The following is a 72089-nucleotide window of genomic DNA, read 5'->3' as shown; positions in this document are numbered from 1 at the left end:
ACATATTTTAGATGGTATAAAGATACCTTTTGTCTAGAGTTTACCAATTAAACAACCCTAATTCTATCCACTGGAAAGCCAAATTTATTGATGGTTTTCCCCCATTTCTTTTCTGAAAAGGTTAGACATTCTTTACAAAGTAAATATGATGGGATAAATATTAATTACCCTGATCTTACTTATGGTCAAATTATTAGCACTTGTGTTAATGAAGGATTAACCTTATATAATGATATTAAGCTTAGAAATCATCTTAAGAAACATAAACTTTCTGAAAAACACCAAATGGGTGAATTCTGCATGCGACCAGTTCGCCTTTGATCTTGGAAGATCTTCATAGAATAAAAGGAAGAAAGGAAAAATCTTTAGGAATAAACCTCATAAAAATAATAAGGATATTTATAAAAAATTCTTATAAGAAGAATAAGAAAAGGATTCGCTTTAATAAAGGTAGACCAAAAGATAAAACTTTTAATTATAAAGGCAAAAGAAAAGCTAAAATGCTAGATGTATCTTGCCACAAATGTAGTAAAGCTGGTCATTATGCAAACCAATGTTGGACCAAGAAAGCTCTCAATGAAATCGAGGATGAACAATTACGCTCTCAACTTGAGAAAGTTTGTTTACTTAAGTCTGACTCAGAGACTAATTCATCTTATGAAGATATTGACATGATCTATGAATCATCATCACATTTTTCCTTTGATAATTCTGACAATAATAATTGTCAATGTAATCAAATAGATTACTGGAAGTCTATTGTTAACATGAACGGTCTTAATGTTCTTGCTACATAACAAGATGAAGCCATAAAGGCTATTGAGTCTATCTTTGATAATAATCTTAAAATAAAAATGCTTGAAGTTTTAATTCAAGAAAATTCTAAAAAAGAATCTCCTATTATTATTGAAGCCCCTTACCAATGAAGTGAGGTTTTATCCAGATTTCAACAATCCAATATCTGTGAAACTCCTATTTCTCTTACTGATTTACATAGAGAAATTAATCTTTTGAAATCTGAAATTATTCAGATAAAGAAAGATAATAAAAAATTATCTCAAAGGGTCTCCTTATTTGAAACAGGTAACCTTAAAGTTGAAGAAATATCTCCTACTAGGAGTCCTTCTACTAATGATAGATTTCTCACTCTTATTGACAGAGTAATTTCTCAAAAATGGTTTGTTAAAATAACTTTAGTTATTAACAGAACGTCTATTTTAGAAAATGAAGTTTCCCTTATTGATAGTGACGCTAACCTTAATTGTCTGCAGGAAGGAATTGTTCCTACCAAGTATTATACCAAAACCACTCAAACCCTTGCTCAGGATAGTGGTAACAAATTAATGGTTAATTATAAATTACCTGATACATATGTTTGCAATCAAGATATTTGTTTACCTACCCATTTCATCTTAGTTAAAAACATGACTCATAGAGTTATTCTTGGAACTCCTTTTTTAAATAGCATTATGCCTTTAATTAATGTTGACACTAAAGGCATTACTACCATGATTAATGGTAAAAATGTCACTTTTGAATTTATTACTGACCCTTATATTAAAATGCTTAATGAGGTTAAAAGTATTCTCTTAAATAAAGAAAAACAATTAGGTTTTCTTAAATAGGAAGTTAGTTTATTAAATATTAATGAGAAACTTAATAAAAATGAGATAAAAGAACAAATCAAATTGATCGAGAAACAGTTTAAAAATGAAGTGTGCAATGATATACCAAATGCTTTTTGGGATAGAAAGAAACATGTTATTTCTTTACCTTATCTTGATGATTTTAATGAAAGTCAGATTCCCACTAAGGCCAGACCATCCCAAATGAATCATGAGTATTTAAACATATGCAAAGAAGAAATAAACTCTCTTTTAGAGAAAGGTTTAATTAGAAAATCAAAATCTCCTTGGAGTTGCACTGTTTTTTATGTAAATAATGCTGCTGAAAGAGAACGTGGCGTCCCTAGACTTGTTATCCGTTATAAACCCCTTAATAAGGTGTTGAAATGGATTAGATATCCTATTCCTAATAAAAATGATTTATTAGATAGAATAAATACTTCTTTAATATTTTTTAAATTTGATATGAAATTTGGCTATTGGCAAATTCAGATTAATGAATCTGATAAATACAAAACGGCCTTCACTGTGCCTTTTGGATATTTCGAGTGGAATATCCTCCCATTTGGGCTAAAGAACGCCCCTTCCGAATTTTAGAATATTATGAATGATATTTTTATTCCTTATACAAAATTTATAATTGTTTACATTGTTGATGTTTTCTTTTTCTAAAACTATAGATGAGCATATGAAACATTTAAAAATATTTAAGAGTTTAGTTAAGCATAATGGATTAGTTATATCCGCCCCTAAAATGAAAATATTTCAGACTAAAATTAGATTTTTAGGCCATGAAATTGATCAAGGAACTATTATTCCTATTCAAAGATGTATTGAATTTCCTTCTAAGTTTCCTGATATCATTACTGATAAGAAACAATTACAAAGGTTTTTTGGTAGTCTTAATTATATTGCAGATTACTATGAGAATCTTGCCAATGATACTGGAATATTACATGTTAGGCTTAGAAAAAATCCTGGCCCTTGGACTGATAAACATTCTCATGCAGTCCGAAGAATTAAAAATACAGTAAAGTTAAATGTTTGCCTTGCTTATCTTTGGCTAATCCCAAGTATTTTAAAATTGTTGAAACTGGTGCTTCAGACATAAGGTATGCAGGAATTCTTAAACAGGTTATACCTGAAACATCTAAAAAAGGTTTTTGTTATATTTACCTCTGGTAAATGGAATCCTACTCAGTCAAAATATTCAAATATTAAAAAAGAAATGCTTTCTATTATAAAATGTGTTGGCAAAATACTCTTTTTGGTCCCGTATGTTAACTTCGGAGTTTATTTTGGTCCCTTAACTTCAAAAAGTTTCATATTGGTCCCTTAACTCTTCAAAAGGTATCATTTTAGTCCTTTTTGGCATATTAGCGACGGATTTAGCGACCGATTTTTGAGTTTTTCCGTCGCTAATATGACAAAAAGGACTAAAATGACACCTTTTGAAGAGTTAAGGGACCAATTTGAAACTTTTTGAAGTTAAGGGACCAAAATGAACCTCGAGGTTAACTTACGGGACTAAAAAGAGTATTTTGCCAAATGTGTTTCAAAATTTCAAGATGATTTACTTAATAACATTTTTTTATTACGAATTGATTGCAGCTCTACTAAATCAATTATTGAAAAAGATGTTAAAAATCTTGTTGCAAAACAAATATTTGCTAGCTGGCAATCTCAATTATCAATGTTTGAATTTGATATTAAACATATTAAAGGTGAAAATAATTCACTTGCAGATTATCTCACCCGGGAATTTTTGCAGGAAAAAAATGGCACCCCAGTCTAGGGGAGGAAGAGGTCGCGACTATGGACGAGGCCATGGAAGAGGGATTAACAATATGTTACCCCAAAGTGAATTAATATTCCTCTTATAGGGGATTGGACCACAGTTTATAAAGGTAGAAATATGCAGCAATTACCTACTACAAAAAAGGAAGATATACCTTTCTCTTCATCTTCTAAAAAGATTATCTCTTACAAAGAAATTACGGTCGATGACCCACCCCAAGAGCTAGTAGCTGATTATTTTGAAAACCCAGTTACAGAAAAAATTCTGTATATTGAGGATAAGGATCTAAAAATAAATCCAAATGATTGATGGGATATTAAAACAAGATACCTCAAATTAAGAGGATATCCAGGTCTTCATAATAAATCAAGACCACATTTAGAAATCTTACTAGCAGTTACCGAATTGGTAACCTTTACTCATCATTATCAAAACAACAATCCTGAAAGTTTTATAAACTTCAGCAAATGCCACATTAATAAGATTTTATCACCCAAAGAATGGGGTCTTAACCCTAATGGTGAAAAGGCAATAAGAATTGCCGAAGGAAAATATATTTATTTCAATTATTGGGACTATGTCCAGGCTTTCACCCAAGCCTTTTATTACCAGAATCCTAAGAATAAATATTCTTAGTTTTTCTCAATTAATGCTGACGTAATTAATAGACCAATTCCAAATTAGTTTTATGCCTGGTGGATTAAATTTGGTCCTACATTGGAAATATTACCAAAAGAATTAAATGATCTGTATACTCCTTGGTGTGAAAATAGTCCACTGGTGTTAGAACTCTCATCAAATTTGATTACTAGACAATGTTTATTTCTTTTCTTCACTAAGTTTCAAATTCCTTGGATTTGGAGATGGATTATCACTATTTCCAATGATAAGTTTAATATCCCCACACTAGAAAGAAATTTTTTCTACAAGTGGTGGAATAAGATGAGTCTAGAAGACATCCAGGACAAAATTGTTCAAATAAAATCAGCCATGTCTGAAGATAAAAATAACAATGTTAAAGATCAAAACTCTCAACAAATGTCTATGGAAAATTTGAAAAACTTTTTTCAAAGAAAATATCCCAACGAATCAGAAGAAGAAATTATGGTCAGAACTTTGGATCATATGAAGACTCAATTCTTCTATACTTTCCAATCTCAAGCTTCAAATGATAATATGCAATCTATGAAGACCAGTTCATCCATGGGATCAATGGATTCCAACACCTTTGAAGGTTTAGCTCACGAAGCTCAAAATGATGACCCCACAGCTGAAGACTTCTGGGATACCATGATTCAACCTATGGCCCAAAAGGCCAAGGAAAAAGCTAAAGCATATGCAATAATTGTCAGGTAGCAATAATGCCAAGATAAGAGAGAATCTTATCTTGAAAGAAAAACAATGCAAAAAACAAATGTAAAGATAAGAAAGAATCTTATCTTAGAAGAAGGCACATGCAAAGATAAGGATCTTATCTTGGAAAAAGGAGGGAATCTTTTCTACTTTTGTAAGAAAGTTTTTGTTGGTTGTAAATTATTATTGTGTCGATGGGGCCCAATGTGTACCCGACATTAATAATTCATCTTTGTTTGTTGTAACCGACTATCATAGGTAGCTCTTACTGGCTTAAATATTAAGCATTTGTATCCCAATATAAAGGAAATTTCTTTTCTTTTATAAGCACGCAATTTTAATATAACAAAGTTTTTATATATGATTTGTCTTCTATCTACCCTCTATCACTGAAATAATAGTAATTTCGTTCCTGATTTCGCTGTTATACATTTTTGGTATATATATATATATATAATTTCTTTTCTTTTATAAGCACGCAATTTTAATATAACAAAGTTTTTATATATGATTTGTCTTCTATCTACCTTCTATCACTGAAATAATAGTAATTCCGATCCTGATTTCGTTGTTATACATTTTTTTTGCTAATGATGAGGGCAAAAGCCCAAAGACAAGAAAACTACAAGACAGAAATGCTAGGATTGTAAATCCCTATCTTATCATAACGTAACAATTGCTCCAAGAAAATTGGAGCTTGCTCATAATAAACTAAAGCTTTATCCATGCAACCTCTATTTGCCAAACTATCCGCACATGAGTTAGAACTTCTAGGAACATGGGTTATGACGACAACTTCCATTCGAGATAGATACTCCAAAATCTGACGAAGTATACTAACACAATCCACAGCCCCTACTTTTCCATCTTCAATGGCCTTGACAACTTGAACCGAATCAACATTGATTTCTACTCTGAAAAAGTTTAACCTCTGAGCTAACTTCAAACCCTCCAATACACCCCAAAATTCCGCAAGGAGAGCACTACTTCTTCCGACAAATTTAGAAAAACCACCCTTCCATTCTCCATTATAGTCCCTTATAATCCCTCCACATCCCGATACATTACCGGTTTTGCTAGCTCCATCAGAGTTGAGCTTAATCATTGATTGAACTGGTGGGATCCACCCTATATAATTGTTCTCACTACTCTCAATGCCAACCGCTCTATGGAGGATCATTGCTTGCTTATACACACACACACACATGTGTGTGTGTGTGTGTGTGTGTGTGTGTGTGTGTGTGTGTGTGTGTGTGTGTGTGTGTGTGTGTGTGTGTGTGTGTGTGTGTGTGTGTGTGTGTGTGTGTGTGTGTGTGTGTGTGTGTGTGTGTGTGTGTGTGTGTGTGTGTGTGTGTGTGTGTGTGTGTGTGTGTGTGTGTGTGTGTGTGTGTGTGTGTGTGTGTGTGTGTGTGTGTGTGTGTGTGTGTGTGTGTGTGTGTGTGTGTGTGTGTGTGTGTGTGTGTGTGTGTGTGTGTGTGTGTGTGTGTGTGTGTGTGTGTGTGTGTGTGTGTGTGTGTGTGTGTGTGTGTGTGTGTGTGTGTGTGTGTGTGTGTGTGTGTGTGTGTGTGTGTGTGTGTGTGTGTGTGTGTGTGTGTGTGTGTGTGTGTGTGTGTGTGTGTGTGTGTGTGTGTGTGTGTGTGTGTGTGTGTGTGTGTGTGTGTGTGTGTGTGTGTGTGTGTGTGTGTGTGTGTGTGTGTGTGTGTGTGTGTGTGTGTGTGTGTGTGTGTGTGTGTGTGTGTGTGTGTGTGTGTGTGTGTGTGTGTGTGTGTGTGTGTGTGTGTGTGTGTGTGTGTGTGTGTGTGTGTGTGTGTGTGTGTGTGTGTGTGTGTGTGTGTGTGTGTGTGTGTGTGTGTGTGTGTGTGTGTGTGTGTGTGTGTGTGTGTGTGTGTGTGTGTTTTTCGAATAAATATTTTTTAAAATCAACCGTTGGATTGAAACATACTATCATATAGATCATACCTATAAAGTTTGAGATTAATATATACTGATTTACTATGTCATTGAACTACACCAAAATTAACATTATATGAAAGTTCATTTTGCCGTTAATCTTTGGATATCTTGATGGTATAGTAAATCTTCATAGATTAATCTCAAAATTTATAGGTATGATCTATATGATAGTATGTTTCAATCTAACGGTTGATTTTGAAAATATTTATTTGAAATAAAGTTACAAACGAGTGTATCTCGTGGTGTAACTCTTCGAGTGTAATTTGATCTCTTATATATATATATATATATATATATATATATATATATATATATATATATATATATATATATATATATATATATATATATATATATATATATATATATATATATATATATATATATATATATATATATAATGATTAGTAGTAGATTAATAGCTTCTTAACAAAAAAAATAATACTTATTAAAAAAACAAACAATTCAGAACATAATTACAACTTTGTTGAATTTAGAGGCTTATTAAAAAAAATGAGATAGTTCAAGATATACAAATTAAATAAATTTTAAAAATAATAATAAATACTTGTAAATAAATAAATAAATTATTAATTGATTAAAAGAACGTGAATTTGTTGTATATAACATGTGGGTGCATACATACACAATTTTGTAATTGCACATATGAATGATTTCCCGCAGAAGAACAACTAAGATTATTTCCCTAATAACTGTTCAAAAAGATGAATAAATAACCCTTAAGCTTCAAAGTCCACCATTAATTTGTTCAACTTCTTGTTGCTTATTTTCTGTTCAATGAATCTCTTTCCATAGTCATCGCTGCACATAATAAATATACTTTATTATAAGTCCAAATGTTTGACTTTATAATAAAAAAATGAGTCAAATTATTAATCTGAAAAGACTAAAACACCCTTACCTTTGGGGTATGGAAGAAGATGCAGTAGTGGTTAATTTGTGTGCGAGCTGAACGGCGTCATCTTGAGTATTAATAATATGATTGAAGCATAAATAACGACCGTAGGATGAGACATCCTCGTAGACACAGATGTGGGTATCCACCAAGAAACCTAAATCAACGGTCACAAAGACACCATCTTCGTACATTTCAGCAGCTCCTCTTAAATAAGGGTGTTTGATGGAAAGGTCATGAGTCATTAATAATCCTGCATTGATGGACACCATGTTCACTCCTCTGTCCATTGCTAATGCAAACGCGGTTTTCTCTGCTAGTGTCTTTGACATCCCATGCCATAACTGTTTGATTGTATAGTAACATTCAATTATTCACTTTTTCTATTCAATAGAGAATCATTTTGTATATGCAATCGGTTACATCTAAATCTTCTGATCAGATCACATGATCTGATCAGATGATTTAAGTGTAGTCGATTTTAGTAAACACAATGTATACCTTAAATTTGCGACAAAAATTGACATCACTCCAATGAATTTCATCCATATCAGGTTCAATGGTTTTACGATCTTCCCTCCAAACAACAGCAGTTGCTGAGGAAGTGAAAACAACTTTGTCTATGGTTTCTGTTTGAGCACAAGCTTCAAGCACGTTGTGTGCTGCTCTAACTTCCACGTCAGCCATGTATTCCTGTTAGTTACCAAGACAAGTCGTCATCAATTTCATCACACATATTTTATCACACGTTTTTTTAAATATAAAATACAGTAGTAAATAAAAATGTCCATGTACTTTATTTAGTTAAAAGTTATAATTAGATAATTAACTTTTTAAATATATTTTTTTCTTATTAAAGAAACACTATTAGTATTTTTTAAACTGGAATCAAATTTTGATATTCCTTTGCTCCAAACATTTCTTTAGAAAAAGAATATTCTCAGCATAAAATATTAGCATAATAATGTTATATGATGGACATGAAATTAAATCTATACTATGATTCAATCAAATTACTGTAACAAAATTTGAGTCATTGCATGTGCTCCACATTGCGTGCAAATATAAAACTTTTCATCATGATTGATTGCTAATACTTTAATAAATAGAGTGACGAAATGATCCTATATTTTTATAATGATAGAATCAAATAATCAAATTGACTAAGACATTATATTTGTTCAAGGACTATGACATTAACACATGAATCACCACCACTTCAGACCTAAACTACAATAGCTTGCTTGAAAGTAGAAGAAATTAGAGGTTAAAGAGAACAAGTAAGTGATGAGAAAATCAGGCAAATGGTGCCTACCACGTGCACCAATAAATGAAGTTTGCTTTTTCATCATAAAGTTCAAATGAAAAGGAACTCTACTTTTTCATCTCACTCAACAGCTATCAACAGCCAGAAAACTCATGCATTAACTCCTTCATTATCATTGTTGCATCATCAACATCAAATATTATTATTTTTATTTCAAAAAAAAAAAATCCAAGAAAACAGTACTAGTACTTCCAAAACCCAAATCCCAATGAAAATTGTGCTATACTACACTTTATTTTTTTTATTGATTTATTTATTTTATAATATAATAAAATAAACTATCTAACTCAAATTTATGGTTGAGAAACAGATAGCAAAAACAAACAAAAACATCATGAAAAAAAGTTTTTTATTTCTTTTGCTTACATCATAATTGGGTTGGTCAAGAGGAGGTTCAAACGAGTAGAACAAACCAGAGCAACCTCTAAGAGCATCAATTATGCTATGATAATCAAAAGGATCCGATCGAAAAATCTTGAGTTTATCAGAATCAGCCGAAACTCCATTGAATAGATCTTCTCCTGTATATCAAAAATTGATTAATTAATTAATTAACCAAAAAACATGATTAATTAATTAAACAGCATCTAACATTCATGACAACACTTTTTTGTTTTATCACCACTGATTTAGTCTGGTTCGGGGGTCAGTTCTGTGATTTCAGCCCCCTCCCGATCGCAGTTGCATGAAATTAATGACAACACTTACCATATTTTTGAATGGAGGCATGAACGGTGTAACCTCTTTGAAGAAGTCTTTGAACAAGACTAAACCCTAATTGACCGGAAGCATCCATAACACAAACAGTGTGAGAAGTTACATCAAAAGAAGGAGCCATGGTTTGTTTGTTTGTTTGAAGAATTAATATAAGAAAAGTGTGTTGTTGTGTTGTAAGACAAGAGAAAAAGAAAGGGTTAGAGAAGGATTATATAAAGAAGGTTAGGGGCTGGACGGCTAATAAGAGAAGAGAAGAGCATTGAAAGAGCGTGCAGGGTAGATAGGTAGGAAGGAGGTAGTTGTAGTTTTATAGATGGACACGCGCGCACCACCAAGGGCAAAAAGAAAGACAGATAGATAGAGATACACATATTCACAATCACAAAAAAGGAGAAAGGGGTGTCTTTGTTTCTTTTTTTTTCTTTTTTGCATTTTTGGTAATAAGAACTTTAATCCACGTACGAAGAAAATAATGTTGATAAGGATATTGATTAGTAATTAATATACTTGCACCATTTTCAAACCTATTGATTGCTACTTACCTTGAAGTTCTAATTTTTACTTTTTTTTATTGTTAAAAAATAATATAAAATAATATACTTGGTCAAAGGGTATACTATACTAAAATGGTAACTAGTATATTATTCTCTTTTATATAATATACTAAATAATTAATATTTTCTTATATGTAATGTTTTGAACTCTTGCTTTCAAAATTCTCTTTTTTATTCTCACTTTTTCTATTATTAAAAATATATTCTTTTTTATTAAATAATATAACATACTTGGTGTAAAAATATATGTTAAATGATATATTACTTATTTTAAAAATTAAATGATTAACATTTTCTTATGAATTATTAATAAAGTTTTTTTTTCTAAATTACTAAGAGTTTGAATAGTTAAAAAAAAATCACATTCGAGTCAAAAGATAGTCCAAATCAACTGTCACATTTAAGTATGAATATTTTTCTAAGTTATACAAATAAATTATTCATATATTTGGTTAAAAGATATATTTTAAATGATGTGTTACTTTTTTTTAATAATAATAAATAATTAATATTTCTTATATCCAATGTCTTGGACTCATTCTTTTAAAACTCCCTTTTTTTATTCTAATTTTTTCGATTATTAAAGATATATTCTCTTAATATTAAATAGATATATTAAATAGATATATCACTTCATTTATAATATTAACAGATAATATTTTATTATAGGTAATTAATAAGGTTTTTTTAGAATTTCAAATATTTGTAGTATATATTTATTTATTTTATTTATTTTTATAATATTTTATCATATATTCATATGTGTTTATCAATATTTAATTAATAAATTATATATATCTATATATTTAATAACTTTTTAAATTTATTGAATAATTAAATATATTTATTTATATATTGTATCAATTGAATAATTAAATATATTTATTTATATATTATATCAATTTATAGAAAATTCTTTTAAAGGGGCAGTTGAAATTTCTCAAGATAAGGGAGATGGTATGTCGTCCATGTGAGACTCCCTGGTTGCTTATTTATTAGGATGCACATCCATTTTTCAGCTCTAACACCACAATGAATCCTAAAAACCTTTGACAACCCTTAATCAATAGGGGTTGTCACATATTATACTTTTAGCAAGTATAATTGACCTTCATCGTGGACCTAGTAAAATTGACATGGGTGACACTAATCATTACTCACCGTTCATTTTTGCCATCTTCCTCCGAAAGATGCTTAAATGAAGTCCCAAGATCGTTGTCAGCACCAATGTTGAAGGTTTTGTTGGCGAATGAGAATCTAGATCCTCCTGGAGGAAGTATGCTAGCCAAGTTTTGACGAAAAACATCATACTTGATAGCATCACTAAAACCTTGGAGAGAGAGCCAAAATATAAAATCACATTCTCCAATAAACACGCCAGTGGCATTCTCCCCACAACAATGATTTCATCGTCATTACGCTGCAATACGAAGATTGAGAAATAAAGCGATGTCTTATTCTTAAATGTTTTCTATGGGCTTTAGCTTGACCCAAACAACATCAGAGCATTCCAAGGTTCTCTAGTTGTTATGTCATACAATCAAGTACAAATGAAGAATCAAGAAACCCTTAAAATAATGTTTGACTCAAAGGCAAGTGCAAAAACGACTAAAATAAGGTATCTCGTAGTGGATGCCTTGTCTCCATACAATGCCATCCTGTGGAGGCTCTCCCATAATTTTCTAGGGGAAGTCCCGTCAAGCTTCATTTGAGCCTAAAGTATCCATTACTTGATGGGCAAGTTGGGTTTGTTCAGGGGGACTAAGAGGTCGCTCAAGAATTCTATCAAAACAACCTATAAATAAAGAGAGGGCATGTTACCCCATATGTCGACCCTCATCCAGTAGCACGAGAAATAGAGGTTGCAAGGTGGGACCTCTGATTGGGGACTAAGCTCCCTATGATATTTCAGGTATATATACAAGAGTTGTCTTCCACCGTATCAATATTGATACCACAGTAAAGCTAGTGTCTCGGAAGAAGCGCAAGGTAGGCGCTAACATAATTTTTTTTCTAGGAAATCATGGAAAAATAGCGCATGTGCGTCGACATCACATGTACACACATCCGACTGTGAAAGAGGTTATTGCAAAGGTTGGCTTTGGAAAAACTTTTGCATGGGTTGTTAGAAAAGCATGGAACTTTCCTCGATTAATTATTGGAGGAGCAAGATCTTCTTACATTGGAGCGGGCAGACAAGTCACTAGAAATAGTTTATTATCTACTAGAGAAGGAGGTGGAGCTTTGTTAGCCTCAGTGACTGCAACAGCAGCATGAAATTAAGCGACAAACTTGGCAACCTTTGATGTCACCATGGCTTCAAGAGTTTGTTATCTAATTTTTCAACAAAGAGGTTGGTGTTTCGAGAGAATTAGATCGGCAATATGCAAGACAAAGATAAATGATTTGAGAGAAGAAGATCGATGGTCGGCGTCTTTAGTGAAGAGAAGGTGGTTTTCATGGAGAAACAATGGGAATTAAGAGTCGCTTCCCATAGACTCCCCCATTGTTTGTTAGGGAACTAAAATTGTGTAATGAAGTAGTGAAATAAGGTCTAGGTATGGTGGAGCAAACTTTCGGTACGACGGTAATGGGTGGACCTACAATGTTAGCACTCCAACGTCCAAGTTAGTTAAAAAGTGAATAATAGTATTAGAGTGAGAATGAATTGAATACCTGAAATGACACAGTCTGATTTTTATATATATAGCATGAGCGGTTAAAACCACCACTACGCCAAATTTGGCTTTTAGCAGCACCCCTACGAAAGCGCTTTTAGGAAAAGCGCTGGCATAGGCTTCGCTAAAGACAAAATTAAAAAACACGCTAAAAAAGCGCTCTAATAGTGGGGGGGTATGAAAGCGCTTTTAAGAAGCGCTCTGGTAGGGGGGGGTTATGAGAGCGCTTTTCAAAAGCGCTCTGGTAGGGGGGGGGGGTACGAAAGCGCTTTACAAAAGCGCTCTGGTAGGTGGGGGGAACGTGGGGGGAACGAAAGCGCTTTCAAAAGCGCTGGTAAAGGGGGGGATACGAAAGCGCTTTTATTCAAAAAGCGCTGGTGTAGATGGGGTTACAAAGGCGCTTTTGAAAAGCGCTCTAGTAGCTAATTTAAAATTAAAATTTCTAAAACAAAATTAACAAAACACGCTATTTGCCTTCAGTACTGTTCTTCTCTAAGCTAGTAACGAAACCCATATCTCCCTTCGCTCTGCTACTATTCCACGGGAAATCGCCGCCGTAGAGCCATACGTTCATCTCCTTCTCTTCACTGCAACCACATTCATCCTACAATCATCTTCTTCTCTTCGCCACCGTAGCTCAACAACAAAGTTCATACGCGAAGTTCATACGCGAAGGCATCTTCTTCTCCTCGAATCGATTCTGATTTTCACAGGTATCTTTGATTTTGATTCTGCATAGCTGGGTTTTATATATGCTCGACTTTGATTTTGAATACAGTCATTGCAATTGGCATTAGGGTTTGTATAATCAGCAAAGGTTTTATCAGTCATTGCAATTGGCGTTAGGGTTTGTCAAATAGCAATGGTACAGAGCTATAGTGTTGCGAAATTTGAACTGCACATTGTTGCTTTCTGATACGGATGATTGTTATTTGTCACATTTAATTTGCAGTAGAAAAATTTATGATAGAGATAAAATAGTAATGAAGAAAGTTTGTTGAAATAGAATGGATCAAGGTAACTATGTATGTTGAAAACTACTTCCTGCTGTGTTGTTTGATATCAATTTGAAAATGAAAGTTTGTTTGAGGAATTTGTTAGATAATTTGTTAGATTTTGTTAGAATTTAGATAATTTTATCTCTTGTAGAATTTGTTAAATAGATTTTGTTTGATGAAAGTATGTTAAATAGATTTTCTTCATTACTATTTTATCTCTTATAGAATTTGTTAGATAATTTTAAATGATGAGTTGTCATATTAACTTGGAATATACTTGAGAGTTGAGAGATATACAAAAGAAAGGGATATAATCTTAACTTTCTTTATGCATTCATTCTGCTGAAGTTATCAAAAGTAAATAATTTAATTAAAAAGTTTACCAAAAAGAAAAATATCACAAACAAGTAGAGTTGAATATCAATAAAAAAGAAGAGTTAGAAGTGAAAAACAATAGTTACCAACTTATCTGCCTTGGATGTGTCATACTGGTTTCATTGGTTTTAACCATTTGATATAGGTACATGTGGTCTCCCTTATTGTTTTACTTTTGTGTTGCAAATGTTTGGAGTTACTAAATAGTTTATTTAGTAAATTCCTAAATTGTTGAATCTGGCTTATTAGTAAATTTCTTTCTCAAATTACTGGTATTATGATGAATTTTGCAGTATAGAAACTAACTTTAATATGTTCAATTTAGATTGGGGTTTTTTTGATATTGTGTTAGTAGTGGTGTATTTAACTGCATCGTGTGTGTTTAATTTTACAGTTACTTTGAAGGCTCTGGTTTCTACTTGTACAACGCCGATTCAAACCTACCCGTCTCCCACATAAAGTCTAACTCAGGTTACTATCCCTTTCTTCTTGCTTATAGTTTGTTATTTTCTGCTTATAGTTTATTGTTTATGGTTCTATTTAATATCAATTTAGTGTCTCTCAACCAGTTTTTTGGTTTGTGGACTTATATTACCTTGAAATAAGGTAATGTCTTCTTTAAGAAATCGGGTATTCTGATTAGGTATTCTATTATGATGATAGCTATTTATTATCTTGACAGAATTCCTCAGTACCTGATAGAGAAACCAAGAAGTTTTTGTTTAGCTTAATTAAGACATGGATAAGACATGGATGAATTCAAACCGATTGTCGAAAGAGTACGAGAAAGGGGTATGGGAATTTGTTGAGTTTGCGGTTGCGAACTCCAAAGACCCGCTTCGAATGCCGTGTCCTTGCTTGGGTTGCTGTTATGCCGGGGGTAAGGTTGACGGGAATCAGTTGGGATCTCATTTACTACGGTTTGGAATTGATAGAAGTTATACATGTTGGACAATGCATGGTGAGAAAAGTACCGGGAATGCTGGGTCGAGGTGTAATAGGAAGTATGCTTCAAACGACGATTGCACAGACACATACGATTGTGATCGAGTCGAAGAGATTGCAGAAGCGCTGGAAGAAGATCTAGCGGATTGTCCCAAAATGTTTGAGAGGTTGGTAAGCGATGCAGAGAAACCGTTGTATGATGGTTGTTCGAAATTCACAAGATTGTCTGCGGTGTTAAAGTTGTACAACTTAAAGGCGGACAATGGATGGTCGGATAAAAGTTTCACAGAGTTATTAGCCCTTATGAAAGATATGCTACCAGAGGATAATGTTCTTCCCAATCGAACGTATGAAGCCAAAAAGATGTTGTCTTCTATTGGAATGAGCTATGATAAGATACACGCATGTCCAAACGATTGCGTTTTGTTTCGAAACGAGTATGCAGCGTTGAATGAGTGTCCTAAATGTGGTGCCCCTCGATATAAGAAAAAGTTGTCTCCTGCTAAAGTCTTATGGTATTTTCCTATAATTCCGAGATTTAGACGCATGTATCGTAGTGAGACCGATTCAAGACACTTGACTTGGCATGCAGATGAAAGAATTATTGATGGAAAGTTGCGACATCCGGCAGACTCACCACAATGGAGTAAAGTTGATACTGAATATCCTGAATTTGGAAAAGAAGCAAGAAACCTTCGGTTGTCATTGTCTACTGATGGAATGAACCCGCATGGTATTCAAAGTATCTCGCATAGCACATGGCCTGTGATTCTTATGATTTATAACTTACCTCCGTGGCTATGTATGAAGCGTAAGTACATGATGTTATCTATGCTAATTTCTGGGCCTAAACAACCAGGGAATGACATAGACGTATACTTGGCACCCTTAATCGAAGATTTAAAGTTTTTGTGGGAGAGAGGTGTGGAGGTTTACGATGGGTATAGGAAAGAAAGTTTCAACTTGAGGGCGATGTTGTTTGGAACAATTAATGATTTTCCAGCATACGGAAATCTATCCGGGTACAGCAACAAGGGTCAAAAGGCGTGTCCTGTTTGTGAAGATGAAACCGATACGACACGATTGGCGCTTTGTCAGAAGAATGTCTTTCTCGGCCATCGTAGATTCTTAAAATCTAATCATCACTACCGTGGGTGGAGAAAAGCATTCAATGGAGAGGCCGAACATCGTACAGCCCCGCCTTTTTTGTCAGGTGATCAAATTTTTGAAAAGGTGAAAGATGTGAGCACTCAGTTTGGCAAGCCTTTTGCACATTCAATTGTCAAGGGTGGGTGGAAGAAGAAGTCAATTTTCTTTGAACTTCCATATTGGAAGTCGTTGTACGTAAGACATTTCCTGGATGTTATGCATATTGAAAAAAATGTATTTGACAGCGTTATAGGTACGCTACTCAATATACAAGGAAAGTCTAAGGATGGCGTTAACATAAGGAATGACATGGTAAACATGGGGATGAGAACTGAATTGGCGCCCGTGACGAAAGGAAGACGAACATATCTGCCACCTGCTGTTTACACTCTATCTAGAAAGGAGAAGAAAACATTGTGTAAGTTCCTCAGTGAAGTAAAAGTTCCAGAAGGCTACTCTTCAGATATTAGAAGACTTGTGTCCATGAAAGACCTCAAGTTAAAGAGTTTGAAGACGCATGATTGCCATGTTATAATGGAACATTTTTTACCAATAGGTATACGTTCTATTCTGCCAGAAAAAGTAAGAAGTGCAATAACTAAGCTGTGTTTCTTCTTCAGGTCTATTTGCAGTAAGGTGGTCGATCCCGCGATCTTACCAACATTGCAAAATGAGATAGTTGTTACTTTATGTGATCTTGAAATGTATTTTCCTCCCTCGTTTTTTGACATAATGGTTCATCTAGTCGTTCATCTTGTGAAAGAGACACAACTGTGCGGACCAGCTTATATGAGATGGATGTACCCTGCTGAACGTTATATGAAAATATTAAAAGGGTACGTGAAAAACAGAAGTCGACCGGAGGGTTGTATTGCCGAGCGATACGTTGCTGAAGAAGCGGTTGAGTTTTGTACTGAATATCTGTCAAATGTTCAATCAATTGGACTCCCCAAATCTCATATTGTCGAAAAAAAAGAAGGAAAAAGGCTAATTGGAAATAAAGTTGTGACAGTATCAATGGTCGAACGGGATCAAGTGCACTTGTATGTTCTGCACAATGAGATTGAGGTTGAGCCGTTTGTTGAAATGCACAAAGTTGTTCTCCGAGATTTAAATCCAAATAGAAATGAGAACTGGATAGTACGAGAGCACAATCGAAGTTTCATACCGTGGTTTAGAGATCATATTTATTCAAAGTATCGTTCAGATCCTGCTTCAGTAACAGAAAGGTTGAGATGTTTAGCCTATGGTCCATCTGTAATTGTACTTTCTTATAGCGCATACGCAATTAATGGATACACATTTTATACCAAAGAACAGGATGATAAAAGTACTATGCAAAATAGTGGTGTAACCTTGGTAGCTGAAGCTATGCACATATCAAGTGCGAATGACTTAAATCCGAAATTTGCAAATTTGTCATATTTTGGGGTTATCGAGCGCATTTTGGTGTTTGATTACGCGAAGTTTCAGATTCCTGTATTTGGTTGCAAGTGGGTTGAAAATAATAGTGGCGTACGAATGGATAAGTCAGGATTTTTGCAAGTGGATCTCAATAGGGTAGGGTACAAAGATGAGCCTTTCATTCTAGCCTCTCAAGCTAAACAAGTGTTCTATGTCAATGATCCGACAAGTACGAAATGGTCTATAGTGCTTTTATCTAACAAAATAGTTGATGAAAAAATTGAAGATCAAGGTGATATTGGTGTTGGCATTGAATCTTGTACAAGAAACGATCAAAATGAGAATGAATCTTGTATTAGAAATGATCATAATGAGGGTATTTGGATCAATCCAACCGTCCGCATTGTTAAGAGACGCGTAGTACACAAACCTACCAAGAAAAGAAAGAGACGTTAGTGATAAAGGTAATAGTATACATAGTCCGACTAATTTTTTTTATTCAATTTGGTGCATATTCTCGTTTTGTACATAACTTTTGAACCATGTATCCGCTTGTTGACTTCTTTACATGTAACTATACTATTTTGACGATTCCGGAGCTGCTCATGCACTTATCTTTACATTTCGGGACTATTTTTTTATCGGTTTTGCTTCTGCCCGTAATCAAAAGTCGGGCTTAGGGTCTGAATTTCGGAAAACCGACTTTGTTTTTGAGTCCGTGGCGACGTTTTACCATAGCCATGTAAATTTCGTTCAATTCCGATAACTTTCTTTTTTACGCTTATTTTGATTTGTACCGATTTCGTTTCCGATTTACTTGTACATGCATGGTTTGACTTCCATTTGACTTGTATAGATTGTTAGCTTATTAATAGTGTACTAATGTGCTTTAGTTTGTTTGATACAGGTTCAATGGCTTCAGATAGAGATGCTCCACCTGAAAACCCACCTGAAAACTTACAAGAAAACTCACAAGAAAGAGTTGCTTCGGATACAAATGCTCCACCTGATACTGAAGCAAAAGAGGTTGCACGAGGCATCACTATTATGAGGAGTATCATACGACATAGAGACCAAGGATTAGTATACCGATTGGAATGGAATTCTGATAAACAACCAATTGGTCCTAATTCTGCAAAGTTGACAAGTTATATTGGTACACTTGTCCGTATGCATATTCCGGTCTCCATAGCTACCTGGAAATCGAAAACGAAAAATTTAGAATTGGAGGAGAAAAAACAAGCGATTTGGGAAGAGCTTCAGGTATATATCATATATGGTTAATTGTTGTTATTATCTTGACGATAAATTGTTTAAATTATTTATACTAACACACTATGCGTACGTTTTTTTGCAGAGGACTTTTGAGATACCAGATGAACGTAAAAGCTACATACTTAGTTTGGCCGGCAAGAGATATAGAGGGTGGAAAAGTTTTTTGACAAACACCTATCTTAAGGATAAAGATGGAAAATTTCTTGAAAATGCACCGGGACGGCCAACAAAGTATGCGACCTTCATTGATGAAGCAGATTGGGCTGAGTTTGTAAAGCAAAGAGATGAAGCTTTTCAGAAAAAGAGTGCCACGAATAGGGAGAGAGCATCCAAACCCGCGTATCCATACAAAAAAGGGCGTTTGGGATATGCACGCTTAGAGGATAAAATTGTAAGTAAATAGAAATTCGATTTAATTAATTGTCTACATGTGCATGTTTTAATTGACGATTTTATCGTTTGTGTCAATGCATAGTTGGAGGAGACTAAAAGTGAGGAAGCTTCACTTCCTGTACATGTGTTGTGGAAGGAAGCTCGTGTGGGCAAGAATCACGCTGTCGATCCCGATGTTCAGAGAGTTTATACTGAATGTGTAAGTATAATACTATGTCTTTAATTAAATCAAATGTTTTTTAATATACAAATGACTTTTTATCTCCACTAATAATTATTTAAATGTAAATGAATTACAGGAGACCTTGTCGCAATCGGCATCCACCGGTGAGGAGAGCGTACTTAGTAGAGTACTAGATGCTCCCGAGTATCCCGGTCGGGTGAGGGGTAAGGGTCATGGTGTGACTCCAACCTCTTTTTACAAGAGTCCTAGGAGAAGAAATCCTTCAAATGAAGAAGTGTTGCAAAAGTTGGCGGAATTGCAAGCACAAGTCTCTGAATTGCAAAGAGATAAAGAGGCGTATATGAGAGAAAAATGCAACACTTCATCGGTGAAAGAAACTAGTGATAAGGCTAGTATCAACTATCAAAGGAAATTTCCCGAGGTAATTATAATTTTTTTTCCTTTTAAATTGTTCTATTTTATTAATGATAATGACTTTATATTTACTATTGGTTTAGGGCATTTCATCTTGCCAACTATACTTATCGGAACCGAATTATCGACTAGTTGGCAAGGGAAAAGTGCACAACACTTCGGGAGATTTACTTCACCACAGACCGCTCCCGGATGGACACCTGAAAGTATCGGTGGATGTTGTATTAGATCGTGATGCGATTCTACCGGTACCTGACATGGTCTCAGAGACGACATTGCTGCGAGATGCAATAGGATCGTTTGTTGCATGGCCCTCGGAGCTCATTACCATTAGTGATGAGGTAAATTGAAAACGATTATGAATCATTTAGTTTTCGAATGTCAATTCTAAACCGTTTATTAATTATGTTTTACATTTTATTTTTAGACTGCTCCTATAAAACCCGCAATTAAGGGTAAAGGGATTTTACAGGAGGAGGAGTCTGTTGCATCGCTAAAAGAGGTACATTTAAAGTGTTAATATATAATCTGAATCAAAATATGCATGATTTTATATTTTACCTAACTTATATGATTTTTAGGCATCCGCTCGGGAGTCACAACAAGTGACGCAGCAGGTTCGTAGTGTACCACCCAGTGGTCCTCCGAAGCAAGCGGCAAGAAAAGGCGGTGCTTTTGTGCCTCGATACCGGGCGACACTCGCAACAATGGTTGATATGTCCGATATGAAGGATGGTGCTTTACGGGAAATCGATATGGATGAAAGTGTCTTCGGTATTGAGTTCAAGTCACATATTACAATTGATGACTTGCAAGAGATTTTTAACCAAGATCAACTAGGCGTCAGTAATATGCATTCATACATCCGGTAATATTCACTCATCCGATATATTATTTAATTAGTCCCACAATATAATTTATTTACACTTTTCAATGAAAAGAATCTAATGTTTATTATGTTTTTATTTAAGGTTGTTGTATGACAGAGTGTTGCGCGGGACTGCATTGTCTAACAGATTCCGGTTCGTGTCTTCCGCCCATTGCAGCGGAATGGAAATTGTTTCGGATCCGGAATCTGTTAGACAGCGCTTAGTCGATAGATTCATGTCCACCGGCAATACAGAATGTCTGCATCTTTGGGCGTATAATACCCGACCAGTAGGGTTAGTTTCTCATTCTTTATTCATCTAATCTCTGTTTCTTTAGTGTATAGCAATATTTTCATATAACCTATTGTTTTAATTTATAGAGCACACTGGTTGCTGCTTGCTATCAACCCGATAAGGGAAGTCGTGTATTATCTGAATTCGGTAAAGGGTGAATGGACCAATTATCCGGCCATGAAGGAAATCGTTGATTTGTAAGTAGGATCGTTCTAAATATATATTCGTGTATATTTATATATTTACTTATTTGTGGGATTGATCTAAACATATGCTTTTATATATTTGTTAATTAGATCAATACAAGTATTCCGTAGTCAACGGGACGCACAGGTATCCCGGACTAAATCAAACAACATCACCTGGATCGAAGTGCAGGTACATTACTTTTCACAAATTTGCTCATAATATTTATGCTACTTGGTAAAACAAGACAACTTATATAGAATCTTATTTGTTTTTCTATGTAGTGTCCGCTACAGCGTAACAGTTCAGACTGCGGATACTTTGTATTGAGGTTTATGAAAGAAATCATTCAGGCGAATCAATTAGAGATTCCTCCCACGGTATAAAGTTATAACTTAAGATAATTTCATATAATTTATTACATTTACCTAAATATATTATTCATATTGTGTTTTTGTTTTATAGTACCTTGACGAATTCCGTGCTGCTGGGTACTCGAAGCTAAAGTTAGAAGAAATCAAAGAGGAATTGTGTCAATTTTATATTAAGCTATTTTTCATGCAGATTTGAACTATAATATTGTTGATTTTGTAATGATGTATATATATAATTTTGTAATGATGTATATATATAATTTTGGATATTATAATGGTATATATTAGTATATATATTGTCTTACTGATGGCTGAAATAATTTAGTCGAAAATATATTACAGGTCGAAAATATATTACAGGTCGAAAATATTACAGGTCGAAAACATTACAGGTCGACTGGGAGGATTAAATTATAGGCTGCACATAAAAATACCTCATTTAGCAACTACAGCGCTTCTTAAAAGCGCTCTTAAAGGTCCACATACTAGAGCGCTTCTTAGTAAAAGCGCTGGCAAAGACCAGTAAAAAAGCAAAAAAAATTAAAAAATTACGCAGCATACAAAAGCGCTTTTGGAAAGCGCTCTGGTAGGTCCCCCTATGAGAGCGCTTTTTCTGGAAAAAGCGCTCTCATAGGGGGGCCTACCAGAGCGCTTTCCAAAAGCGCTTTTGTATGCTGCGTAATTTTTTAATTTTTTTTGCTTTTTTACTGGTCTTTGCCAGCGCTTTTACTAAGAAGCGCTCTTAAAGGGGGGTCTACCAGAGCGCTTTTGCCAGGAAAGCGCTCTAATAGGGGGTCCTACCAGAGCGCTTTTTCCAGGAAAGCGCTCTTAAAGGGGGGGTCTACCAGAGCGCTTTTAAAAGCGCTTTCGTAGCCTACGCCAGCGCTGGCTATGGCAGCGCTTTAAAGCGCTGTTAAAGGCCAAAAAAAGCGCTGTGAAAGCTGTTCCGTGTTGTAGTGCACCCACGAGTGATTCAGTGCCTTATGTGAACAACCATCTGATTAGATATCAACGATGACAAATGTGATAGAGGACGTGATCGTGTGCCATCACCAGAGATGAGGGTCTATATGTTCGGTGTATCTTTCCCTTTAATGCTTACTATTGGACATTCTTCGTAAGTCTTACAATAATGCAAAATAATTTATGCATCTGCTAGAAGATTTTGATTTGATCCCTCTCTCTAATTTGTTCTTATGCTTCTTTTTTTATTAATATATTTTATGTCTTTACATCCCTTCCAATTTATGTAACCACTAGCAGATTTTGATTTAATCCCTCTCTCTAATTTGTTACTGAGTTCTCTTTTTTTATTAATATATTTTATGTCTATGCATCCTTTCCTTTGTTAAAATTTTTATTGTGTGCATTTATATGAAATTTTATTATAGTATTTTTTATACGAAATTCATTTTTTTTAATAAATATATATTTGATTTTTTTAAATTGATGTTTTATATATATCAACAATAATCTACTTACATAATGTATAAATATATAATATTATTGGCAAAAAATTGAATCATAAACTAATAGATTACCCTCATTGACTTACCCCATCCACCTTAGATCTTTATTTTATTGAAAACATTCTTTTATTCTATAATAATAACATTAGCATACGCATATTCTCTATTTTCTTCTACATACTTTAACAAACCCTATACTAGTTCTTTAGTTACATAAATATACATGTATATTTATTTTGGTAAACTTTTTTTGGAAAAAAAACTCCTTAATTATTAACACACGTAATGAATCTTTTAAAGCTATTTTTTTTTCTGTAAGCTTTTTTTATATAATTTTTTTTGTAAAAGTTAACATATCCTCTAATTAAAAGTTTTTTATTGAAAACTGTTTTTTTAATAGGATTAATATATATATATATATATATATATATATATATATATATATATATATATATATATATATAAAGAAAACGGTACACAAAAAGAGAAGGAGGACTATACCAAAATTCTCTCAACCCGATGTAAATCGGAAAAAAGACATACTGAGCCTATTCATAACAAAAATTGTCCTTAAAAATAAAGGAAGAGAAGTAAAATGAGTAGAATCAGTCACTGATAAACCAAAATTAGCAAGGACATCTACACAACTATTCTCTTCTCAAAAGATGAGACACTACAAGATTCCAATGAGAAACTAAATGTATACAGTTAATCCATCTATTTCTAATAACAAGGAACACTAAACGGCGGGTTAAATGCTTTAACCACGACCATTGAATCTGTTTCCAACCAAACCTTACGCGAATTCTTCTCATGAGCGAATCCAATTGCTTGCATAGCACTCGAGTGTTCGACAATGAGAGAATTAGAAGTACCTAAAAAAGACGCGTAAGCGCCAACAAAACAACCATCGCAATCTCTAGCCAAACCCCCATAGGCTGGCGATATTGGAGTAGCAGCACCGTCACAATTTATCTTAAACCATCCCCTAGGAGAGGGGCTGTCATAACACCTATCGAATATTAAGAGCTCTCGGAGGCCTGATACAAGTTTTAAATTTCTTGAGAATAACAAATTCCTTCATAACAATATGCGAGTCAGTACTCACGGCATTCCCAGCAGAAGAAACAGTAGCCAAAATGGAAGAAATCGAAGATGAAAATAAAATAAAAGTATCATAAAATCTAACCATATTCCGAGCTTTCCAAATCGAGTTTAGAAGACTAACAACCGCCACTTTGTTAACGATCTTGTATTGAACCGCACCATCTATATCCAAATGTCCAACCAATCCATAATAGAAAAGACATATTAGGCATATTTTCCAACCATCTCCATAACTTCATCACATACCGACACTCAAAAAACAAGCGATTATCCGTTTCCGCTTCCAAATATTAACTATTCATAATAATTTTAAATTTAAGTAATTTTTTTAAAAGTTTAATATTTAAAAAAATTATAATAAAAATATAAGATATTTAAAATAATATTCAAGAAAAATTATTTAAATCATTTTTTATTTATTGTTTTTTTTAGATTCTTTACAATTTTTTTAAACAAAAAATGTATAATATTATAAAAATCATTTTTTTTTAAAATTGAAACAAATAAAACCATAATGTTTAATACGAAATTGATTAAAACATTATATTTATTTAACAGAAAGAAAATGAATACAAAATACTACAACAATTTTTTTTAGTTTGACAATCCAAGTTCCAACACATTGAGTTAAAAAAAAATATTTGACACAATAAACAATACTATAAAAAATGTTAGAAGCCAAGAGATTGCCATACTACAATTTAGAGCAAATACATTTGTCTCTAATTTTTTTATTTAATATATATATATATATATATATATATATATATATATATATATATATATATATATATATATATATATATATATATATATATATTTTGGCTTTATACCACCAGTTTAGTGCGGTTAGAGGGCGAATTCTGGCATCAAGTGGTTCCCCCTCCCGATCGCAGTTGCGGGAGATCGAGTACCTAATATTTTTTAAAACAATAATAGTAAAGACAATTATAAAAAGAAAATAATAATTAAAAAAGTTGCTCTTGCACAAAAAAATAAAATGAACTGAGTAAACCTAGTGACCAGGTCCAAAACTAGACTCATTCGAAAGATTCGTCTTTCAATTGTGATGGCGTTCGTGCATTTGTTCCGGCAAGGTCAATATTACAAGCTGACTAGTGGCAAGTCTCCTTTCTTACATATTATATAATAGAGTTTGCACACCATGACTCGTTGGAATATTTGGTTATATTTCAAGTTGAAAATAATTAAATAGTAAATTTATTTTACCTAATTCACTTTTAGGGGGTTCAATGTACTTGATTAGATTAATAAAATACATATATATTTTTGTAAATTATTTGACTGGTGAAATACCGTCTTCTAACTAAGTGGCTGGTGAATTTATTTATGCTATTGCTATGTATAGTTTATATAGTATAATATAATTATTGTAATATAATTTTGTTCAAGTTTTTATTTAAAAATATTGAGATTGCATAGTATTAATGAAATAAATATTCATATTTTAATTAATTATTTGATTAATGAAACACCATCTTTTGAATGATTGACCATCAAAAATATTTGCCCCTCATATAGTCTATAATTTTCATAGAATTTTATGTTTTATTTTTTGAGAAAATACAGTATTAATGAAATACATAGTTTAACATTTGAGTATTAAAAATCGTTTTCCCCATGCATAGTTTATAACTAATGTATTATAAATTTTTTTATGTATATGATATTAAATATATATATATATATATATATATATATATATATATATATATATATATATATATATATATATATATATATATATATATATATATATATATATATATAATACTAATGAAATAAATTTATATTTTTAATTAATTAATTAATAAAATACTATATTATTATTGATTAACAAGTAAAAAATAATAATACCGTTGGCATATATAAAATACATTTGATAAAAATTAGACCCGATTATTTGTATAAGACCTTTTTTTAATTAAGAAAATCTCTCATTTCATTCTTTGGGGTTCTCACACAGTATGTGCGTTTTCAAAATTACTTTCTATTTTAGAGGTGTATTCTGAAAACACTTTTTTATTTAATGTTGAATTGTTCCGTAGATGCATCTACGGGGATCTATGGAATCTGTTTTTAATGTTGTTTAAACCGTTCCGTAGATGCATATAAGAAACAATTCAACGTTAAATAAAAAAAAATGCTTACGGAGATACACCTTCGAAAGCAAGAGACAAAAATAAAATTTCGTTAAATATCTAAAAATATTATGAAATGGATTAAAATATTGTCTTAATGAATTGACTAATGAAATAATTGGGTCACGTATATGACTAATTATAAATTTTAATAATAAGCTTGTTATAATTTTGTTTAAACTTTTATAAGATATTGAACACTATTACAAATCAAATGTATAATTTTATTAATTTTTTAGAATTTTTTAAATGTATAATTTTATTAGCTTGTTATAATTTTGTTCAAACTTTATTAAGATATTGAACACTAGAACATATTAAATCTATAATCTTATTTTACCAAATTTGAAAAGATTGTAATAAATAGATTTTTTTTTTAAAAAAAACAGATTTATTAGTAAAAGAAAAATACAAAGAAAAGGATGAATAGCAAAAAGCTAACCTATCCCATCAATAATTTAGCAAAATTGAAATTTAACGAAGTCAAACCATCTCTTATAAAGGAGGAATAAAATTTCACCACATTTCATTTTGGATGTAAAGGTAACTTTTCTACGCTATTAAAAAAAACATATTTAATTTTGAGCACGAATGAAATTTAATCTCGATTACACATCCGAGATAACGAAAGAAGTCATAAAAATTTATCATTTTATCCATTAATTTTTGATTAATTGAAGGTAAAGTTTTCTGCATATGAGTTTGATCCCTAACAATTGTATTTTTATTATTTTCAGAACTGGATGGGATACCCAAAATTTGCTCCTGGTTGAAAGTAAAAATCGAGGTAATAGAGCAATATTATTATCTCGGTTTGTAATATTAACCGAAGGGAAAATATTATTATTTAATTTTTTTTTATTTTTCAATATTTTTCATTTGAACAAGTATTACAGAATCATATTTTGTCCACTTCTAAAACAGAAACATTGTACACTTTGTTCATTTCTCAAACAGAAATATTGTACCAAAAATATTCATTGTTTACACAATTTGCAAAGTCAAAATAGAACATGTAACACCCCAAAAATCTAGATTAATTATTTAATTAGTTATTTAATTAATTTGGCGTGAGTATATGAGTCTCTATGAAGTCTTGATATTCTAATGATGATATTTATTATTTTGATGATTGTTCTGGACTGGGCCAAGACTAGGCCCAATCTAGTTTCGGCCCACTAACCTTAGAGGCCCAAATCCCTCTGTGCCCCATAATTCGGCCTGGAATGCTCGTCTCCACTATGCTCGACATAATGCTCCTCGTGAGCTGTCTGACGCCCGGCAAGGATGCCCCCGCGAGCATCCTCTCTGCCGAGGACCCTGCTCTCCGCGAGCACTCTCTCCGCCGAGGACCATGCTCCTCGTAGGGCTCTTTCACATCCAACCCTCCGAATAATGCGGAGTCCACGTAGTTCCTAAAAGACCGCGTCTCCCTTAAACTTCGGAGCGGTTAACTAGGACAGAGGACACTCACGCACCTCCGATATTTCCGTCCAGGAAACCTGGCAATCTCCTAATTGGGCCTGGGCATCCAACCCAAATAGCGAGATCATGGCCCAGCGCTGGGGGATATAAATACCCTCTTTCACTAGAGGGTCAGGTATTCACTTCTTACTCACTTTAGCTTGTACTTGCGCTCCTTTGCTCCTCTTCTCACTTTGGCATCGGAGTACCTTGCAGGTACACCCCCTCCTCATTTCTCGAAGATCCAATTCCGAGCAGCCAGCGACGATTCTTCTGATCAGGTACGATCAGTGGCGCCGTCTGTGGGAATCTTGCTCCCCCTTCTTTAACAAACAAAGATCAAAGCTAATCCATTCACGATCGTCATGGCTGGCAACAACAACAACACCAACGTCCCAAACACTGATCCCTTCCACCTGCAACAGCTCATCGAGGATTCCACCCCTGAGGGGACGAATCGACCTCGCCGGGAAGGGCAGCAGCATACCACTGACGGGCAAAGGGGACAGAGGCATGAGGCCTCACAATCCAACAGAGGACAGCAGCTTCAGAACGTCAAACAGGTTCAAAACGGTGGGAACGGGCAACCTCAACCCGAGAACGGGCCCGAGCAGCCCCAGAACCTGAACAAAACTGACGCCAGAGACGGGTAGTTTGCTTCTTCATTCACCCATACCTCCGAGAGACGGAGAGTTCACTACGAAGACGAACAAGAGCAAGACGACATCCCCGAGGAAGCCGACTCCACCACCGTCCTCTTGCTCAAAGAACTGCAGAAGACAAACCGCCTCCTCCGGCTTCAAGGCGACCGCATCCACGAGCTAGAAAGGAAACGACGGTATCGCTCCCCCTCGCGGAGACGCTACCGGTCGCGCTCCTACTCTTCCTCGCGCTCACCACCAAGGAGGTATCGTCGGCGTTCCCCATCCTCTCCGCGTTCCCCGCCTAAGAGGTATCGTCGTCAGAGATCATATTCCCGCTCTCTAGTGCGAAAGAGCAGGAAGAATCAGAGACCTGAGACCATAGAGCATGGGAGCCTCTCCCCCGAGCGAGATTTCCGAGGCCCCTCCAAAGCTGTGTTGAAGACCCGCGAGCGTTCCCCTCCCCGGGACAACCGCAAATATCCGAGCAAAACACAGGTGAATCCCCAGCGAGGCAGACACTCGACCTCACCGGGACCAAGTGACGAGGAAGACTTCCGCAGCCTCTTGTCCGAAAGCATCAGAAGAGCTCGTCTCCCGCGGGGGATGGAAAAACCGCCGACCTTGGATCTGTACGACGAAACCACCGATCCTGACGATCATATCCGGAGCATCGAAGCCGTTATGGATTACCACGTCGTCAAAGGTTCCATTAAATGCCGCATCTTTCCGACCACACTCAGGAAAGGAGCAATGACTTGGTACAGGAACCTTCGCCCCAACTCCATTCACTCCTGGACCGAGCTCAAGGAACTCTTTTTGAGCCATTTCACAGCCTCCCGTCGGCAACCAAAGTCGGAAGTGAACCTTGAGGCTGTAATCCAAGGAGCCGACGAGCCCCTCCGAGATTACCTCGACAGGTTCAACAAAGAGGCCGTCCAAGTGCAGACGACCGGTTACATGAAAAGATACCTCCTAGAACGAGGACTTCTCCCCGGAAGCGACTTCAAGAAGGCTATAAAAATCGAGAAGGTGCCCACTATGAACGCCCTCCTCCGCAAGGCCCAAGCCTTCATCGCTTTCGAGGAAGGCAAAGCAGCTGCGATCAAAGCTTCGAGGGGCAATGACGTTGCCCGCAGCTCGAACCTCGACAATTCAGGCTCGCGCTGAGGACATGAGAAAAGAAGAGACGAAAGGTCCCACAACGCCAAAGAACGCCGAGGACTAGCTGGTCAATTCAGCGACTATACCCCCTGAACGCCTCACGCGAGAAAATCCTGGCCGAGTGCAAAAGCACCGAATTCAAGAACTCTAGCATCCGGCCCCCGAAGTCGAACCCCACCAGACCGGGGACCGACAAATCTAAATACTGCAAATACCACAAGAGTCATGGGCATCTAACTGACGAATGCATACATCTCAAAGACGCCATCGAGACTCTGATTAAAGAGGGTCGCCTATCAAAATACACGAAGAAGGGAGAACCTCCCCAAAGAGAAGCCCCTCGGAACTCTGACGAGGGCAACTCGCCAGATAGTAGACCACTACAAGTAGCGCTGTCTGTCACCCGACCAGAAGACTTCATTCCTTCAGCCGGAGTGACAACCGCCTTTAGCACGTGGGAAGGCTTCCCAACCGCGATGGTCATATCCAACGGCGGAGACCCCGACTCTCTCACCATCAGCTCGGTGAAGAGAAAGTTCGATGAGTTGATCAGCGCCAACTCGGATCTCGGCCCTACCTTACAGAAATTCAAAGGGAAGTCAGACCCGATCACTTTCTATTTGGAAGAACTGCCCAACGGAGCTCCGAACGCCACGATCCCCCTACTCGTCCGAGCAAGGATGGCGAACTTTGACGTCTGATGAGTCCTAGTTGATGAGGGGAGCTTAGTCGACATCATGTACTCCCACCTTTTCCAGACCCTCCAGCTAGACAACTCGCACCTCACTCCTTATGTGGGATCCGACCTCTAGGGTTTCAACGGGGCCACCACCAAACCTTGGGGTTACGTCGAGCTGATCGTCACCTTTAGGGAATGGGAAGCTTCCAGACAGGTCAAGACGAGATTCTTGGTGATCGACTGCAAGACCCTCTATAACTGCATCATCGGGCGCCCTACTCTGGCCGAACTCACTGCCGTTCCCTCAACCGTGCATTTGAAGATGAAATTCTACACAAAAAGAGGACAAGTAGCCACTGTCAACGCCAACATCGAAGCCGCCAGAAGGATCTTCGATGCCTCTGTAAAAGGGTTGCAATTAATCGTCCCTCCTTCCAGCTCCAACAAGAAGCCAAGGGCCGAAGACAAGCATCCTCGGGGGGATCAGCATCAGCCGACCAACGTCAGTTCAGTCGACCTCGACGCTCGTTTCACGGAAGAAGAGCTGAAGAATGGTGAAGACACGCGACCAAAGACAGCTCACCCCGTCCGACCTGTCCCTGACGGGGACTTCGAGCTCGTCCCGCTGGGCGACAACCCCGACAAAGCGGTGAAGATCAGTAAGGGCATCCCAGACCTACCGAGGAAGCAGCTCGTGGCCTGCCTTCGAGCCAACGCCGACCTATTTGCTTGGAACGCATCGGAAATTCCCGGACTTGACCCTGAGGTCGCTTGCCACCACCTCTCCATTGATCTAGCCGCGAAGGCAGTAGTTCAACGTAGGCGTCGGCAGTCTCCCGAGAAAGCGGAGGCTGCCGAGAAAGCTGTAAAAGACCTCTTAGAGGCAAATTTTATTTCCGAGGCCAAGTATTCAACTTGGCTCTCAAACGTTGTACTAGTCAAAAAATCTAATGGAAAATGGAGAATGTGTGTTGATTATACTGATGTTAACCGGGCATGTCCCAAAGATGCTTACCCGTTACCTAACATTGATAGGCTGGTCGACAACTCGGCCGGCTACAAATTATTATCTTTTATGGATGCTTATTCAGGTTACAACCAAATCCCCATGGCGAGGTGCGACAAGCAGTGCACGGCGTTCATGACCGAGTCGGACAATTATTACTACAACGTAATGCCCTTCGGACTCAAAAACGCCGGAGCCACGTACCAACGGATGATGAACAAGGTGTTCCGAGGAGAAATCGGCGACACCCTCGAGGTATACATGGACGACATGATCTTCAAGTCTCGAGAAGACTCCGATCACACCATGCATATCGAGCGGGTATTCGAGCAGGCCAGATCCTGCAAGATGCGCTTCAACCCGGAGAAATGCACCTTCGGAGTCCGGGCAGGCAAATTCCTCGGTTTCTACTTAACCGAACGAGGAATAGAAGCCAACCCGGATAAATGCCGAGCATTCTCGGAACTCCCCACTCCCAACAATAAAAAATCCATCCAAGTCTTAAATGGGATGCTAACGGCATTATCCCGTTTCGTCGCAAAATCCGCCCAGCACGCCCTTCCATTCTTTAAACTACTACGAAAGGAAGCGACCTTCGAATGGTCCAAGGAATGCGAGCAAGCGCTATCCCACCTTAAGCAAGTGCTCTCAAAATCGCCCGTCCTCTCCCGACCTGGCGACAACGAGATCTTATATCTCTACCTGGCCGTTTCAAACGAGGCGGTCAGCGCAGCCTTGATCCGAGAGACTGAAGACGGGAAGAAGCCCGTACACTTCACTAGAAAGGCTCTACAAGGGCCCGAGGTGCGATACCAACAAATCGAAAAAGTCGCGCTGGCCCTAATAACGGCAACCAGGAGGCTGGGGTACTACTTCCTCGCCCATACCATCGTCGTCCGAACAGATCAGCCTATTAAGCAACTTCTCACCCGACCAGACATGGCCGGGAGAATGTTAAAGTGGTCCCTCGAGCTATCCGAATTCGACATACAATGCGAAAGCAGGAAGGCGCTGAAAGCTCAGGCACTGGCCGATTTCGTAGCCGAAATGACTTCAATCACTAACTCCCCGGCACCCGCTGAGAATAAGTGGACCATCTACGTAGATGGCACCTCGAGCAGCTCGGGGAGCGGAGCCGGTATTATCCTAGAAAACGATGGAGGGCTTATCATAGAAGTATCCCTGGTTTTGTCTTTCACCACGTCGAACAACCAGGTCGAGTACGAAGCTTTCCTAGCAGGCTTACGACTCGCCGAAGATGTAGGTGCTCGGGAGGTCAAGATCTACACCGACTCCCAACTCGTCGCATCCCAAATCGACGACGATTACCAAGCGAAAAACGACGTGCTCGTCGAGTACCTCACGCTCGTCAAAGACAAGATGAAAAGATTCGCCAACGCAGAAGTCGAACATATCCCCCGAGAACACAACTCACGAGCCGACGTCTTGTCCAAACTTGCGAGCACGAGAAAGAAAGGCGGAAACAAGTCGATGATCCAGGAAATCCTATCCAAACCGAGCATAGACAAGCGCATAACCCCTACCAGTTCTCGCCATAGGCGACGACCACTGCTGGATGACCCCGGTATACAATTTCCTCACGAAGGACGAACTTTCGACCGACCAGAAGGAAGCTTCCGCGATCAAAAGACGAGCCTGCTCGTACATTATCGTCGAGAACAAACTATACCGACGAGGTTTCTCCATTCCTCTCCTCAAATGCGTCGACGGCTCGCAAGCGCTCGAAATACTTCAAGAGCTCCACGAGGGGATCAGCGGTCAACACCTCGGCAGTCGATCACTGGCGAGAAAGGCCCTTAGGGCTGGGTACTACTGGCCGACCATGCAGCAAGACGCCAAGGAGCACGTCCAGAAATGCGATAATTGTCAGCGTCATGCCGACATGCACTTAGCTCCCCCAAACGAACTTAAGTCTCTGTCATCACCTTGGCCCTTCTCGACCTGGGGAATGGACCTCCTCGGACCATTACCAGTCGGGTCATACCAAAACAAGTATCTGGTGGTCGCTGTAGACTACTTCACCAAATGGATAGAAGCCGAAGCGCTCGCAAAGATCACCTCCTAGAACGTGCTCCGTTTTTACAAACGAAACATACTCGCTCGGTTCGGGGTACCACAAGCGATTATAACCGACAATGGCACCCAATTCACTGATAGGAAATTCCAAGATTTCGTGGCCAAGCTCGGCACGAAACATCATTTCACTTCGGTCGAGCACCCCCAGACAAACGGGCAAGCCGAAGCAGCCAACCGAGTCATCCTCCGAGGATTGAAAAGGAGACTCGGCGATGCTAAGAAAGCTTGGGTCGAAGAACTACACAGTGTGCTTTGGGCATATAGGACGACGCCCCATTCTAGCACGGGTGAAACCCCATTTAGGCTAACCTACGGCACCGAAGCCGTGATCCCCGTGGAAATCCGAGAACCTTCTCGGCGAACCGAATCACCTCTCGAGGAAGAACTCAACGACGAGGCTATGAGGGAAGAGCTTGATATGGTTGAGGAGATCCGAGCAGAGTCTTCCCTCCGAGAAGCTAAATTGAAACAACAGATAGCTCTACGCCATAACGCCAAAGTTATCAAACGAGAATTTGAAGTCGGCGCCCTAGTGCTCCGCAGAAACATGAAAGACTCGCGCGAGGGCAAACTAGCCCAGAACTGGGAAGGCCCATACCGAGTTTACGATAAAACCGAGAATGACGCCTATTACCTCGAGAACCTTCTCGGCGAAAAACTTGCTCGACCTTGGAACGCTGAAAAACTCAGACGCTATTATAGTTAGACACAACCTAACACTCCCCGTCTACTCATACCAAACACAAACGGAAACCGGGCATGGACCCGTGTCTTGGTACGAACGCGAGTGCTTCACGACAGCAACGGTCGGAATTCCCTATCAAAGGGCAGGACCGACTACACGGTGGATTCTACACCTAGACCCTCCGTGGCAGTACTCGCACGGCAAAACCCCAGCTCGCGATGGGACCGTTCACGCTGCGAGCACTTGGCCCCGACCGCGGTCTCGTGCCCGCTAATTGCGCACACCTGCTCTGTGCACCCGGATCGTACACCACACGCCCGGGAAATCAACCTCGGCCGAGCACAATCCAAAAGCAAAATATTCCTAAGTGTTGGAATACCTCCCCAGAACAAATATAACCCGGGCCCAAAACATGCAACAGTAAAATTCTAAAACAGATACTGGGATAATCAAAGCATAAACGCGAAATAGTAAAGCATTAACTGCCGACCAAACTGGCCGGCGATATCCAAATATTACAATAAAATGACGGGCACGCAGACCCCAAATATCCCGGGCAAAAGCCCCAAAAATCCAAAAATTAAAACAACGGCGCGCAGGCCAAGGAAACATAGGCACGCAGGCCCAAAATAAAGTCACTCGTCATCGGGCGTACCGGGCACCAGCTGGCCATCCACAATCCTAGACGAAACCCCAATATCATTTGTCTTCAAGCCCGGGTTCAGAAACGTCAATTGCTGGACAGCACACTTGAAACCCTCCTCGGCCATGTCTGCGAGCTCGAGCTTCAAGTTATCGATCTTCTCGACAAACTCAGCTCTCGACTTCAGCACCGCCACATCTGAAGACTCTTCCGCCGTCGGTTCCCAAGCCTGCTCAAGTTCGGCGACCTTTTTCTTCTCCGCCTCCACTTCCTCATCCTTCTGCTTCAGAATTTCCTCCATCCTTTTCTTCGCCTTCTCTCGGAGAGTTTTTTTCCTGGCGGCCTCGTCCTCGGCGGTCTTCTTGTTATCCTCCGCCTTTTTCAGAGCTTCGGCAGACATGGTGCCCCCTTGCGCGAGCACCTGGGCCATCCCGATGACCCTCATTACGGCAGCACTGTCACTAGCCAGCTACTTTAATTGGGCCGAAGAGGACATCTCCTCAACTCGACGAGTTTCATCCAGGGAGACAGATAGAGGATATTTCTCGAAAAACTGATCTTCTTTGAAGTAAGGAGGGAGTAAGAATCCACGCTCGGATCCCACGACCGGCGGATCCTCTCGAAGTGCTTCTGCCCGGCGCGCCTTCTTCGGCGTCCTTACCTCCGGGATCACCAAAGGATATCCAGCAGACCCAGATTTTTCACCCGAGGCCGCCACCCGATGCTTGTTCTTCAGCGCCCAGAGCCTCTCCGCATCTTGAGTCACCTTTAGGACCTTCTCGTCCTTCAGCGGCATAGCATCTGAAAATCAAAACAAACAGTTAGCAATGAACATTAGCTGAAAAATCAAGATAAACAACGAAAATTCCACCTAGCAACGCCTTGGTTTCCTCGGGCGTCCTACACATCAGAAGAGCCTTGGTGTTTATGGCCCGAGTTTCGACCTTCGGCACTCCCTCCTCATCATAGACGGGCTCTCCAGTCCTCGTCACCCACGGGCTGAGAGAGAAGTTGTCCACATACTGACAGAGCCGAGCATACGACGCCGAATCCTGCTCGTCCAAATCCCCATCTTCACGAGCATAATACTTAGGAGGGAAGTTGAAATGACTTTTCCACCAGACGAAGGGGAACATGCTACAGAGCTTGGTCCTAACTTTTCCTTCCTCGTCCCGTTTCGAGATGCCATCCGCACCACACACCGTCACCATCTTCGACAACAAAGTATAAGCTGCGCGACTATGCAAACGAACAATATAATAACGGTCCTTAAAATCCTTGACCAAGTCCACATACATCTTGAAAAGTTTCCGATCAGCATTCTTGAAGGAAACCCAGCTGAACCGCCCGTCGGCCGTCTTCCGTTCGACTCTGAAACAACGGCCGAACAAGTCAGTAGTAGCGCCGATGCCCAGGTAGTCGCAGACAATCTTGAAAACCCGCATAAAGGCAAAGGCATTCGGGTGCAATTGAGACGGAGCCAACGCAAGTCCGGCCAACAGGGAGACTTGGAAGCTGGTGAAAGGCAGGCGAAACCCGAGCTCCCTAAAAACATACTCATACATGGCGAAACTGTCCCCATGGAAGTGAGAACAGATCCGCTCCTCGGCCCTCGGGCAAACCACCTGGAAATTTAGCTCATCGCTCGGCCCTCGATCCTCAACCTCCCGGAAAGCCCCGACCAATGATTCGGTATATCGGGACACCTCGAGTTTGGGCTCCTCGGCCACCCAATCAAGATCGACCTCAAGGTCATACTTGAAAAGCGAGGTCAAGGGGCCCTCCTCATCAATCTCCGAGGGACCTCCCTCTTCATCACCCTCCTCTATCGCGGTGAGGCGCGAGCTCTCGATCTCCACCTCCTCAACTTCAGAGCTGCTCGCGCTCGTATCCTGCGAAGTGTCCCACGAGCTAGAACTGGAGCTCGACCCCGAGCTAGACCCTGAGCTGGATCCCGAGTCGGATTCACCTGCATGCAGAAGGAAAAAATGAATTCGATCGATCATCAAATCCACCCTTCCACCGCAGTACAAGTGAAAGGGTGGAACGGCGAGCATCGGAGCCACCGACCAAACCCCTTCGAGGATTTCGTTGATCTCTGGCCGAGGCCTCCCCTAAACAACTTAACATAAAACATAAACACCCGGGTCCGGCCCAACAGGGTCGGCAGAAACTTTGAATCCGCCGAGCCCAACCATAAGTAACCCGACGGAGAACATGGTGATGCCGACCATTCCACGAATTTGACGAGCTAAATCGTGAGGGAGCCGGGATGTGACAGGAAAAATAAACTCCTATACTAACCTCCCCCGGGCATTGCTTGAATAACCCGGGCAGATGGCACGGCGTTCGAATCTGCCTGCCGATTTAGACGGCGAAAACAGCATAAACACGCCTCAAAACCCCCAATGAAACAAAATAAAGGCATATGGAATCAAAAGAAACCTCAAACGCACCTGAACCTGCCATAACTTTGATGAATTTAATTGCTGTTCTTCAGGAAAAACGTTGGTGAGTAGCAAGACCTGGAAATTTGACCTAAACGCCGAGCACACGAACGGGGAGCGAAAAATTCCCAAATGAAGAGCTTTGACCCTTTTTATAAGGAATTTGCCCGGAATGCGAAACGTCGTGTCGGCTGACACAGATTCCCTAGGCGCCGCCATCTACCCCTAGGCAATCATTACCCCATGCCACGTCAGCGAGGGTTGTTCACGCGTAGTCTCTCACATTCCCATGCGAGCGACACTACTCGTGCACCAGCAGCAGACGGGGATCACCATCACACCGGCCGGGCAATAGCAAAACTCGAAGCTCCTTCCTTGGAACTCCGACTTGGGGGGCTCCTGTTCTGGACTGGGCCAAGACTAGGCCCAATCTAGTTTCGACCCACTAACCTTAGAGGCCCAAATCCCTCTGTGCCCCATAATTGGGCCTGGAATGCTCGTCTCCACTATGCTCGACATAATGCTCCTCATGAGCTGTCTGACGCCCGGCAAGGATGCTCCCCGCGAGCAGACCCTGCTGTCCGCGAGCACTCTCTCCGCCGAGGACCATGCTCCTTGTAGGGCTCTTTCACATCCAACCCTCCGAATAATGCGGAGTCCACGTAGTCCCTAAAAGACCGCGTCTCCCTTAAACTTCGGAGCGGTTAACCAAGACAGAGGGCACTCACGCACCTCCGATATTTCCATCCAGGAAACCTGGCAGTTTCCTAATTGGGCCTGGGCATCCAACCCAAATTGCTAGATCATGACCCAGCGCTGGGGACTATAAATACCCTCTTTCACTAGAGGGTCGGGTATTCACTTCTTACTCACTTTAGCTTGTACTTGCGCTCCTTTGCTCCTCTTCTCACTTTGGCATCGGAGTACCTTGCAGGTACACCCCCCCTCCTCATTTCTCGAAGATCCAATTCCGAGCAGCCAACGACGATTCTTCTGATCAGGTACGATCAATGATGATATATGATGTTTCGATGATTTTGGGTGGCACATAAATGTTATGAGGATTATTGAGAATTAAGAGTATTTTAGAATAATTAGTGGGATTATTTTAATTAATAAAATAGAATGATATTGAGGTAGAGATAATAAGGGCAAGTTGGTAAATTCAATAGGGTTAATTGGGACAAAAAGAGAAAAGAAGGAAAAAAAAGGTTTTCATTCGATTGTATAAGTTCGGAAGAACGTGAAAGAAAGGAGAGCTAAGGCTTGGGAGAACTTGAAGGTTTTGTAGAACGCGAAAAAGGATTTTGATATCGAGCTTCAATCTAAGGTAAGAGAAGTTTATCTTGATTATTATAATTGGCCTAAGAGTTAGATAATTGTAGGATTGATTTTGGGGATTTTTGGGCTTATGAGGAATAGATGACTATATGGTGAGGTTTGGTGAATTATATGTATTGAATTACAATATAATAATCCCCATAGTGTATGATAAATTGTATTCGCGCGCGGGTCAAAACGAGTGTTTTCAAAACTGCAATTTAGCGACAATGACTCGAGTATCGTATGACAAGGATTCTTGTATTATTATTAACTAATTAAAAATCGAAAATTTGGGGGTTTATGGTTTCAGGATCGATTTTAAGGAACAAAGCAGTTAAGCGATTAAAATAAGTGATCATAAAATTAAGTCAATCTAGTGTTTTCGGTTCCGGCTTATCACAGGTTTCTACCTTACCAATTCCCTAAGCGGCTTCGATCTCTATTCGACTTCTATATCAATTGACAAGCGCAAAAGACATAAACTAGATTGACATTCCTATATTACGAATTAAGCAAACGGATTAAGCCCTCATGAATTAAGCAAACACGAATTACAAACGCAAATTAACGACAAAGCGACGTAACGACGAATATAAGTTAGGGATGCAATCATACGAATTTAATCAAGACAATTCCTTGTAATAACAAATTTAGTTTATGATTTTTTAAGGGTGAAATGCCCAGGATATTCTCTTTAGTTTTCTTGCCTGAAAAAATAACAAAAAAAAATGCTGAACATGTACCTTGCTTAGTTCTACTACCTTTGTCACTTTGTGGCTAAAAAGGGGGAGTAGAAGTTAAGTATACAAGAGTTGCTTGTATTGAGGGGGAGAATTCTCTGTTCTCTCTGCTCTGGTTTTGCTGCTGGTTTTGGTTTTGAGGGGGAGCTGATATAAAAATTCTATAAGCGGTGCTAACCCTAGTTGAAATGTTTTTTCGCTGCTGTGTTTCTAATGACAGGGTCAAATACAACCCAATTGGGTCAAATACATAACCCAGGTCCATAACAAATGACCCAAAAACAAAAATATATCTAATGCTGAAACTTCAAACAAAATTCTGGAAATGATGTACTCCGAATCTGCCTTTGACTCCAACATGAAAGTTGTAGCTCTTTCTCTTAGCTTTCCGGTGATTATTAGAACGCGTCTATCCGATTTCCGTATCTCTAGTTATGTTCATTTTAGTGCAGACTGCTAATGCTGAAAATAAAGTGCGAAAATCAAATAACAATAAAAATAAACTAAAATAGAAAAATATTATAAAATAGAAAAATAAACAAACCAAAACATAGAAATGTCTAAGTACAAACATAAAGGAACATTCTTCAAAATGCATTGATCAGGAATAGATGATGATATGGTGAGGTTTGGTGAATTAGAGGTATTGAATTGCAATATAATAATCCCCATAGTGTAGGATAAGTTGTGTTATTGTTATATGATGAAAACTGGTGTTTCGTGATGATTTAAGACTTGTAATGTGTAGAAATCGCAAGAGTTTGGATTTATTTTATGCAAGAAAATGCGTCAGGAAATCCCTGATCGCCCATATTCGTCGGGCGAGTCGATTTTGTCGTCGGGCGAGTCGATTGGATTAGGTCTCGTCGGGCGAGTAGTGCATGTGAGGGAAGGTGTTGGCTACTAACTTGTTTCGCTCGGAGAAAAGAGAGGCTCGTTGGGCGAGAGACCTGAGGAATTGAGATGGTTGGCTATTGCCTTGAGTCGCCGGGCGAAAGTGGGTGCTCGTCGGGCGAGAGGTGCCTGAACTAGAAAAATTGTAAGGGTCATAACTTGAGCTTCCGGACTCCGTTTGATGCGTCGTTCAAAGCGTAAGAGAGCTAATAAAATAATCAATACTATGGTGGGGTAAAATGAGTTGTAGGTTATAGTTTTCTAATAATTGTTTTATAATGAGATGATGATGTCTTGTGGTGAATAATTGTAAACATGCTTTCTATTATAAAATTGATTTAACCATGTTTTGTCATCACTTGACTTGTGTTCTATGATATTTTGATGTTGTCCCGAGGTATGTGTGATTATGAAGCATGTGATGATGAATATGCTGAGTTGTGATTAATATGATGAATGATGATGCGTGTTTCTATTATGTGTTGTTACACATCATGTATTCATAACAATTGTAGGACTATTGTCCAGTGATGGAAGGGTAGATGCCCAGTGATGTAATGACTAATGTCCAATATTGGCCTTAATCCCATTGTGTGGATTAAGTGTGTTTTGTATTGTGCTCCGGTTCCAAGTGGGAATCGATTCTATGTTGGAGATCTTTGGAGGAAGATGACAATGTCATTAGTGATGATGAATTGGTACCACGTGCACGAGTATATTGATGTTTCATCTCATTAATTGTGGCATTGCATAATACTTGAATTAAGTGATGTACTTAGTGTGATTCTTGAGTTGTTGTATTTGATATGGAGAATTGGAGATTGTTAATTTGCTATAGATGTAATAGATGATGTCGTGTTGTTGTTATCCCTATGTTAAGTCTACTATATATATTACTTATGCTTTTTATAATGATTGTGATTTACTCACCATTTCTGTTTGAATGTTGCCTCCACGTGGGTAACGCGCAGGTAATCAGGAGTAGTCCGCTGAAGTCTAGACGATAGCTTTGGAGTGTGTCTTTAGTTCCGTTGAGTCTATGGGTCTTGCTCTAATATGTAACATTTAGGTTGGGGTTGATTGTTTTGAGAATGATGATTATCTTTGTTATGTTTAAAGAAGTTTTGTATTGTTCTTATAATTATGCAGTTGTAAACATGAATTGTGATATTTCCGCTGATACTTGAATTACCTTTTATGGTATTGGTTAATTATGATGAAGATGTTTTGAATTGTTTATTCCCCTGCGAAGTTTGAAGTGATTTGATTAATATGTCAAAGATGTTATCCATGCTTAAAATGTTTGGCAAACAGTGTTACGAAACATGGCTATGTGTTAAATGATGTTTAGCGAAGATGTGACATTCTTGTTATTGTTTTGCGATTATTTATTTAATAAAATATTCGTGAAAGTCGTGGGGTTTTAGAAGAGTGTTACAGAACACACATTATAACTCTATAGCAAAACTAAAACAAATGATTAACTAACAAAAGCAATAACCAAAATGCAAAATCTTGTAGGTCGTCCAAAAGCTCTCTACTGTGATTTGTCACCGCTCGTTAAACACCTTTAATTTGAACAACATTTGAAACCGATTAGGATAATCAACAACAAAATTAAATCTTTAGTACGCTCTAGATGCTAGTACATGATTGTTATATTTGGAACTAAAGAAGTACATGGATCCAGCTTTAACCAAAACCCCACTATTTTGCATGGTACTACGAACATCCTTTGATTTTGTATAGAATGGAAATTTAGTAATGTCGTATGCACTCCAAGTTATTACATTATACTTATGCGTATGCGACATCCATTTAATAGTCTCTGATGCACTAATCTCTTTAAAAACATTTTCGTTAAACCAAGTTATGAAAGTTTTGTTTTACTCTGTAATCAACAATTTTTCATTCATCTGGGGAAATATTTCATTGATAAGACTTTTCTGAGTGGACAAGTAAGGTTGAACTTCATCAACGTTATTCAATATATACATATGTGCTAGAAAAACTACATCTCAGTCCAATGCATTAACATTTAAACCTTGAGTATCTCTACCATTACATCTTCCATCATGATGAGACTTGAGATTCCTATAGAGTTCGCTTCTGACAAATAGTTTGTACAAAACTCAATAGCTTCTTATGTGATATACCATCCAACGATCGAATCTTCTGAATGGTGATGATTTTTTGTATACCCTTTAAAGATCTTAATGTTTTGATCTATAGGATACATTCATCGTAAATAAATTGGACAACAACTTCTAATCTCCCTTACTAAATGAACAACTAATATAAAAAATGACGCAGGGAAAAACATCTCTAACTGACACAAGATAACTGCTGCATCATGTTCCAACTCATATAAATTTCCAAGATCAATGATTTTACTACACACATCATTGAAGAATATGCACAATTTGGTTGTAATTACCCTTACATTTTTTGGTAAAATGCCACAGATAGCAGTTGTTGCATCAAGGCATGACAATCATGAGATTTTAAGCCAGCTAATTTTAGATCATTCATTGACACAAGTTTCTTCATATTTGATGAGTACCCCTGAGGAACTTTGACACCCTGCAAACAATCAAAAACCTTTTTTCTCTTTATAGACAGAGTGTGACATGCTAGGGGTAAATATACTCTATTTCCTATATCTTTTGGGGATAATTCTTGTCGTATATCTATCACCACTTTATCTTACGGGATTTCTTAGTATCTTTTATAATTCCTTTAACATTGAGAAATATTTTAGTCAAACTATGACATATATTTTTTTCCACATGCATCACATTAAGACAATGTCTTACATCGAGACTAGACCGATATGGAAGATCAAAGAACGCCGACCTCTTTTTCCAAATACTTTTCTCCACGAGCCCTTTTTTCTTCTTTCCAAAGATAACATTAATGTGTTGTTGTCTTTTATAAACTTCCTTCTCGGTTAAGGGATTTGGAGCGATATGAAACTCCTACTTTCCATTAAAAGCCTTGTGCAATCTACAATATCGATGATTAGGTTTTAGAAATGTTTGATATCTAAGGTAAACAATCTTTTTTATATTTTATAATTGGTGGAAGCATGTATCATCTTCACATATAGGACATGCTTTATGTCCCTTGACGTTGTACCCAGACAAATTACTGTATGCATGAAAGTCATTGATTATGCAAAGCAACATGACACGCAGCTTAAAGTTATTACCTGTATACGCATGATCAACATCGACACATTCCTTCCAAAAAAATATGTCACTTATTTGTAAGGGGTCAATCTTCTATCATCCTATCAAATTAAACAAAGCATAAAGTACGGTATTATAAAAAAAATCATACAAAATATAACTGCTTAAGCGAAATCAACTCCACAAAATTCTTATTCTACAATCATACTTATATGAGAATATGTATGCTCCTAAATATAAATGATCTGGATATAATTATCCCGCCACAAAGGCACCACACAGAATTCATCTCATATCAATGAGGAAAATACCCCGCCACAAAGGCAATCCGCCACTAAGGCAAACAATGCATATGCCATGGAATTGATGATGCAAATGCAAATCCCGCTAGGCAAATTCTGCCAGTTAGACAATCATACAACCATATAATATCATATAATATCACATCATCAAGTACATCATCTTAAAATTTACATTATCACCTATTTTCAATCGTAATCACAACCACACAAATAATAATAGAAACAAACAAAGGTTCATCCACATCACATACTCATACTCAAACACCCAATATATATAAAACTAGTAGTTATATATATTTTTAACGGGATTAAATTTATGGAACAAAACTATAATTCCATTCTCTTTTTTCCTTCAAAACAATTATGTATTATATAATTTATTTGATAATACATAACTATTGGTTTCATTATAATCAGTATGGGGAAGTGCACTTACCTTAGGCGTTTTTCTTCACAGCCGCATTTAAAGATCATCCTGAGCAAAGTCCTATCTTTATCATGCTTCCACATATTGATTTGCATCCACATGTGGAATTGTTGCTCTTTTGACTCCTTATCTCCAAAACAGAATTCAAACTTGATGAAAATATTGCTTATGTTCCTCCGATCATTTTGACATTGGTTTCGTGCAAAACAAAGTTACAGTAAGGAATATACAGAAGAAACACCGATATGAAATTTGAGAGGAAATAGGAATAATTATTTCGACAACAAATTTGATTTCGGAAGAAAAGTATTTAATTTTAACTCCCTCTGTTTACTAATGACATGTGATTTGGCTAAAAGAATAGTTTGTAGTTTGTGTGATTTAGTTATTTGAAAGATAGTGATTGAGAGAATTTAAGTAAGATAGTTAGTTGCTTATTTTTTGGAACAAAAGTAGTTAATAGTAAGGAGAGAATTTGACCACTAACAATTTTGACACCACTATTTAATCAAAATAAAATTGCATAGGAAATAGAGGTATACCTTAATGAATTTATTTGGAATACACTGACGGTGTAAAGAAGTTTTACAACATCAGTGAATCACAACTGTTAATTTATTGGAAGTGTTTGACTTTTATTTTATTTTTTTTAAAAGTAATATAATTGAGTGATTGTGATGCATTGATAGTGTAAAAAGTTTTACACTGACAGTGCATAGCAATTAAACTCTAACTTAATTGGGTAAAATTAATTTTCTGTTATACATTTTTCTTTTCTAACTACACGTCCAGTAATCTCCTTTGCCCCCAATTATTTTATCATTAATATATAATAACAATAACAACAAAAACAACAACAATAATAATAATAATAATAATAATAATAATAATAATAATAATAATAATAATAATAATAATAATAATAATAATAATAATAAAACACTACTTTTAATTTATACTAAAATTAAGTTTATATATCATTTTTCCATATAAAGTAATAAACTCAATTACCATAACACATACTTAATTACTCATTTTATTTTACATGTATCATAATTAAATTAATATTTCTAAAATCATTCGATTTAAAATATTATTATATTTAAAATATAAAATATTGACACTTAACATTAATTATTAAATTCAATAAATTTATAAAAGAAATTGTAGTATAACAAGTACACAAATAATTATATAGTTATAATATTACTAATTTATCAAGTTAATTATTTAGAAGATAAATAATTAAAATATAACAATAGCTATAAAAAAAATAAAATTTAACCATAACCATAAGATATATTGTTGATTAAATAATCAATCTTATTAAAAGGATATATTTAATGTATACAAAATATCTGAATGTTACATTTTTACCCCCTTAAAGTAGTTTCGTCCCCAAAACTAAAAAATCTAAAATATAAGAATATAACTTCTTCAATAAATAAAGTAAAACGACAATAAAATCATTCATATGATGCGAAGTTAAAATATTATAACACATAAATAAAATAGTTATAATAAAATATAATTCTAAGACTTACATTATTACTACCTAAAATAATAATTGTATCCTCAAAACTAACCGATTGAGATAAATCAAGAAAACACTAAAATATTAGAACCATTCAACTCCTCTTATATAAACTCACCATTGAAAACTATAGTCAATTTTTTTGTAGTATAAATTCATGTAAATTGATCATTTAAGTTTATAACAACTAAAAAAATGCCACACTTTTCCTAATCACTCTGATCTCAAATGAATAAGATAGTTAAATATATATCTCAAGTAAGCTAAAATATATTTTTTCATTAGAATCAAAACTACAGATTCTAAAATATTAAAACAAGTAGACAATAACAAACATTCTTATATTTATGACTATAAAACATAAACACAGTAAGAAACACATAGATTACAACATTACAACTCAAAGCATACTATGATTACAAATAAATAACTATTGATCATCCTAGTAATAAGGAGAAAACTAATAGCAAGTATAAAAGCAAGGACATCAAAACATTCACACATAATTCAAAGCAAGCGTCACACACATTCGTCACAACCCAAAATATTTGTCCGAAAATTATTGCTCTGATACCAATTGTAACGTCTCGGATTTTAATCTAACACATTAATTTAAAATTCTTATTTTATTTTAAAAATATGTCTATTCTTTTAACGAAGTAATAATTCATGATAATAATTAAATAAAACTTTTGAAAATAAACTCGTCTTTAGAATTTTGCTAAAAAAACAAATGTCCGTATAAACAAAATTATAAGTTCAAAATCATTAATCTTTCTTATAAAATTACAAATTCAATTAAGAATCCAATATCATTCCCACGAGCACATGGCAACATCCTATCACGGTCATTTCATATCTTCAAATTCTTTGTACCTAATATGTTATTGGTAAGGGGTCAATCTTCCATCATCTATATCAAATTAAACAAAACATAGAGTACGGTATTATAAAACAAATCATACAAAATATAACTACTTAAGTGAAATCAACTCCACAAAATTCTTATTCTATAATCATATTTATATGATAATATGTATGCTCTTAAATCTAAATGATCCGGATATAATCAGCCCGCCACTAAGGCACCACACAGAATTCATCTCATATCAATGAGGAAAATAACCCACCACAAAGGCAATCCGCCACTAAGGCAAACAATGCATATGCCATGGAATTGATGATGCAAATCCCGCCAGGAGAATTCCGCCAGTTAGACAATCATACAACCATATAATATCATATAATATCATATAATATCACATTATCAAGTACATCATCTTAAAATTTACATAATCACCCATTTTCAATCGTAATCACAACCACGCAAATAATAATAATTAGAAACAAACAAAGGTTCATCCACATCACATACTCATACTCAAACACACAATATATATAAAACTAGTAGTTATATATTTTTTTAACGGGATTAAATTTATGGAACAAAACTATAATTTCACTCTCTTTTCCCTTCAAAACAATTATGTATTACATGATTTATTTGATAATACATAACTCTTGGTTTCGTTATAATTAGTATGGGGAAGTGCCCTTATCTTAGGCGTTTTTCTTCACAACCGTATTTAAAGATCACCCTGAGCAAAATCCTATCTTTATCATGCTTCCACATATTGATTTGCGTCCACATGTGGAATTGTTTCTCTTTTGACTCCTCATCCCCAAAATAGAATTCAAACTTGATGAAAATATTGCTTATGTTCCTCCGATCATTTTGACATTGGTTTCGTGCAAACCAAAGTTACGGTAAGAAAGATACCAAAGAAACACCGATGTGAAATTTGAGAGGAAACTGAGAATAATTTTTTCGATAACAAATTTGATTTCGGAAGAAAAGTATCTAAATTTTAACTCCCTCTGTTTACTAACAACATGTGATTTGGCAAAAATAATAGTTTGTAATTTGTGTGATTTAGTTATTTGAAAGATACGGATTGAGAGAATTTGAGTGAGTTAGTTAGTGGCTTATTTTGTGGAATAAAGATAGCTAATAGTAAGGAGAGAATTTGACCACTAACAATTTTGACACCACTGTTTAATCAAAATAAAATTGCATAGAAAATAGAGGTATAACTTAATTGGGTAAAATTAGTTTTCTGCTATACGTTTTTCTTTTCTAACTACATCTCCAGTAATCTCCTTTGCCCCCAATTATTTTATCATTAATATATAATAATAATAATAATAATAATAATAATAATAATAATAATAATAATAATAATAATAATAATAATAATAATAATAATAATGATAATGATAATGATAATGATAATGATAATGATAATGATAATAATAATAATAATAATAATAATAATAATAATAATAATAAAACATTGCTTTTAATTTATACTAAAATTAAATTTAGATATCATTTTTCCATATAAAGTAATAATCTCAATTACCATAACACATACTTATTTATTCTTTTTTTTTTACATGTATCATAATTAAAATAATATTTCTAAAATCACTCAATTAAAAATATTATTATATTTATAAATATAAAATATTGACACTTAACATTAATTATTAAATTCAATAAATTTATTAAAAAATTATAATATAGCAAGTACACAAATGATTATATAGTTATAATATTACTAATTTATCAAATTAATTATTTATAAGATAAATAATTAAAATATAACAATAGCTATAAAAAAATAAAATTTAACTATAACCATAAGATATATTGTTGATTAAATAATCAATTTTATTAAAAGGATATATTTAATGTATACAAAATATTGGGATGTTACATTGTTTGTTCTCAAACAATGTCAAATAAACCAAAGAATCAAAAGTAATAAACCAAAGAATCGCGAATCAACAAGTTTCAAAAACCAAAAACAAATGTATGGCTCAACACAAAAAATGTATAAACAAAGTATTTACTTACCACTATCCTACAACGACAACATGTAAACGAAACGAATCCTAAGTACAAAAATCATGTCAAACATTCTAAAACAATACAAGCTATCTCATGAATCACACCTGGCAAAAAATTCATCAGTGGATGAAAAACACACAAAGGTGAAGAACTTTTAACACTCATCCAACAATCTTGAAAATAGAAGATTAAATTATGCATTCATCCGAAAATCACATTGAAGATACAAAAGCAAGAATCACAAGGGCTTTTCAAGGTTGTAATATGGCTTGGTTAACAAACAAGGGATAAGTCCTAAGGCTAATAGAAACAAAAACTTGCTTAAACCTAAGGGAGTGATCAATTCACATCAGTTCAAACAACACAATTCCGGCCAAACTTCTTTCTTATTCCAAGTTGTCACAAGCAAAACACCATACTTATTAGCATAATTATTCCATACTCTTTTTGTTTTTGTTTTTCAAAACTTTTTCTGTTTTTTTCTTTCTTTTCACATTTTTTTTCTTTTCTTTTCTTTTCTTTTCAACCTCATAGCAACTAACCATAAGTGCACAATCATTTTTCTCCCCAACTTGAATTCAACCACACCATAATATGAATACTCTCTACTTTCTAAGGTAAGATAAACATTCATAAAACAACACAAAGTTGAAAGTTCAAGAAAAAACAATCAACATCCATACAAAAATAAGTGAACTAAACGCAAACATAGAAGTTCAAGAAATAACATGGATGTTGACAAAAAGCTCAAAGGGGGTTAACGAATGCTCACACACTCACAAGATGAATTGACTATTTGGCTAAGGTAGTTGTGCTCAGAATGAAACAAAATGCCTTGATCCTTTTCATGCTTTCATAAAATCAACATAAACAAAAGAATAAGCATAATAAAATCCAGTTAAAACAAAGATTGTGGCCTCCAGCATATATGAACAATGGAAAGCTTCCTCACATTAATGGTTTGGGAACTAAAGTGATTCGATCAATAAACAAGTAATGCATAAAGAATGAATGACATGGTAATTGTACAAATGAAAAGTTTCCTAAACATGATATGCTATAGAAAGCGATAAATGAGTACCTTGAATGATACAACTCAAAAACAATATCCTACCATACATCCGCAAGTTAAAACACTCAAGCTTTGGAAAATCACCTCAAAAATTTCTGGTTAACGAACAAAATTTGATCCAAACAACCAATAAAAGAATTAGAAAAATAAAACTAGTATCTACTACTAAATAGCCTTGGTGAAAGTGGAAAAAGGAGTGAACCAAGTGGAATAGGAATCCCACTGATACAAAGCAAGAAAACTGAGTTTTTCTGTGCTCGCTAAGCGAGCTTGACCTCGCTAAGCGATGACAGGAAAAACAAGAAAAACCAGAACAGCAGCAGCTCTTCCAACTTGCTTCCACTTCACCTAAATACTTCATAAATAGAAATATAAACAACTGTAATACGGTGAACTGACTTTATCGAAATGTCGCGGTAAGCAAGAGTCGTCATCGACTTTTATTTTATCCAAATTAAAGAAAGGCTAAAAGAACAGAAAAACCTTTTTTAAAAGAAACTGAGTATGGGGGGTAATTTATACAAATGGAAGGTGTAAGGAACCCTTTGCATCCATGGTTATCCATGGGCTCTTAATTGCTTTGCTCTTTTTGAAACCAAAAGTTTAGAAACGTAGAAGAAGAGAATAAGGACTTTAGCTCGTAAATGAGCGTAGCCTTTTTGAAGTTTTTTAAGAAAAGGGTAGAAAAAGGATTTAAACTAGAGTATGCAATTAAGGGCAAATTACCTTGATATCTGTAAAAGTGTTCTTTTAGCCTTTCAGGGCTATCCATACCATAAGAGGGTAGGAAGTCCTTTTATTTGGAGGTTGAAGGGTCGTCGCAATTATCGTTCGCCATAAGACTATCCCTGCCATAGAGGGGCAGGTAGTCTAAGGGAAGGATCAGAATAGCCATCATTATTAGGCAACCAGAGGACACCTCAGCACTTCGTAGGCAACTTTGAGGGACGAGATCATATTAGCGAATCGAAGGCAGCATCATTGGGATTTATGATCTTAAGAATGAACTGAGGGCAACATTGCTGAGGTGTCCTCGTATTCGAGGGACTTGGCTATTTTGCATTGAAAACCACAAGGCAACAGGCAACGAGAGGGGTTACCATGAAAGGTGTGTGGGTGCACAATCACGTGATTAATTCAGATAATTTATCTTGTAAAATTAATGATTCTACATTCAATTCGAGGTTACACTCCTTAAATTACTAACCACGCAGTTAATATAAACAGTGTTAAGTGCCTTCAAGGCCACACAATACAACCAGAAGCAATCACATAATAAACCATGGGAAAGGGGGAGAAAAAGCAATAAAGATAAAGAACCCCACAAGGCAGATAGTTTTGACATAAGTAATAATAATAACAAGGAAATTAAAATATAGTGAGTTTTAGGGTTACCGAACATTCGAGCTTTGACCGGTTGGTTAACCCTGAAAATTGGAAAAGGAAAAATAAAAAACAAAGGGTGAGTGTAGGAGCAGTTCATTGACATTTGAAAGTAAACCCTAATTTATTTTATAAGGCAAAAAATAAATGAATAAATAAATAAAGAATCAGGACTTAGCTTTTCGATTTGCGTGGCGCGTAGTCGGAGGAACCCTGATGGTAACCCTGAAAAATTGCACAAAGAAAAAAAGGAAAAATTCAGTGTAGGAATGATCTTCGTAAACCCTGATTAGGGCACAAATTAATTATGGTTAATAGAATAAATAAAACCAAATTAATTAAATCGACAAAAGATAAAATTTGGATTAAATAGCCTAACCCTAATTATGTAATTTAATCAATCAATAAAAATGTTAACCTAATTAAATATTTAAACAATTAAATTAAATTAATCATTTAATGATTTAAATTAAATAACAATTATTTTTAATACTAAATTAAATTAAAAAAACATAAATTTTATTAAAACAAATGGTTGTGATTTTATAAAAAAAGAGAAAGAAGAAAAAAAACTTAAAAGAAACTTGGTGTAAAGATAAATTAAATAGAATAGGTATTGAATAAATAACAATAAAAAAAATTAGGGAGCTTAGCTTATGATCCAGTGCTGTAAGCTTTTGAAGTCTATGGTGTGCATGCAGCGTTGAAGATGTTGGATCTGAAGCCAGCGAGATCTGATGGTTGTGAGATGAGGCTGCATGGCCCTCACATGTGAAGCATGACCACCGAATCCTTTTGTGACTCGGTTGAGAGGAAAATAAAAAACTTGCCTTTGTCAGGGATCGAACAGACGCCTCTTGAGAACCAACCCCTTCGCTCTTACCACCAGGCCAGTTACCTTTCGTTGTTTATGACATAGTTTGATACTAATATATAAAAAACAAAATACCAAAACAGGCCCATGCATAGCGCGCCATAACTTCATCTTCTTCGTTTTGAAATTATCTATTTTTAGCTACGAAGTAGCCATGGATCTGCTACATTTTTCAGTGGTAGTAATACCTGCAAATATCAAACTCCACCAATACGCGTGATAAACACAAACAATAACCATGGTTCGCCTTAAAATTGGACCCTGAATACGATAGGATCATTAGTTCCACCTAATTTTTCCTATTATGAGAATCCCTAAATCTTAGATCAAGAACCCTAACCATGGAAGGTCCTCGGATTCGTAAAAAAAAAACTAATTAAAGCGCCCAGATTGCATTAACATATGATTATAAGCACAAATATGTATTCAAAACACATTAAACATGTATGCATATATGAATTCGATGCAAAGATATTTCAAGACAAACCGAGGGTATGGGAGAACGATTCTGGACGCGTTGATCGAATGCAATGATTGGTGTAGCTCCAAGAGTAATCCAGGAACGTGTTTGAATAGCCAAAAACTCTTGAATCAGTGTGCAACTTTGAATTCGACTTTTCACTTTTCTTGAAAATTTGAAGACTCTCCTATGACTCTTGGCTGCGAAATTCTAACCTCTCTTTATCAGGTTTTGTCAAGTATATATAATGGATGGATTTTAGGTCATAACTTGAACCAAATATCTACTAAATCATGAAATTTGATTGAAAATTTGTATTGAATCTTTCTATTTTTGCCCAATATTTGATTCAATTTGTTTCAATCATTCTTTGGCCAATTAAGGGAATATATTTGATTGATTTCTTGACTTAAAATCAAAGCAAATAATATTTCTCATTTATTTTACTATTTTATATAATTAAATTATGATTTAAATGAATAAAAACCATAAAATAATCAATAAAAACAATAAAATATGGGGAGATACTTTTTTGGAACGTGCATAGGCTTAAGATAAGGATTGGATGAAAGGAATATAGGCCCATTTGGAAATATTTGGAATTTTGGACTTTTTTCTCTTCATACATGCCCTTGAAAATAGGTGAACTTGTGCACCTTGCCATTTCCTCATACTTCAACATTTTTTCAAGTTCTTGGATTTTTTAGAAACCTTGAAGAGTCCTCTAATAAATGCTTTTGGTCCCATGTCAAAATAATCTTCCATGCTCCTTTTATGCTCTTCTGAAAAAGATGACTTTTGGTTGACTTTCAAAAGGGACCTGTAATGTTTTGAGTCATATCTCCCAAATGAATTATTTTTAGACTTGGCATGTGAGAGACAAAGTTGTAGAGAATTCAATTTCCTTCAGAATGAGCTTTAAAAGGGAAAATTCTAATGTTCCATGTAGGAGTTATGACTGGTCAAAGTTCAGTTGACTTTCTCCTATGAAAACCCTAATTTAGAAACTTTTGGATTTGTTGATTTCTGATCTTTTCTTGATGAACCATGATCAATCCTTGATCAAATGGTGAATGATACTTCAAAATAAGTTTGTTGACAAAAAATCAGGAGTTTTGACTGTACTTTGACCACATTTGACTTTTAGGTCAAACTAGTCGACTGTTGACTTTCTGAGCAATTGAGTGGTCAATCCTTGGAATTGAGGCCTGAACTTTGTCATGGAGATAGATTGAAACATCATAAGCCATATGAGATGCATTGGAACCCTTGATCTATTGATTTTCTTTAGAAAAACAAAAACCCTAATACTTTGAATCATTGTTTAGGGGAGGTGTCTTTGAGCCTTGAACTTTGATAAGAGTTTGATTTAAGAGAAATAAGATGGGCAAATTTTGGGGTATGACAACAACATTTACAAACTTTGGGGTGCCTCCCTACAAGCACTTGTTTTGCGTTTTTAGCTCGACGTCTTTATTGTTTCGGTGTTTGGAAAGTAGCTTCCTCTCATCATGCCATGGTGACGTCTCACTGCACAAACCTAAAGAAAGTTTCCTAACCAAAACACTCAACAAACGTTACTGGTACAAATGTATACGACAATTATACGGACATAAAAGGAAACACAAGTATACAAATATGTACACAAACAAACACATATATAAAAGTATGAACACATACATCTATTATTATACAAAAAGAGAAAGTTGGTGAATGTTGGATATGCAAGTTGAAAAGTGAAGATTTGTAATGAAAGAGCTAATCCGAGATCAACATGTTTCACCAACATTCACCAACAAAAGTATACTTCTATGTAACATATACAAGTAAACCTATATGGTGAACATAAACAAGTAAACATGTACAAGTGAAAATATACAAGTGAAACTAACAATATATATATGATATATACAAAGCTCAAAACCAAAGGAACTATTGCGATGCAATTCTAACAACCATCCCCGACAACGGTGCCATTTTGTTGAAGCGGTATAGGGCAAGAAACAAAAGTTTTGGAAATATTTATCCGGGAATTATCGTGTCCACAGATAAGGAGAGAATGCCATTCAACAGTTTCTATGATTTCGAGCTCGTGTTTGAATGAACAAAAGTGTACAAACGGAAAAGTAAATATTAACACAAAAGAATTCATTCTTCAGAAAGAGAAGATTTACCAAACATTGCATATAATCTATTTCTCACAAACTTAAACTTATCGACCAATTATACTCAACCTACGATACTCGTCTATTTCATCATGTATCTCTCATATCGTTGTCCATCTCTGGAGCACCTACAAGATCAACTAACAACTAAGGTTATCTCTAACACAAAGTCACGAGAACATCCGTATTCTTGCGTCGGCGATCTCTCGCGTGCCACTCAAACATAAAAGCATTAAGGACAAATACATAAGTGATTGTCAGCTCTAAATCTATCTCTAGAGTTCAGAAACTAACAGTTAATCATCCTAGATAAGGATTCAAGAAGTGTATCTCTAAAGCAACCCAAATCTCGAGCACAGAGCAAAAATCTAAGACAACAATCAACACAAATTTGTAAAGCAGATTAAATATAACGCCATGGGAGACAAATATACATGAGTTCAAAGTAAATACATACACAAAACCTAACTATAAGATAAAACACAAAGAGGAAGAGAAATGAATCGAAAATCTCTCGGTTTGTCAACTTCGTTCGACGCTCAATCCACCTTCAATCATCCAAATGCAAACTCCATAGTTCTTTTCTAACTTAATCTAACCTAAAAATGATATTTTAATGAGTTAGGAACAAATATCCCAAAACATAACCTAGAAATGTTACAAATGAAAGAATATAAAGAGAAATCTGCGCAGGCTCGCTTAGCGAGCTAATATGGCTAAGCGAGCTACACTTATTCCCTAAAATATCTAGTACAGTAAAGATAATCTCGCTTAGCAAGGTGACTTCGCTAAGCGAGCTCAGAAAAACTCTATATCTCTGTTTTATGCCTATGGTAGCGCGGTGGAAGTTAGCTAAGCGAGCTGCTGCAGAATTTCCATTTTATTGGTCCAAAACTGCATAATCGAAGTTGTACCTTCGACACTTTATTCCTCGAGGCTCTGATATGCATAAATACCTATAAAACAAAGGAAAAACTATCAAATGGTACATAAAACGAATCAAAACTCAATCATGCTAATATTTACACAAAAGTTGGGATTTTATTATAAAAACCAAAATAATAGAATCGATAAGTGCCACAAATATATACTCAAAATAAAAACATTTTGGAAATTATCAGTAAGACACCACAACAAAATGGTATGGAAAAAAGAATGAATATCTCTCTAATTGAAAGGGAAACATGTATCTTGTTGAATGTTTGACTATTAAAAGATTTCTAGGATGAAGTAGTTAACATAGCGAGCTATCATATCAACAAGTCAACACAAGCTTCATTGGAGAGGAAGGTTGCAGAGGAGGTATGGACAAGTAATATCATTGATCTTAAAAACTTAAAGATTTTTTGGTGTTTAATTTATGTGCATATATCTAATGAAGATCAATCAAAACTTAATCCAAAGTCGAAGAAGTGTGTCTTTATCGATTACACAAAATGTGTGAAGGGGTTCAAGTTATTTGTTCCCATTAAAAATAATATGGTAATCAACAAAGATGTTGTTTTTCATGAGAAGTTAATGTTGAAGTTGTCAGTTGCAACAAATGTGCCAGCATCTGAAGAAGAAACTTCCAGCAAACAAGTGGTTGAGGTGGATGTTTATTTGTCACTAATGAAAAATATGTCGGTAGTGTCTGAACCACAAGAACCAGGCGGTATACTAAAATTGACCACTGACCTAAAAATTCAGGTGGAGTACAATATTATATTCTTGTACGTGACAAAGAGCACCTTCCAACCAAGCCGCTAGAAAGATGTGAAAATATAGACTTGAAAACCTATGCATTTCTTACTAGTTCTGGAGACCCTCCCACCATTCGAGAGGTTATATTTATCTAGTAGAAAGATAAGTCGATGGGTGAAATGGTGGGTGAGATGGAGTCCTTGAATAAAAATCAAACATGGGATATTGTTCAACTTCCTAAGGGGATAAGGGTCATTGGTTATAAGTGAGTGTTCAAGAGAAAATCAATCGTAACAGAAAAAAGGAAAGGTTTAAGACTTGTCTTGTAGCAACAGTGTACTCATAGTATAAGGGAATTAACTAGGTTGAGATTTTTTACTCCGGTCATCAAACATACTTATATCAAGGTCGTTTTAGCTTTGGTAACCAGTCAAGACATGCATTAAAGAAAATGGATGTGAAGATAACATTCCTTCATGGTAATCTAGATGAACAAATTTACATTGAGTGTTTACAGGGGTTCAGTGACACTGAACATGGCATAAGGAACTTTTAACATATACTCAACTTCTGCATGTGTCTTTGTAAATTTTAGAGGTTTTTGTATGGTTTAAAGGAGTCTCCAAGATAATGGTACAAGCGCTTTGATTCATGCATCTTTCAAATTTGCTATAAAAAGTGTGAGTATGACTGTTGTGTTTATGTTTGGAGCCTTGATGATGGCTCTTCTTGTTACCGTATGTTCCTGATATGTTGATTGATTTTAATTATTTATATGATGTAAATGAATTAAAAATCATGTTGAGAAAGGAGCTTAAGATTTAGGTGCTGCTAAGAATATTCTTGGTATGGAAATTCACAGGGATGGGAATGCTAGAAAGTTATGGCTCTCGAAAAAAATTTACGTTAAAAAGGTGCTAGAAAAATTGAAATGAGTAATTTGAAGGTTGTGAGTACTCCATTGACGAATTACTTTAAGCTCTCATTGGATTAGTGTCCAAAGACACATGCAGAAGTTGAGTATATGTTAAAAGTTCCTTATGCACGTGCAATTGGTTGTTTAATGTATGATATGGTCTGCACTATATCAGGTTTGGCACAAGTTGTAAGTCAAGTTTGTAAGTTTATATTCAAATCAAAAAAGCGTGATTGGGAAGCAGTCAAGTGGATTTTTATGTAGTTGAAAGGTACAACAGGTGGTATCATGTTTAGCAGTGAACATGGTGATATTTCGGTTGAAGGATATGTTGATTCAAACTATGTTGGTGATATAGATGATAAGAGTTTTATAACAGGGTATGTCTTTACTTTAGCAATAGGACCTATTTGTTGGAAATCACTGTCTCAATCCTGGTGGTCGCGGCGACAACTGAAGTAAAGTACATGGTGGTAGGCGAAGTTTTCAAATTGGTATTATGGCTTACATGATTGGTGAGAGAATTGGGTGTCAAGCAAGGTGGAGTTCTGTTGTATTGTGTTAGTCTGAATGTCATTATTTGGCAAAAAATCAGGTGTATCATGCCAAGACCAAACATATTGATGTGATGTTTCACAAGATCTGAAAATTACTTGCATCTAGATATATACTCCTCTGTAACAAATTATAAGCAAATTTTGCTTTTTAGGTTCATTGAATAATTGATGTATCTGATTTATATATAGACCAGATACATTAATTATTCAATGAACTTAAAAAGAAAAATTTGCTTATAATTTATTAGGGAGGGAGTATTACTTAAAAATGTTCATACTTCAGAGAATGCAGTTGATATGTTGACTAAGTCAGTCATCAGTGACAAGTTCAGACGTTAATTGGACTTGTTACGTGTCTTTCCAGTTTCTAAGATGTGATCGTCATGCGAAAAATTATTATTGAGAATAGCTCATATTTTGAAGATTACTAAAGATATTATTTTTTTTAAACAAGAAATTGATTATAATGAGTATTAGAAATATTCAACCCCGAATACAAAAGCAGAGAAAGAACTTAGAAAGAGGAGTGAAAAAATATTTGGCTTTGTTTTTATTTGTTGCATTATTAAGAATAATAATTTTGTTGTTTTAATTTGTCCTAGTTCTTAGAAAGTAGTTTCTCATTTATTTAAATCTTTCTCTTGCGAGGGATTTTATAACTTTTCTATCGTTTATTATTTTAACTATTTATTAGTTTTAAGTTCAATTAATGAATTTTGTCAAAAAAAAAGTTCAATTAATGAATAAATTGTATAAAAAAAAAGTTCAAAGAATAAATTGACAGCAAGGCCAGCATAACGTATATAAATGTCTTATGCAAATTTTAAAATAGGATGATTAAAAAATATATATTTTTAGGGGCACAAAAAATTGAATAATCTACTTTCAATCAATCACATAACACAATTCAATATTAATATATTTAATTATTTATTAAATAATATAATTATTGACTGTTTTCAATATATTTTATATTAAAGATAACCTCATTCAATTTTTTGAATTGAATAAATAAGAATTCACCGTATTTTTTAAATACAAAATTATTTATTAAAATTCAGCTATTTCCAAACAAATATATAATTATGATTTGAGTTTAATGGTAGTGCACTGACAGTACAGTGTAAACTAACTTTACACATACAATCAATCAAAATCCTTCCATTTGCCATGTCATATTAGTTTTTTTGAATTAAAATTATGTTTTAATTGGATACATGCTTGTGATTAGTTGACAGTGTAAATATATTTTACACTGTCAGTGCATATTCCTTTTTCTCTTATGATTTTCATTAAAAATGAAATACAATTTTATATTATGTAAAAGCAATGAATATTTCAATAGTTTAATATAAAATTAGTGCATGATAAAAAAAATATAAAAAAAATAGTATGTTGTCATGTTTATTTGCTATCTAAAAGTTTTGTTGTTTTCACCAAGATTCTTTTTATAAACCAACTTGTTTCACGGAGAATCTATTTTAATATATAAAAATGAATTACTACCAATTTCCCTTAATTACCCTAATGACAAACAATTAAACATGGTTTTGCATACCCCTGAGCGTAATTTTACATTTAATCATGATTACATTCCAACAGTTTATTTAATGCAAAAGTTCAGTATTGGAATATGTAAAAACCTGCACTACGTTCTATACTGTTATTGCATTGGAACATACATATTAAATAAAGCCTACCTTTTCATTATTTCTCCCTATGTCTATATATTTTCGTATAAACTCTTGCCATTGCATGTGTAAACTGTTCCATCTTCCTATTCCCTTTTTTCAAACAACAGTGGAGTGGTAGGGTTTCTCTTCACCTTCCCCATTTCCATTTTTTTTCTCCATTCAACCTTACTGATATTTTTCTGTTACTTCCATTATTTTTCTCAACAGAATATGAGCCGAAAGTTTTCCCCCATTAAGGATGTCAACGATTCAAAAGAAACATGGAGATTGGCCGTTCGAGTTGTTGATTTTTGGAGTGTTATCAACAGCAAGGGTAAGGAGCATCTGGAGATGGTTATAATGGACGTATCGGTAATGCTTAGTATTCTGTGAAATCGTTTATTAGCTTATTATATTTTTCAGTTATGATATTGTTGTTGTTTGTCATCATCAGGGTGATAGGATACAAGTTTTGATTCGTTCTGACCACACACCAAAATGGAAAGCACGAATACGCGAAAACATGTCTTGCATAATCAACAATGGAACTATTTATGATAACGATTTTCAGTGGAAGCTTTGTGATCACGACAAGATGTTTGTGTTTATTGGTGGTACAACTGTCAAGGAAGTTGATATTCAGAACCTTCCTCCCAAAAGATTTTTTTTCAAAGACTTTACTGATATTCTTGGAGGCAATTGTGAGATGAACCGACTTGAAGGTAAATATATTGGGTCATTTGATTTCTTCATACTACAATTTTTTTTATTATTACAGAAGTTGATTTTAACTTACTCTTTCACTCTGTTTTGTAGATATCATTGGTGTGGTTCAGGAAATCAACAATTTTCAATACAACAATTCTGGAAAAAAGTCATTTGTTTCATTGAGTCTTAAAGACTTGGAGTAAATTATCTGAATTCAAATATTACAACTGTGTGCCATCATTATTATCTTATTGATCTTTTTATGTTTATTTCTGCAGAGGTGTCATTGTTAACTGCACATTATGGGAGAGTTACGGAACAAAATTTTTGGACTTCTACCACGACGAAAAAAACAGTGGTGCTATTGTAATAATACTAACTCATGCAATGATAAAGGAATCACAAGGTTTGTAACAATAATCTCCTATTATTCAAATGTGATATCTGTCTGTAATAAATTTGATACTCTAATTTTGGTCTATTTCAGTCTCAAATGGATGGAGTGGATCTAAGTTGCTTATTAACGAAGACATTCCAGAGATAACTGAGTATTTATCAAAGTATACACAAATTGTTATATTCTTAAAGTATAATAAGCTCCTTTAAAATTTGTCATCATTTACATTCATTTTTGGTTCAATGTTTCAGGTTACCGTCAAATGAGCAGACTGAAAAGCCTTCGCAGTCCTCGAAGGGAATGTCTCTTTGGTCTAGTGCCTCTCAATTCACCCCAGTTGAAAGTTTCGTTCATAAGGCCAAGTGTATATCTCTCAGTGAACTTTGCAAGGTGAAATAGGTATATGGTTATGAAAAATTTCAAATAGTAAGATCAATATTATTTTATACAGATGATTTTGTGTTAGAGTGTTGCATTTTTTTATATTCAACTTATTGTATCTTAGGACATGTTATGCGTTACTGTTGGAACAACTCAAAGGTTTTTTGTCTCAAAACACGGTTGGTTTTATTATGGGTGTACTAAATGTTCTTTAAAGGCATCTGATGTGAACAATTCATACAAATGTGCATGTGGACAGAATGTAGAACATGTCATACCAAGGTTGTATTTTTCAATTTTTAATCAGATTAATTCATTTGCCATTTTTCAATATTTGTAGTGTTCTAATAGTATTTTCCTATGCATTTATGTAAAAAGGTATCGAGTTGACATATATGTAGTTGATGGTGATTCCAAATTTCGCTTTGTGTTCTGGGACACTGACTGTGCCGACATTATTGGAAAGTCTGCTGATAGTATTTATAAAGCAATGCTTGAGGTTCATTTTAATTCATTACCTATTTTAATATTTATTTGTATAAAAATGAAGTACTTAGATTAAATTTAATGTGTAGGAAGGTGACGACGACCCAATGATATATCCAAATGAACTTGACATGCTTCTTGGTAAAAAGATGGCGTTTAGGGCTAAAGTTCAGCCAACATCAAAATTAATTATTTGGGATGAAGCTCCCATGTGTCACAAATTTTGTTTTGAAGCTTTGGATAAAACACTCAGAGATATCATGGGTGGAACCAGGTCATCTGATAAAATATTTGGTGGGAAGGTAATTGTGTTTGGTGGGGATTTCAGACAGATTCTACCGGTTATTCCAAGAGGCAGCCGTTCAGATATAATTCATGCAACTATCAATTCATCATACATTTGGGATCATTGTAAGGTTTTGAAACTTACAAAAAACATGAGGCTTCAGGAATCTGGACGACCACATCAGCATCCGAGTTAGAACGGTTTTCAAATTGGATATTAAAAGTTAGAGATGGAAAACTAGCAGAACCTAACGATGGCTATGCTGATATTGATATCCCAGCAGATATTTTGATATCTAATTTTGATGATCCCCTTCGAGCCATATTCGAAAACACTTATCCAAATTTTGAAGCTAAATTCAATAATGTAGCTTTTCTGCAGTCAAGGGCAATATTGGCTGGAACAATTGAGACAGTAGATGAAATAAATCACTATGTATTAGACAATCTTCCAGGTAATATTAAATTTTTTGTGAACATTTATCCGACGATTTTTCACTTCCATCTTTAACAGATCATAATATAAAGTCACTCCATTTTCAGGGGATGAAAAGGAATACCTAAGCTCTGATTCAGTCGACACGCATGATGGTGATGGCAATGAATGTTTTGATGTTTTAACTCCTGAGTTTCTCAATGGATTGAGAACGTCGGGACTTCCTAATCATGAAGGATAGAAAAACACTTAGAAAGGGGGGGTTTGAATAAGTGTAGCTTTAAAAACTTGACAGATAAAAATAAATTGCACAGTTATTTTTATCCTGGTTCGTTGTTAACTAAACTACTCCAGTCCACCCCCGCAGAGATGATTTACCTCAACTGAGGATTTAATCCACTAATCGCACGGATTACAATGGTTTTCCACTTAGTCCGCAACTAAGTCTTCCAGAGTCTTCTGATCACACACTGATCACTCCAGGAACAACTGCTTAGATACCCTCTAAGACTTTTCTAGAGTCTACTGATCAACACGATCACTCTAGTTACAATCTGCTTAGTTCACTCCTAAGACTTTCTAGAGTATTCTGATCAACACGATCACTCTAGTTCCTTACAACTTAATGTAATCAATTCAAGAGTTTACAAATGCTTCTTACAAGCGATAATCACAACTGTGATATTTCTCTTAATCATTTAAGCTTAATCTCACTAATATATTACAACAGCAATGTAGTGAGCTTTGATGAAGATGAAGATTCTGAGTTTAGATTTGAACAGCGTTTCAGCAAGTTAATTTGAATTATATTGTTCAGGATCGTTAACCTTGCTTCTCATCAGAACTTCATATTTATAGGCGTTGGAGAAGATGACCGTTGAATGCATTTAATGCTTTGCGTGTTCCGTACAGCATCGCATTTAATGTTATACGCTTTTGTCAACTACCTCGAGCCTTGTTCACGCTGTGTCTACTGACGTAGCCTTTAATAGCTTTTAACGTTCCTTTTGTCAGTCAGCGTAGCTTGCCACTTGTACTTTCTTCTGATCTGATGTTTGTGAATACAACGTTTGAATATCATCAGAGTCAAACAGCTTGGTGCATAGCATCTTCTGATCTTCTGACCGTGAAGTGCTTCTGAGCGTGATACCATCTTCTGAGCTTCAGTGCTTCTGATCTCATGTTCTTCTGATGCTTCCATAGACCCATGTTCTGATTCTGCTTCGACCATCTTCTGATGTCTTGCCAGACCATGTTCTGATGTTGCATGCTGAACCCTTTGAGACAAAGCTTCTGAGCGCTGAATTATGCGTACTCTTTCTATATTTCCTGAAAGGGAAATTGCATTGGATTAGAGTACCATATTATCTTAAGCAAAATTCATATTATTGTTATCATCAAAACTAAGATAATTGATCAGAACAAATCTTGTTCTAACAATCTCCCCCTTTTTGATGATGACAAAAACATATATAAATGATATGAATTTGCGATCAGAAAGAACAGACGGCAAAAGACAAATTACACAGCTATAGCATAAGCATATGAATATGTCTCCCCCTGAGATTAACAATCTCCCCCTGAGATAAATAATCTCCCCCTGAAATAAATACTCGAAGAACTTTAATAAAAGACTTCCCTGATTATTTCGGTAGAGACGATCATATAAGCTTTTGTCTTCAGAGAATTCATAGCTTCTGACTTCTGCTTCCATAGGACAGCTTCAGAACTAGAATTTCTTTAGATCCTTAGAACACTCACAGCTTCTGATTCCTGCTTCCATCTAGGACAGCTTCAGAACTTGAATTTCTTTGATCTTCTGAACATTCACAGCTTCTGATTTCTGCTTCCATTCAGGACAGCTTCAGAACTTGAATTTCTTTGATCTTCTGAACATTCACAGCTTCTGATTTCTGCTTCCATTCAGGACAGCTTCAGAACTTGAGTTTTCTGGATCTTTAGAACATTCGCAGCTTCTGATTTCTGCTTCCCTCGGATAGCTTCAGAGCTTTGAATTTCTGCCAACATCACTTCATGCTAGATTTGTATCAGAACATTGTTGAATGTACCAGAGCATCATCTGAGCATCTCTACATCCTGAAATGTTACAGAACAAAAACTAAACGACAAAAGTCAGCATGAACGAGTTAGAACATAAAATGTATGTTTGAACACATTATATGAATCAGAGCCATATAGGCTGAAATAAAATATCAGAGCAAATAATGTTTCAGAGCCATAACATTATATGTATCAGAGCAAATAGAATTTTGTCAGAACAAATAGACAAATATGGATCAAATTCTATTATCAGTGCTTCTGATTCATTCTTCTTTCTTGCTTCTGATCTCTGAAGCTTGACAGCACTCAGCTTGCTTCAGTTTCCATGGTTTTGCTTCTCGTGTTTGCTTTGAAGATTCTCTTCACTTCTTTATACCTGCAAAACACTTAAACCATATAGAACTTGCAGTTCTTGTTAGTAAATGCAACTGATTAAATCAAATCATTTATCATTTATCTTCTCCCCCTTTTTGTCATAACATCAAAAAGAATATTTCAAAAGAATTCAGATGCATAAAACGACAAATAAAATGAAACACACGGAGAAAGAAGATGATTTCATTGAAGTGCAACCAGCAGGTACAGAAGTACATGAAGATAAGAAAGATCAGATGCACAAAGACAGATGCAACGAGAAGAAAGAAACAACACAGACTCAATCTAAGATGGCCCTAGTCTTGACAAGATCTTGGTCAGCATCTCTTGAACCATATTGTTGTGTCCTTCTTGCCTCACCATGAAGGCGCTATACTGATCATTGAGTGAGCTTTGCTCATCCTGTCTCTTCTGAATTTCTTCTAGAGTCCTTGCAAGACGAGAAGATTCACCAGAAGAAGCTTCACCGCTTTCAACCACAGGAATGGCATGTTGATCTGCAGCTTCCATAGATAGATCATTTGCAGGAATTTCCTCAACAGGGACAGTTTTAGCAACATGATCTTCAGCATCTGCTTCTTGCATAGAAGCATCTCCATATTCTGCAGCAGGAATTTCCGAGTCTCCATTCTCAAGTGCCTGAAGAATGGCAGCTAGATTCCTGGGAGCAGAAGGACCTTCAACTACTGGTGGGTCAACAACTTCTGGAATGACCAAGTTTGGATCTTTCTCAGACGGGTTTTCCCTCAGATAGTCAAAGAGAGTCTTGAAGTCTCCTAGCAGAACAGGATAGTCAGGAATAAAGATAACCATATCCCTGCATGGATTTGCTTCCATTTCAGCAGCCAGTCTTAATACTTCCAATTCATCCACAAAGGGCTTTTCCTCAGTAGCAACACAATTTCTGAGAGGATGGTAGTATATACCATTATCTTCCTCCAGAAGGTAACCAGGGTAACCAGGGGTAGCAGCCACTAGTCTTTTCTGTACTCCCATTGCTTCTACTTGAAAATCCTTGCGAAATCTTCTCCAGAGATTTCTTGTAGAAACATCATCCAGACCATTTAGGAATGCATCCTTCAGAAGGTCTAGACTGCTAATCACCTCATGTCTGAAAAGTTCCAGGTAGGTATAGGGTTCAGGTTCAGGCGGATTGAAGGTGAATTTGTAGTCAGGATAGAGAAGACAGTAAGGTTCGGATTTTTCGGTAGGTAAGGGATGGGATATAGAAGTTGGAGGTACGGTGGATGAGGAAGAAGGGATATCTGAGAGAATGATTGATGAGGATGGAATATCAAAAATGATAGATTGAGACGAGGATGGAGTGTTTGTAAAGGGAATTGGTGAGAGAGATTTATCAGAAGGAGTTGGGGGAAGAATACTTAAAGGTGTGGGGTTTAGAATGGGAGAGGAGAAAGATGATGGAGAAGGATTTGGTAAAGTGAAGTTTACTTTTGGTTCAGATGGAGGTGATTGGAAAGATGGTTTAGGGACGGAAGGAGGTGGAGTAAAGACCTTTCTGGAGAATTGTACAGAAGAAGAAGAAGATCTGGTTCTGCGAAAGGAATCTCTGATCCTTTTATCTCTTCGTTCTTTAGAGTCCACCTTGTCAGGATCATAGGTGACCCTCAACTTCTTGGCTCTCTCAGCCTCATCTTCTTGTGCTTTTCTTTTTAGCCTTGCCTGTCGTTCCTTCTTATCCTTCTTCAGAATATCATCTTTGGATAGGAGTACTCTGCCACGGATCCAAGCAGGATCAACGTCTGATTGCTTCCTAACACAATCTTCCAAGTAAAGCTTGATAACATGATCAAGTTCTTTATGAAGCAAGGAGATGAATCCTTCAACAGCAATTCTTCTTGACAGAATGTCAGGAAAGCTTGTGCACACGAAAGGTACATTCTTAATGAGTTCCAGTCTGAACAAATCAACACCATTGAAGATGGGACCTTGAATTACTCCAAGAGAATGCGATGCATTGTGATTTCTGATAGAGTCCACAACTTTGCTTTCAATCAGAATGTCTGAAATCATTCTTCCGAAGGGAATGGTTGTTCTTGGAATATGAGGGTACTTCGCCCTTTCATCTTCTCTTGATTCAAAGATAGATGTTTTCAGATTCTCAAACAGAATATGAGAGATGTTGATCTCTATCTTTTTGCCAATGCAGAAAAGAGTGTACTTGTGAGTCGGACTGATGTAGGAGGAGAAGAGCATCCTTTTTCTATGGTGAAGAGAACCCAGAATAATCTCAGCCCATACTTTATAGAAAGGCCTTAAGGTGCCTGTGTTATGAGAATCAATTCCAAAAACCGTAGAGATTAGTTTTTCAACTGGAGTCCAGTCAACTGTATTGGGTTGAAGACCAGACCAACCTTCTTCATCATCAAGATTATACAGCTTCCTGATGAGCTTCTCAGTGATAACCACTTCATGCCCTAGCACAAATGAAATGATGGCAGTTGGTGTAACCGTTGCGTGTACCCAAAAATCCTTCACAAGTTCAGGATAAATTGGACCAACCAATCTATCAAGATAATTAGACCATCCTTGCTCAAAGATTCTTGCATCACACTGAAAGCCATTAGCTTTAAGGTTGTTGATGTCCACAGCAGTTTCACATAAAACCTCTAAGTCCTTCGTGGATATCAAGCAAGTTTTCAAAGGAGCATCTTTATAATTTCGTAGACGGATTTGTGAAGAAGTCGGTCTCTCTTTTGAGGAAGATGAACAAGATAAAGAGTTCATGATGATAATGCTTTGAGATCAAATCAGAGAACTAGGGTTTGACGAGAGATGCAACGAAGTGAATGCACAAAATAGAGAGAAAGAGAGAAAAAAGAGGGAATGAAGATGAAGCGGGTTATTTAAAAGATTTAAAAAAGAAAAGAGATCATTATGCATTTAATGAGAAATGACATTAGGAGAGAGAACACAGTAAATGAAATGATTTAATATAGTTACCTAGGTCGGCGTCTTTTCAACTGCACGCTTTGTACTAACCGTACAGACACGTGTTCACCATCAGATAATAGATGACAGCTGTACATTTCAGAATAGACTTTACGCCTTCAGATTCTGATTACTGCTTCTGATCTGATCAAGTTTCTCTTTTGGAAACACTCCTTCTGAAGTGTGTTGATATAGATCTGAATGATCTTCTGATCCATTACTTCTGATATACACAGCTTCTGGAGGTTCACTTCTTTGTTCTGCAGCTTCTGATAAGACAAAACTGTATCTGCAGAAATTCTTAAGCTCTTTGTTTCATCAGAAGCAAGTTTATCATCAAAACAGATGTTTATTGATTCGTCCACATCAGTGCTTTAGAGGCAAACAAAACAGATGGTTCCAAGACTAATAAACTTTCTTTTCTGAATTCCTACAAACATAGTTTCTTCAACAGATTTAAGAACCAGAACTTGGAAGACAATCTTTCTTCCCTTCAAGTGTTGAGACCAACTTGAATCCAGGTGACATGTCATGTTGATTTTTATCTTCCTTGTCGCCAAGAGAATCTGCAAAAGAAATAGTCTTTTTCTTTGGTACCCACATTTTCTTGGGTCCTTTCTTGTTAGTCTTCCTCAAGTTCTGATTGAACTTAGGTTTAACATTGTAAGCAGAAGGAGGAACAGCATGATAATTCTTAATGTGAGTTTCATGATATTTCCTAGGTTGTGTCACATGCTTTTTGGTGTGTGTTATGTGAAAACTTTGAGCGTGTGAAGTGTGCCTAATATCATGGGAGTGGTGATCAGTGCATTTTGATGCACATTCCTCTATGTTTTTACTTAGGCATTTCCATGGATTGTTTTGTTTATTTTTCTATTTTATGATGTTTTTATAATTTAGTTTATTTGTGCCTTTATTTGATTTTCGCACTTTATTTTTCAGCATTAGCAGTCTGCACTAAATTGATCATAACTTGAGCTTCGGGAATCGGATCGACGTGTTCTAATAATCGCCGGAAAGCTAAGAGAAAGAGCTACAATTCTCGTGTTGGAGTCGAAGTCAGATTCGGAACTCATATTTTCCAGAATTGCGTTTGAAGTTGCAACAATAGTTTTTTTATTTAGTTTTGGATCGTTAGTTTTGGGCCTGGGTTATGTCTGTTTGAGCCAGTTGGGTTATGACCCGAATTCTTGTTTCTCTCTAGTACCTAGGTCTGGCCGTAGTGTTCATTGTCACTTTTCACGAAGGAATTTGGAAAGCTTCGTACGTTTGTAATGAAGAACTAATTCCCGAAGGCAAATCCTGCTGCTTATGGGTTCCATTGCTTTGAGGTTATTCTAATACTAATTTAAATTCGATTTCTATTCAATTCTTTTCTATGAAATCATTTGCTTAATTTGATTACAATTGTTTGCTTAATTCGATTGTTGTTCATAGGATAGAATTGATTAAATTCGATTGTATGCATGTCCTAAATTTAATTGCGTGTTATCGTTTGCTTAATCCGTTAACTCGTCATATTCTTAACCGTTTGCTTAATTCGGTAAATAGGAACATAAATCGTATGATTTTGATAAGCGCTTGTCTGATTAATCTCATAATCGAATAGGATCGAAGCCGTTTAGGGATTGGTGTTATTATAACCGATGATAAGTCGGAACCCGAATCAGTAGGATTAGTCGTTTAGCTTATTTCAATAATCACTTATTAAGCACTTTTTCTATTTCGACCATCAAACCAAACCCCCCCAATTCAATTTCAGTTAGTAATAACAAGAATCCTTGAGACGATATTCGAGTCAATTGTCGCTGTACTACGCTTTTTAAAGTTACTCGTTTTTGATCCGTGTGCGACAGCGGATCAAATTGGCGCCGTTGCCGGGGATTCTTATTGTTATTAACTGATATTAGAGTCATAGGTTTAGTGTTTGTGCGTTTAGGCCATAGGTTCCTCGCGGTTTCGGCCATAACGTCTTTTTGAGTCGAAAAATCTGTTTTTGGGAAAATTGAGTCCGATCGATAACCGTTTTTTACCTACTGGAAGGAGAAAAATCGTGCGATCAATACTCCATTACTCTAGAAGAGTAAAGGAATTCAACCCCAAATCTCCAAATTCATCGTTTTCCTATTTTTAATGAATTTTTTACTGTTTTCATAGAGTCGAAAAAATCCAAAAAAATTCCCAAAATTCTTATTTGTCTTAATTAGATTAAATTTTGTGCTTTTATATTTTTCTGAATTCAGTTTAATCGTTTTTATTCTTTCTATTCGTTTCTGCCTGTATGGGACATAATCGGTATTTCAGTGTTTGTTAAACTCATGGCTGAACAAAGAACTTTGACGCAGTTGGCTGTCCCTAATGTGAACTATAATGGTTTATGTATTGACTATCCTGCGGGCGATTCACCTTTTGAATTTGAATATGGTTTAACACATTTTTTGCCTAGGTTTAATGGTTTTGCAGGTGAAGATCCGCATAAGCATTTGAATGAATTTCAGGTTGTGTGCTCTGCACCTTCCGAACCTTCACTAGAGGATATTGTCAAACAAATGGCTGCAAATAATCTTCAGTATCAACAACAAATAGATTTTACTCTTCAGACTTTACAAACACAAATTGGACAGCTTGCCACTTTGGTGAATGCCATGCAGCAAGCTCAAGGATCAAACCAACAATCCTTGGAAGAGCATTCTTTTTTTCAAATAGAGTTGCCTTCTGAAACTGTTGATAATACTTGTACTGATTTGTTTGCAGATGATTTTCCATCATTGTCTGATTTTGATGATGTTTACTCTTGTGATGTTTGTACTGACACTAAAATTTGCTCTGTTTGTGCTGAAATTGAGCTTGCCTTGCAAAATGATATTCTTATTGCAGACGAGGTTGTAAATGAAGTTGTTCATGTAGATGAAGCTCTTGACATCCCGACTGCCCCAAACACTCCTTCCATTGAGCAACCACCTTCCCGAGAGCTGAAACCAATTCCTGAAAATCTTAAATATGCTTATTTAGAGATGAATGAAAAACTTCCGGTTATAATTTCTTCTAAACTTTATTTTGATCAAGAAAGTAAGTTTTTGCAGGTTTTGAAGAAGCATAAGAAAGGAATTGGATGGATCTTTGATGATATTTATGATATTAGTTCGTCCATGTGTGTGCATAGGATCTCACTTGAAGATGTAGCAAAAGTAGTGAGGCAGCCCCGTAACATTTGGTTCCTTGATGTTGTGAAAGATGAGAGCACCTTCACATGCCCATTTGACACTTTTACTTTTAGAAGAACATTCTTTGATCCTGGAATAAAAGGCGGAGGAGCTAAACCACTTTTTAAGGACGATGAGCATTACCCAAAGCTACTCAATGAGAGCCCCACTTTGGAAGAAGAGAATATAGAAGATCTCTCTTTGGAAAAGGCTGCTTATGTGATCACCTATCCTCCATGACTACTCGGGTGTGTTCTTTCCTTTCTCTCCCTCTTACTTTAATATTTATGTCTTTTCATTGAGGACAATGCTTGTTTTAGTGTGGGGGAGGGAATTCTTTGTTTTGTTTTCTTTTGTTTTCTTATTTTGTTTTCAGTTTTTAAAAAATAAAAATAAATATGCATCGTTTTGAAAGTTTTAGGCTACAGACTGATTTGAGTCGAGTTTGCGGAGACTTGGGAAAAATTCACAAGATCGGTATCGTTTTAACACCGTATGTCTCCTGCATATGGAAATTGATTTGAATTTTTTATTATGTTTTAGCCTTAAATTCTCATTCTCTGACAGCTCTTGAGTAGTTTATTTTAGCAGTCGGCACCATCTCTCACACACTTTACGCAGGAAGCCGATGAATATAAGTGAATGTTCCGAAAAGAAAAGAAAAAAAGAGAAAAGAAAAAGGTAATACACCTTCTAAGTTTGGTGATCCTCACCCGGTCACTTAACCCAACGGTTGTGTAATCTTCAAAAAAAAAAGTTTTCAAAACTCTTTGTTAGTTGGTTCAGCGGTTTCTGGTGCTGAACTTGGTAGGGAGGATTACGGTCCGATCCCCCGCAACTACATCTGAGTAAGCAAAGGGTTATGCCATGCAAGTACCAGAATCCCGTGAAAAAGGATCAGAGTCACTAACCGGTCGTCCTGCTATAAGTGTGTGGAGATAACGGGCTTAATGTGATTGCGCCTGAATGAAAAAGAGCAAAAAGGATGAGTAAGTTAAGCTATGGTATAATAATATGATTTGAATTGGTTTGTGTATTTAGGAGGCTTATGTCTGCACAATTGTGGATTAGTGTTCCTACGATATCCTTAGTGTGCAAGATTAGTACCTATCGATGCAAACTTAACCGAAGAAGACTTTTAGCCTGGAATGAGTAACTGTTGATGTGTTTGTGCTTTCTTTGTTTTGATTTTATTTTGCTCAGAGTGCAAAAGTTCAAGTATGGGGGAATTTGATCAGTGCATTTTGATGCACATTCCTCTATGTTTTTACTTAGGCATTTCCATGGATTGTTTTGTTTATTTTTCTATTTTATGATGTTTTTATAATTTAGTTTATTTGTGCCTTTATTTG

At 36.0% G+C, this 72089-nt stretch overlaps 2 protein-coding genes across 2 annotated transcripts; one reads left to right on the top strand and one right to left on the bottom strand.

The window, feature by feature from the left end:
- Positions 1-7304: 7304 nt before the first annotated feature.
- On the bottom strand, positions 7305-10069 carry LOC131651781 (cinnamoyl-CoA reductase-like SNL6). The gene is made up of 5 exons (XM_058921471.1): positions 9681-10069; positions 9339-9493; positions 8147-8338; positions 7652-7989; positions 7305-7551 (listed from the first exon to the last, which is right to left on the bottom strand). Exons 1-5 carry the CDS (start codon positions 9808-9810, stop codon positions 7470-7472), a joined length of 897 nt encoding a protein of 298 aa, XP_058777454.1. The 5' UTR covers positions 9811-10069; the 3' UTR covers positions 7305-7469.
- Positions 10070-29230: 19161 nt separating this feature from the next.
- On the top strand, positions 29231-29794 carry LOC131649780 (uncharacterized). The gene has a single exon (XM_058919538.1). The coding sequence runs from the start codon at positions 29231-29233 to the stop codon at positions 29792-29794; it is 564 nt and encodes a 187-aa protein (XP_058775521.1).
- Positions 29795-72089: the final 42295 nt, after the last annotated feature.

Source organism: Vicia villosa, linkage group LG2, assembly GCF_029867415.1.
Source record: "Vicia villosa cultivar HV-30 ecotype Madison, WI linkage group LG2, Vvil1.0, whole genome shotgun sequence".
NCBI classification, from domain to species: domain Eukaryota; kingdom Viridiplantae; phylum Streptophyta; class Magnoliopsida; order Fabales; family Fabaceae; genus Vicia; species Vicia villosa.
The sequence above is the reverse complement of the archived record's forward strand: the minus strand, read 5'-3'. Positions and strand labels throughout refer to the sequence as shown.

Excerpts from the sequence above, each read along its gene's own strand:
- LOC131649780 (XM_058919538.1), top strand. The coding sequence starts at position 29,231 with ATGGAAAAACCGCCGACCTTGGATCTGTACGACGAAACCACCGATCCT.
- LOC131651781 (XM_058921471.1), bottom strand. The coding sequence starts at position 9,810 with ATGGCTCCTTCTTTTGATGTAACTTCTCACACTGTTTGTGTTATGGAT. Across the intron at positions 8,339-9,338 it reads TTGACCAACCCAATTATGAT|GAATACATGGCTGACGTGGA; the intron begins GTAAGCAAAAGA and ends GGTAACTAACAG. Across the intron at positions 7,552-7,651 it reads TCTTCTTCCATACCCCAAAG|CGATGACTATGGAAAGAGAT; the intron begins GTAAGGGTGTTT and ends TATTATGTGCAG.